This window comes from Vigna unguiculata, chromosome 10 (genome assembly GCF_037176805.1).
Source record: "Vigna unguiculata cultivar grain cowpea cultivar isolate G323 ecotype 2 chromosome 10, ASM3717680v1, whole genome shotgun sequence".
Taxonomy (NCBI): Eukaryota; Viridiplantae; Streptophyta; class Magnoliopsida; order Fabales; family Fabaceae; genus Vigna; species Vigna unguiculata.
In genome coordinates, this window is record NC_140801.1 from 9,987,681 (window position 1) to 10,059,769 (window position 72,089).

The 72,089-nt window shown below is 34.4% G+C and overlaps 3 protein-coding genes and 1 pseudogene across 3 annotated transcripts; 2 read left to right on the forward strand and 2 right to left on the reverse strand.

Annotated features, from left to right (window-relative positions):
• Positions 1 to 4,166: 4,166 nt before the first annotated feature.
• On the forward strand, positions 4,167 to 5,794 carry LOC146882117 (uncharacterized; annotated as a pseudogene).
• A 25,368-nt stretch (positions 5,795 to 31,162) lies between these two features.
• LOC114165215 (uncharacterized) lies at positions 31,163 to 32,464 on the forward strand. The gene is made up of 2 exons (XM_028049874.2): positions 31,163 to 31,471; positions 31,601 to 32,464. The coding sequence occupies exons 1-2, from the start codon at positions 31,163 to 31,165 to the stop codon at positions 32,462 to 32,464; spliced, it is 1,173 nt and encodes a 390-aa protein (XP_027905675.2).
• A 22,989-nt stretch (positions 32,465 to 55,453) lies between these two features.
• LOC146882118 (uncharacterized) lies at positions 55,454 to 56,753 on the reverse strand. Its single transcript, XM_085667285.1, has 2 exons — positions 56,376 to 56,753; positions 55,454 to 56,110 (listed from the first exon to the last, which is right to left on the reverse strand). The coding sequence occupies exons 1-2, from the start codon at positions 56,751 to 56,753 to the stop codon at positions 55,454 to 55,456; spliced, it is 1,035 nt and encodes a 344-aa protein (XP_085523411.1).
• A 5,000-nt stretch (positions 56,754 to 61,753) lies between these two features.
• LOC114167561 (cytochrome P450 81E8-like) lies at positions 61,754 to 64,128 on the reverse strand. The gene is made up of 3 exons (XM_028052659.2): positions 63,578 to 64,128; positions 62,951 to 63,317; positions 61,754 to 62,561 (listed from the first exon to the last, which is right to left on the reverse strand). Exons 1-3 carry the CDS (start codon positions 64,090 to 64,092, stop codon positions 61,953 to 61,955), a joined length of 1,491 nt encoding a protein of 496 aa, XP_027908460.2. The 5' UTR covers positions 64,093 to 64,128; the 3' UTR covers positions 61,754 to 61,952.
• Positions 64,129 to 72,089: the final 7,961 nt, after the last annotated feature.

Sequence of the window (72,089 nt, forward strand, 5' to 3'; positions counted from 1 at the left end):
ATTCCACCTTCTTGGCATACCAGACACTGTTTGAGAAATATTCCGAGAGGAATTTCCCCTTGAAGGCCTCCCAAGTCACTAGCTCCTCTCGCTCTTTCGTGATGGATTTCATGCTGATCCATCAATGTTCCGCCTCTCTTGTGAGCATATACACTGAGGACGCCAACCTGTTCTCCGCAGGGCACATATTCGCATCAAAGATGTGCTCTAGATCCTTCATCCATTGGTCTGCGGCATTAGGGCTAGTCTTCCCATCAAACTTCATCGGATGGTGTTTCAGAAAGTCCTCCAGACTCCACTCCCTGACTGTAGGTCGTGGCTCAGGTCCAAAGGCAAGGGCAGTCGCCCTGTTCTCCTCTAGCTGGCGGAGGGCCTCCATGTGCTGCTTGTGAGCATCCTCAGCAGCTACTCTTGCAACCTCTATCTGCTGCATTACTAGCTGTTGTTGCTCAAGCGACACTGCTTGTCGTTGCATCGATGCTTCGTGTTACTGCATCATTGTCATGCTTTGCTGCGTCATAGCAGCTACCATCGCCTCTATAGCTTTGGCGATATCAGGTACATCGCCTTGAGAGGGTTGGAAGGTCCTACGAAGAGGTGCCATAGTTCAGTGGCACACAGAAAAACACTTGGTTAGGCTTGATAAGATAAGAATTAACTAAGAACACTAAAAAATACACAGAGAAAGCTAAGCGGACATCCAAGTCCACAAACCTAACGAATGACCGCTCTAATACCATAAATGTAACACCCCATTTAATTAATAAAGGTAATTAAAGAAAGCGTCACACAAAGATAAAGTAGTAGCGCAGTCCTGGAGTTTTAAAACTAACTCCTTACAATCCAAGGCACACCACGATGCCCCAAAAAGAAACAAGTTCTAAAGTTTAATAGAATTAAATAGGAATCTAAGAGACGGACTGGTACCTGGGCCATAGCCCTAAAGAAAAGCCCAATAAGAACATGAAGTCCTGCCCGAGTAGACTATGCAGCAGAATCATCTCTCCCCTGTTGACCACGATTACCTCTCGCATCTGCTCCCATCAATAAATTAATAATCATTGCAAAGGTAGAAGAGCAACATACAAGGCAATCAAATAAGTAAATGGTAAGCTAGAGCCAAAAAGATTTTTATCATGCAATCAGATATACTTTCACAGTGTAATATACATACATCATCCAAGAATGTTATGACTTTCAAATCAATACTCTAAGACTCGACCTGACTCATCCGGATACATATAATCTGGTCAGATTTAGCACATGCTTGCACTTGTGGTGCATACCTTTGCTCACCCCCGAGCTATATGTTACAAGTGTTACAATGAATCAATCCTCCACACGCAAGGTTAGCCCTTAATGAGTTTTAGGCCTCCTACTACTCTCACCACAAGAGTCAGTCTGCTCTAAGTGAGACTAACTGACTCCTTAGAGTGTCAGGATACAACCTTACCTTGAATCCTTACCAAATTATATAGATGGGGCACCACCATGGACACCCACTAATAGGGGCTATGGAATTACGTCCCAACCACTGAAGCATGACCCTGAAATCTCACCTAGAGATTCCAAGGGATTACATACTGACCACAGACCAATCATAAACAAACAATAAAAGAATACTCATCATGCTTATAATTTCATACCAACCTCTGTAACCAATCCTCATTCGTATCACATGTTGAATCCATACCACTGGTTATTCCCAATTCATGAGCATAGAGCTTCATCTCATACCAATACCTTGCCTCTTTGATTTCTAACCCTCTCATTATTTTCACATGCCATGATCACTCAATCACATCTATCCAATTTATAACCACAGATCATACCATGCATTTTATTTCACATGCCTCATGCATCATACAAAATATATCATAATTTAAACAATCCAATTAACCAAGTGAAGAAAACCATGCAACCTGCAGCAGATCTCGCTCAACCTAGGAGCCCTCGCTCAGGCGAGAGGGGTGCTCTCGCTTAGGCGGTAGACCCTCGCTTAGGCGAGATCGCAACAAGGCACTAGGAGACTTTCGCTGGCTCGCTTAAGCGAACCCTGCCTCGCTTAGGCGAACCCTGCCTCGCTTGAGCGAGACAACCCCTCGCCCAAAGGTAAGGCTCCTCGCTTAGGCTAGACTACATCAGCGTCGCAAAGCTTCCACGCCTTCTGGCTTAGGCGAGCGTCTCTCGCCTAAGAGAGACAGTGCCTCGCTCAAAACCAGAGCTCTCCGCTTGAGCAGGACTTCGTGAAACCCCTAGTCTGCTCCTGCATGTCTCGCCTGGGCGAGTCAGTATCGCTTAGGCGAGAGCAATAGATCCCGCCATTGTTCTCCCTGCAACAGTCATGTATTCGCACCCAAATTGCAGTACAAGGGATTTCACATATTCATCGCAATCATACAGTTCATACAACACCCAACAGACACTATTACAGCAAAAAAATCATTTAAGCCCCAAAACCCTTACTTTCCTTACCTGGAAAAGGGTTAGTAAGGACCTTGACGGCACGACAACGAGCACAGTAGCTCTAGGAACGAACTAACGAGCTGAAATAAAAGTGGAACAAAACCAAGAAACGGGGTTAACAAGAGACCCTAATTGGAAATACGGAGGATGATTATGGGGATCAGTATGAGTGAGAAAGAGATACTTACGTGGAGCAACGAGTCCTCCTAGTTCAACGTCACAGTGGAAGCAAAACCCTAGCAGAAAGGGAGGTGGCTGCAGCTCTAAGGTTTTGTGAAAGAGTAGAATGAGTGAGTTACGGCAGATCTAGGGTCGCATTTTATCCTTTGGGCTAGCCCTATGCCCATCTGTTTTGGAATGGCTTTTTAAAATAAGGCCTAAAAGTAATTGGGCCTTACATTAAGAATGGGATAATAATACAAAAAAAAATCCCACATGGAATTTAGAACATGTATGTAAGCAGGGGCAACTCAAGGATTTGAGATTTTTTTTTATGCAACATTATCTATTAAATTATCGAAATCAGTTTTATTTAACCATTTTTTTCAATAGATGATAAGGCTAATCTGTTTAAACTACACTTTCCACATATCTCTAAAAAATATGTTCTTACGTTCAATTTAAAGATCATTGAATCAATAATGTAATGCACAAAGAATCAACCCAATTGGATAACTATGGTAACGGTGATGCATCAAACAATTAGTAAAGGTCAAAGTTGTCATCTATAATCCATTTTTCATTTTCAAAATTAAACTACACCTTTCGTAGACCTCCAAAAATCATGTTTTTACATTCAAATTAAATATAATTGAATCTAGAACGTAATAAAAAAAGAATCAACTAAATTGGATATTTGTGGAAAAAGTTATGCATAGAACAAGCATTAAAGGTCAGAGTTGACAAATTTCAACTTAAGAGCAGATCTTTTGCAAAATTTTCCTTTCAACACCAAAACTTACACCAAAGTTGTTCTGAATATTTTTAGAGGAATTATGATTTTGTTGTCTCTTTTGTGAGATCTCTTTTCAATAACAAAAAACACAAAATTCTAAACCAGAAAAAAGGAATATGCATCTTTTGAACTTACCTCTTGTTTGCAAAAAGGGATATTAGATCAGGCATATTAGATCGGTTGTATAGGAACCGATCTAACAGATATGCGGTGGCAATTTTGAAAATAACTTGAATTACTTTTGATCGGTTGTGTGGGGAACTGATGTAAAATGTATACATTAGATCAATTTTGGGGGGAACCAATCTAACATTCTTTTATTTAAATTAAAAAAAGTTGATCCCTTTAAATATTAGATCGATTATAATTAAAACTGATCTCATGTTTTCTGCACAAACCCGCGAAACCCTTTCCTCTCTCGCTCGTGCCTCACTGTGCATCTTTTCCACTGTTCATCTTGTTCTCCATTTTGCTCTATAGACCTCTACCTCTTTGTTGCTTTCTTCTTTGTTTGCAAAACACGAAACCTCTCTATTACTTTCTTCTCTGTTTGCGAACCATGAAACCTCTCCGTTTTGCTTCGCAAATCTCCACGCCATGAACCACCACCTCCATGCCACAAATCTTCGTTGTCATTGCACCATGAACCGCCGCTATCGTCGCACCATGAGCCTCCGTTGTCGCCACACCATGAACCTTTGTTGTCATCGCACCACGAACCATTTCGATTGCATTCTAAAAGACCATGAGTCACCTCGACGGAGACGCCACCGCCGCACCTCTATTGACATTGCAGTCATCGTTCAATGGTCCATGGTGTTTGTTCCGTAAGTGCTCCTACCTCATTTTGAAGTTGCTTGAGCTATTGTCACCGCTGCTGTGTTTGTTCTGTTGTTCTGCTGCTACTCCTACCTCCATTGGAAGATTACCATCACTTGCATTAATAAAGGTCAAATCCTCCAAACTTCATTACATTGAAATCGTTGGCTGCCTTTTTGGGATTTGAATTTGGTGAAGGCGTTAGATTGCTGCTCTTGGAATTTTAGTGCACATAAAATTGGTCAATTCGTCCAAACAATTTACTTTGAAATTCAAAGCATAAGAGTGAATTTTTCGTTTGTGGCTGATTTTATGAACTTGATCTTTTATCAAGTTCATTCATTTTAGTCAAATAGGGATGGAAATTATTTGTTATTGTGTAGGAACTTTTCTAGAGGTCTTAATAACAAATGACAGAAACTAATGAGAGCACCAACCCCAGTTGCATGTTCTTTTAACCCTGATTGCCATTCTCAACCCCAACCCAAGCAAAATATTAGTCCAATTCATTTTTCAAAAACCACTTGCCATTCCTTGGAATAAAATAGTCTTCGGTGTTGACAATAGTGATATACATCTATATGTCCATATGAACGATGTGTACAAAATCATTTAGGGGCATCAGATGTTGAACATTACAGTTATTCAATTACGGATACTATGAGTACATTTTATGTTATATTGTGAAATCAATAATTGTCTCTAAACTTAATGGTTTGAATGCATGTATATAAAGGAATATGTTTCCAAAACAGGGAATGCTGATGTCTATGGTTTCCTTAAGCCTCAGCATATACAAAAGTTTGGAAATAAACATATGGAATGTTAGACATACATTCAAAATTGGATGAGGAAATTAAAGAAAAGAATTTACATGGCACCTTATATTCATGTGTAAGTTCATCTTAGTCATTTTAGCTATTAATTAACTAATTCAAATCACTAATTATATTTCTTGTTTAGGTCTCATTGGCAATTGGTGATTATTTGTCCAATGGAGAATATTGTAGTTTGGTTATGCTCATTGCCATGAGAAATATACTACAGAGGTATGTCGTAGTCACTTTATAATGTGTTATTTATGTCATGAAATATGTTGTAATTGGCTAGTGACTTAACTTTTTAGTGCTCTGAATGTGTACAATGTGTTAGGTGGTAAATCAACTTCATCCACATAAAATTTCAAAGTGATTTATCCTAAGGTATAAGTTTCCATCTTTTATATTGTATGATTTGTACTTTTTTCATATATTAATTACTATAAATTTGATTTCTTAGTGTAATAAGAAAAAAGGAAGTTTTGAGTGTGGATACTATGTCATGTACTGGATGTGGACCATAGTTCGTGCTACTCTGAAAGATTCTTGGGATGAAGTAAGGAATCAAAAGACTCCTCTTTGAAACATGTTTTTATGAAATACTTAACTAATAAGCATTCACTGCTTTGAACTACAGGTTTTTAACAATGTTGAACCATTGGGATCTGAAAATATTAATGAAGTGAGGACTGGATGGGCCAAATATTTCTTGCAACATAAAAATGTTTATATGTAAATCTTTTCCTTTGTTGCATTAGTTTTCTTTCACTTAGGAAATATTTCAAATCCATTGTTGGATTTGAATTGGTGTTTAATTATGTACTCTATAAACTGTTGGAACTGCATTGTCTATATTGTTTTGGTCTATAATGAAACAGTTTTGGTTAGTTGTAATTACAAAACGCACTTTTAAAAAAACAGCAAGTATTAGATCGGTTATGGCCTTAACCGATCTAATATATGATATATTAGATCGGTTAAGGGCATAACCGATCTAATACTTGTTTTTTTTAAAAGTGTGCAACCTATTAGATCGGGTTAGACCACAACCAATCTAAACTACTTGATCGTGATGCATTCATGCTAAATAATGTAAGATCGAGTATCAGATATCGATCTAATATTGATACATTAGATCGACTGTATATAACTGATCTAATAAGTTACAAACATACTACATTGCCTCATATTAGATCGGTTTATGAACCGATTTAATACACGTTCCAGAACTTATCTAATATCCCTTTTTCCACTAGTGAATTTGTGTGCAAGCAAAACATAAGGTTGAAAATAGAGACTTTACAAAAAGAGAAAAAATAAAACCATGCAGTTTGTACAAGATATGTACATTTTTACAGAAGAAATGTTAGTGAACTACATAAGTATGCACATGTTTACAAAAATATACAAAAAAACTCAAATTGATTACAAATTGCTAGTCAGCGTAAATTCCACGAAAGCAACGCCAAAACTTCTTGTGACCTAGTTGGAGGTCTGTAAATTTGTCCAACAACTATGTCTATTGTAGCATAACAAGGTCGTATGCATAAGGATTTGGTTTGATAATAATATATAATCTATTAAAGTTTGAAATAAGATAGTGATAATAAAGGTTTGACAATTTTAAATATAAATTTTAATAATAATAAATATAATTGATCTTAATTAAGGTGTTAGGATTGAACTTGGCTTCTTTCACTCAATTGCACTACCTGTGATTCTTTATAAGTTATGTTCTTTATCTTAGCCTTCCTAGAAGAACTCTTAAATGTAATTCTAACCTCATGTCTAAGCATTAGAACCTAAGGGTGTCAGATGCAAGATGTCCCTATCCAGGAATAGGAACCCTTGCATTAAGAACAAAACTCTTTAAACCAACTAAAGTCGCATATCCACTTTTCGTATATGCCAAGCATTACAAAATTTGATTGGATCTAAACACTAGACCGTATGTCTCTGCATCTAATGTTGATGAGGTATGCAGATTGATTAAGTCATAAAAACAATTAAAGCAAATAAAAAAACCAACACATAAAACAAGAACATAATATATTGAATTAGATGTAGTACAAAGAGTTTGAAAGTTACATCTGATCCCAACTAGGAAGAAGTTAGTTGCTCAAAATGAGGTTTACAATAAGCGTAAGGAACCACTTCCTTCTTATAAGACCCGTGGAATTTAATTAATTAATTAATTAATAAATGCGGGTAGGGAAAGCCTTTATGGCATTAAATTTTGATTTGTATGACGTGGAAAAGTACTAGCTCAAGTGGTTGAGAGTACTTTATTGTGTGAGAAGACTTGGGTTTAAGTCCTATGTATGCCAATTATGTGTTATTTATTTGTTATTATATATATATATATATATATATATATATATATATATATATATATATATATATATATATATATATATATATATGTGTGTGTGTGTGTGTGTGTGTGTGTGTGTGTGTGTGTGTGTGTGTGTGATCTTATTGTGGAATGATATAATACTTGAACTATATTAGTTAGCAAGAAACATGAATTGGCATGATGATTTGGCATTGACTTGGCATTGGCATGGTTGAGGGTTCAAACCTTGGAGAACCCAAATTTAACCTTATTTTGCTATTTTTGGTTTTGGATGGAATATGAAAAGGTAGAAGAAAACCCTAGCAGCTAAGGAAGGCTGGAAAACCATCATAAGACAACCAATTAAATGACATTAACCATAGTTTAATTGCATTTCTTGTTTTTAGACCATTAAACCACATTAAGACCACTTTTAAAAGGCCAATTAGGGGTAAGAAAGGGGGTTTTGGTGGGCTATTATTGTGACTACAGAGGAGAGAACGAAAATTGAGAGTGTTGAGGATTGGGTGGAGTCTTGAGGTTGAATTGAGAGAAGCCAAGGAAGTAAAGGAGACCCAAAGACTACCAAGTTCTAAGCTAAGGAAACTAGGTTAGGGAAGTTTTACTTGTTAATTCGCACATTTGGTTTAATTGTATGATGGAATATCTTATTTATGCATGAATACTTTGTTGTTCACGTAAATTTCTGGGTTTCTGGAATTTTCCAGGAACCGCCTGGCGGGTGATGAATTTTTGTCAGGCGATACATCACTATTTATGTAGTTTTGGGTTCCTGTAAAGGAACCACCAGGCGACACGAACCACACCACCCAATTTATGGGTTTCCTATGAACAACCTGGCGATTGTAATTGATCCGCTAGGCGATGCGTGCTATATTGGCTCGATTTCGATGTGTTTCGGGTTTTGGGTTGTTTCTGATTCGGAAAAAGGGGAGTACGAATTGGTTGTGAGGGTTTGGACGTTATACATAATTGAATTGTAGGTGATTGATGGTTGCATTGGACAAAAATTGTATAAATATCATTTTTGGGTTGAGGATTTGAGATTTTATTGTGGCACTGAGTTAATTGGAAAAAATGTAACGAAATTTAGTATATTGAAAGCCATAGGAATGAACCTTGATCCTAAGCTTGTGAGTGTAGCATTTGAGTAATAAATTCAATGCAAAACAGAGTCGTTGGGGATTTGGTTAATGCTCGCAGGTGCATGGAGAAGTTGGGTCCCTGGAATAAACAAGAATCGCTTGGCGGCACTTAGTCTGCCGCTAGATGCTATACCAGTGCAGTGGGTTGATTGTGTTTAGAGAATAGTGGAAATTGGAAGATAAACCCAAGGCAATTGGAGTGTTAGAAGAACAGAATTGGTGGAAAATTTGGGATGTCTAATGGAGATTCAAAGAATAAGAAAAGAAAGAGATATAGCTATGTAAGAGTACTAAGATATGACTGCCTTGGGTGGATTTAGGGATTAATAATAGTGAAGTTCAGATTAATTAAATCAGAGTGTTAATTGGTGTGAAAGTGGACTGGAAAGTGGGATAGTAATATTAATTGGAAGTGCACGAGTTGGGAGTATGATGTAAATGTGACTAGGTCATGGTTGACATACCATATGACGTATGATGGAGACTTAACTAACAATTTGGTAAATGGTATATGGTAAGAGTCATGAGGCTGAATTTGGAATATTAGGATTTAGCAATGTTGAACTTAAGTAATTTTACGGAATTGTAAAATTAGGTTGGTGAACCTAAATGGGATTAAGAACCTTGGTATAAATGGAATCACATGAGAGTTGAAGTGATTAATTAGGTGAAATACACTATGAGAGAGTGTGTGAGAAGGTAAGCTAGAACCTAAATCAGATTTCGTATGTTTGCAAATTACGATATGGCGCCTGGCTGTGGGAATGCGAACCGCCAGGCGATAGCTTGGAAATAGAGAGCAATTTGTACGTGTAGCGCCTGACGGCAGGTAGCATTCTACCAGGCGAAGTCTGCAAGGTCAAAGGACTTCTAGTTACGTGCGCCTGGCGGTGTGGGTTGTCCCGCTAGGCGGTGTCTGCAGCGAGGGCATTTCTGAGGCGTTTGGCGCCTGGTGATACGTGTCCCCCGCCAGGCGGTCTGGAAGCGGCTACGCCCGACAGTACGTGTCCCCCGCCAGGCAAATTTGTTGCTGCAGCTTTGGGTTGCTGATTCTACATAGGTGATCTGCAAGGCTTTTGGTGAAGCTTGAAAGGTGGGATTGCTGGTGTTCCTTGAGTTGAGCTCGCAACGTATCCCTTGAGTTGAGCTCGGGAGAGGGGTTAAGCATGTGGCATTCCTCGAGTTGAGCTCGGAATGGCATCTCTCGAGTTGAACTCGGGATGGCGGATGAACACAAGGAACCCTTGAGTTGAGCTCGGGTTGGCGAGTGTTGCTGGTGCGAGTGTGCTGGTTGTTGCCAGTACGGATGTGGCCAGTACGGATGGGTCCGGATAGATTGCCCTCCTCAGTAAATTGTTGACGAGTTTGGTAGTCTTGGGACGTTACGAACTATGTTCGTATTTAGGAACTCCACCTGGCATTACGGTGTATGATCCGTAGTAATGGTTCGCGCACGTGCTCTATCGGTTGTGTCTGATAGGTATGGCAGCAAGTCACCTTAGAGTAATCACTAAAAGAGGTAGACCACCAATGACCTGCTTGTGGCCAAGTAATATGGAATCGAAGGAGGGATTTTATTTGGTATTTGCATGATATATATATATATATATATATATATATATATATATATATATATATATATATATAAATAAGTGACTTATATATGTGTATGAATGTAATTGTATGTTGATTCTGTTAAGCTTACTCTATCTGCTTGTGTTTGGCGATGATCGTGTATGCGGTACACGTGAGCAGATGATGTTGATGCATGTGGTGATGGTGAGGCTTAGTCACGGAGCGGGGAAAAAGCTTGGGAGTTTTATATATTTTCATGTTTTATAATTTTGGCATAAGTTGTAAACTCTTATAAGATATTTTTGGATTATTCTACTTTTGTAATTATGGATTTTGGTTTTATCATTGAAATTTATAAAAGTTTAAATTTTCCGCGTTTTGGGAAATGAGGTATTATTTAATGAAATTGTTTATTATTTCTTTATTTATTTATAAAAATCCGCAATATCCTGACGGGATGTTACACTTCCTCCCACAGTTCTCTTCTAAGGATATTATAATCAGGACCTAAGAACATAAAACTGAACTACTATATTAGTTCCTAAAACCAGCATACAAATGACAAATGCATGTGTTGTTTTTATAGAAAAATAGTGTGTTGCTTCAATTCCAACTTTGGCAGGCCATAAAGGTGCCATTCTAGATCTTTCCAAACCGCCTTTCTTAGGGCTTAAGTTGAACATTTTGGGCCCGGGCTATTCCAGATCTTTCCTCCTCATAGGGGTTTCCTTAACTGTGTTTGTGGCACTCAACACCATTTCTACTACTGAGCCGCATTAGTCACAATTTCCTTCATTTTACATGCAAAAACAACACAAATACATTAAATTCCACATTTTCCTATTCTAGATCTTTCCAACTCATGAGGGTTTCCTTAACTGCGTTTGTGGCGCTTAGCACCATTTCTACCGCTTAGTCGCATCTGTCATAATTTCCTTCATTTTACATGCAAAAACATAACAAATACAATAAATCCCACTTTTTACTATTCTAGATCTTTCTTCCTCATGAGGGTTTCCTTCACCGCATTTGTGGCACTTAACACCATTTATACCGCTTAGTCACATCAGTCACAATTTCCTTCATTTTACATGCAAAAACAACACAAATACATTAAATTCCACTTGTTACTACTTCTCTACTTCTCATTATGTAATTAAAGTTAAAAAGGGTTATTTTGCTAAGATTTCTATTAAAATCATGCAAGAAAAGTGTCTAAATGACATGTAATTTTACTAAAACTAGACACTTATCAAATATATACTATGTGGTAATCCTTTAGGGTTTAAGGTTTAGGGTTTATATATTTTGTAGACCATAAACCCTAAACTAAACCCTAAACCTTAAAATATATATTTTGTAGCAGTAGTCCATTAAATGTGTAGTAAATCTATTCTATTTTTGGAGTTGTTATATATGTTACATAAATACCTAAACTTTTACCATATTTAACTTTATATAACTATTTTAAGATAAAACAAGATAAAGTAACATAAAAAGTCTAGTTTATTACTTTTAATTTGTGTAGAAATTCAAATTAGTTATTTTAAAATTGTCTATGTACATATATGAATTAATTTGAATTTATATAAAAATTAATTTTAGTTATATATTTTATATTTTAAAATTATATAAAAGAGGTTTCTGTGATTTTAATGAGTTGTTTTATGTGGGTAAAGGCACATGTAAAAGTAGAGTGTGTGAGGTGGACTTCAAAGGGTAAACAATATTATATTTTTTAGAACAAGAAATAGTTAGACAAGGATCATCTTGAATCAGAAGGCAAGGATTAAATAGATAGAACAAAGGGTTACAAACTCTAAGTATTTCAATTCTAGAATAACATGAAGAAGGATTAAGAATAAGTTAAAAGGGTTGGCAGTGAACGGGCAGTGGTGTGAGGATCTGAGTATAGTGAAAGAAGAGGTAAGGCATATCTTTGAAAAAAAATTTATAGTGCTTAAGAAAAGTGTCCTTAATCTTTAAGAAGTTGAGTTCAAAAAAATAAATGATAATGACGATAGGTTTTTGTTAATGGAAATACAAGAGAAGGAAATTAAGGATGCTATAAGCCAGTGTGGACGAACTAAGAGTCCAAGACTAAATGGATTCAATTTTTACTTCATCGAAATTAATTAGGATACCATAAAGAATGAAGTATGTCAGGCGATTCCCTAGTTTTATAGCTTAGGAAAAATACCAAAAAGGTGTAATGCCTCATTCATGGCAATTATACCAAAAAACCAAAACTCAATAGGCTTAGAGGATTCTAGACCAAAATCTGTCATAGGTTGTATCTATAAGATCATATCTAAGATTATTGCAAATAGGATGAAGCGTGAGCTACCTAAGATCATAGACTTTTCTCAATCAACATTCCTTAAAGGTTAGAAAGAAGAAGATGGTAATTGTTAAGGTGGATTTTGAAAAGGCCTACAATTCAGTAAGTTGGGATTTTCTATACTATATGATTGAAAGATTAGGGTTTAATGATAAATGGGTTGGTAGGATAAAACAATGTATGGAATCATCCTCAATATCGATTCTAGTCAATTGTTCCCCAAATGTGGAGTTTGCCCCCGACAAGGGGTTTGAGACAATGGGACCCTTTGGCTCCATTCTTATTTCTCATAGTACTAGAGGGTCTAGTAGGGTTGGTCATACGAGCTCTTAAGGAAAACCTATATGGTGGTGTAAAGGTGTGTAAAAACGAAATAGAAGTGAGGTTACTACAATTTGCGGATGATACCCTCTTTGTTAGTGATGCTAATGTTTAAAATATGAGGATAATAAAAAGCTTTGAATTGGTGCTAGGACTTAAGGTGAATGATGAATGCATATTTTTGCCCTCATTTAATGTTTAATTCTAGATTTTTAATTGAATTTTGTTCTTAAAAGATTGATTTAATTAGGATTTATGATAATTAAATTTATTAAGCATGTGAGATAATAATGTCTTAAAAAGTGTTTTTTAGTTGCATAAATTATTTTTGGATATTCCAATGTTTTTTCATGCAGTTGACATTAGGATTAACCTCATTTAAGTTGTGAAAATAAATTGATTAAAGTTTTAGAAAAATCACTTCTAACCCCTTACATTACTTATATGCTCCCCTTTTTCATATGTGTCAACCAAAATCCTATTTTGCACCCTCAATTGTTTCTATTTTCACCCTTCCATCACTTAAAAATTAGCCCACATGGAAGTCCAAACTCACATTAGAAACAATCATAACATGAAATGTGTTAGCATCACAACTCACAAAATTAATCCAATCACATGGTGCCACTTATCATCTTAAGCCTCTCATCCTTCTCCACAAAAGCAGAAACCCTAGGCAGCCACCATGAAGCTTTTTGCCGAAACAGTGCCAACGATACACCATCTTCATCTTCGTTCATCCTCCATAAAGCTTGCACCTCTATGATGAACAAAAAAACACCCAACCAGCAGTTGCAACCCACATTGGAGCAATTAGAGGTGTCAATTTGGCCCCTAGCCCATGGGTCAGCCCTGACCCACTCTTAATAAAGCCCACTTTTAGGGAGGCCCCAAATGAGGGGGCCAAAAAAAACCCTAGACCCCAAAGTGTAAGACCCGACAAAAATTAGACAAAAAGGGGAACGCATGGAAAAAAATTAATGACTTGATTAATATTGTTGATTTATTTAATTTAATTAGGTTATTAAATTATGAAATAGGAAATAATTATTATTTGAGTGATTTAAGTTATTGTGGTATTTATAATAATTATTTAAGTGATTTAAGGAATTGTGGTTTGTGGATTATAAGTGTTCTAATACTTATAATGCATGTTATATCATGTGAAACTCTGGAGTATATATATATATATATATATATATATATATATATATATATATATATATATATATATATATATATATATATATATATATATATATCATTTATGCTGCATTATATAATTTCTATATTTTAATATTTTTTCCTTTATCTTTTGAATTGTGATTTAAAATATGATAACAACCAAGAAAAATTTAATTTAAAACAAAGGATATTAACAGAAAATATTTAGAGTGAGAGGGGTATATAGGTTAAAAGTTAGGGTTTTGGAAGGAGGAGAGGGAGAGAAATTGAGAGTTGAAAGCTATGGGAGAGGGAAAGAAGAAATTCAGGTAGAGGAAGCCAACCTTTTACTTCTCTTGTTTTCATGTTGCTTCATGAATGAAGTTGATCACGTTTCCTTCTTCTATCTTTGCTTAGTAATGTAACCTTTTTGAAACCTTGCCATGCATTCTTTTTGCTATATGGTGTAGTGCGTGGAATTTAAATGATTGGGTGCAGCTGTGTTGTTTCAATTTCTATGCACATTGTTGATTTGAATTTCTTTTCAAATAGTGATGCAAATTTCTTTTGAATAGTCATTCTAAATTGGTGGGGTTGTCTAGTTTTATTTTTACTTGTTACAGTTTTTAGTTTCATTGTACCATGAAACACTTCTCTTAAGGGCCCACATAATGCATTAAAAGTGTGAAATATACTTATTTGGTTGGTGGTAGGGCAATCTTGATTTTCGTTTGCATCCATACATTTAGTGTTTGAAGTTTTTTTTTTTTAATTTTAAGGTGAAGTACTACGGGATTTGGGTTCTTGATTGGATTAATTGCGCTACCCATTTTCCTACACTGCACAAGTTTCGTAAAATGGAGGTTCCTACTTTGCTAACCATTGGATCGAGCTGAAATGTTAACAACAGATTGTTAACAAATAGTTCTTGACTTTGACCGATCGGATCTTGAACCGGAGCTCTGTAGTGAGAGCAATTTTTATCGCAAGGTTCTTATAGTTTGCTTGTTGACAGCATTGATCTTTGTTGCTTGTTTGGTGCATAACTTTCTCTATAGTTAATCAATTAAGTTAGTTATTGTTGCATTTGATTCTTGATTCAATCATCTTTAATTTGAATATAAATACATAATTTTTAGAGTTTTACACAAGCTGAAGTTTTATTTCTAAAATCCCAAATCGTTTGCATAATGTGTTGTTAAGTTGGATTGGATAAAAATTATAAGAATTAGTTATTTTCCAAGAGAGAGAGATGTAAGTGAGGATGTTGAGGCATGAAGGTGGGAGAGTGACGTGGATAAATGAGTTATGTGATTGGTGGTTTTTCTTGGTTTGTATGGGTTGCATGATTAAGTAGTTTAAATGGTGGTTTGAGGATAATTACTTGTGTGTGATGTTATACTGTGTTTGAATGAATGTCACTTGTTGGGTTCATTATATGAATGTATTATTTGAAAAGTTAATGGGTTTATTGCTTTGGAATTTTACTTACCATGCATGATGTGATTGTGAGTACTTTGTTGGCAATATGAAATTCTCATGTGTTGCATGTTGAGAGTGTTTTGCCTTGCTTAAAAACTCTTGGTGGAATTTAATGAAGATTTTAGATGAATGTGAAGCTATGTTTGGTTTAGTATGATTGTTTGGATTTGGGGTTTGTGTGTTCAAACCAAGGATGGATTGTGATCATAAAGTTTTCGTGTTAATTGAATGTGACATTGAGTATTATTGGACATGTTTTATTTACGAATGTCTTTTATGAATATCATTTTTTATGGTTAGCTTATCCCTATTTGTTTGTCTGTGTGTTTGTTGTATGTGCGATGATCGTATAACGTGTGCTTTATAAGGGAGCAGATGATATTGCATATAATCTTGGCATGAAGAAGATTGACGAGAGGCTGGGGTGGACTCGGGAGCTTTTATAATATATTTAGTTGTTTAAAATCAGATACTAAAAATTATGTAATTTTCTTTTGTTCGCATTGGTTATTTGAATTTTTAGACAAATTGACATTTTTAATTATGTAATTTAAATTAAAGTAAAAGTATTTTTATTAGTACATTTTCAATGATAATCATTTTTCGTCAAATGTGTTCGTTTTCCAACTATCTATGACATCCAAAAAATTGGGATGTTACACAAAGCCCCCTCTCTAGTAGGTTAGGGTTAGGGCTAAGGTGGGTTAGGTCCCCCAAAATAATACTACATTAAGCTAGAGTCAAAGATCAAGCCGAGCGACATGGACGGGTCCGAAGACCCAGACAGGCCCCTACGAGATAAACAAGTCTGATCACCCGTACAAGTCTGAAGCCCAAGACGGGTCCGACGACCCGGACGGGCCTTAAGGCCCGAACAGGCCCGAAGACCCAAACCGACCCAACAAACTGGATGGGTCTAAAGACCTAGACGTACGGGCCCGAAGACCCGAACCGACCCAACAAACTGGATGGGTCTGAAGACCTAGACGTACTTGATGACCCGGATGGGCCTAACAACCCAGGCAAGCACGATGACTCGGGTGGTCCCGATGATCTGTACGACCTCGACGATTTAGACGGATTAAACAACATGGATGAGCCCAAAAACCCGAATGGACCCGACGACCCGAACAAACCTGATGATCTGGATGACATCAGAGTTTAGGAACCCTTTGTTGACAAAAAGAAGAAGATGGACATCTTTCTCCAATAAGGAGTTTTGATGCTGATGATAACTTATGAAGAAGTATGGAAGACTTGATGATGATGCATGGAAAAATGTTGAAGACTTAAAAGAATGCTTTGATTCAAGAGATACATTGAAGACTTAGGGGTTTAGTTGTTTAGGTCTTGTAATCTATGTATGTTATTTAAAATAATTAAATTAGTATGTCAAAGTCAAGAAGGCAAATGGTTTTTAATCATTCGTTTGTGTCTTTTATCTCTAAATAACATAAAAAGTAATGGTTTTTACATCATACCTAATTAGTGAGATTTTTTAATCCTTATGCATGTTGATTATATGAGTCTAATGGTTTTTAATTTTAATTGAGAATATACTTTGATTTAAGTTAGAAACTTTCATGTGATTTAATGGGTTTTCGCTAATAATTGGGAATGTACTTTAATTAAAGGTGGAAACTTTAACAAGAATTAATCATGAATGTACTTTGGTTAATTAGCTTTTTACTTGATATAAGAGATAAAAGAATAGATATGATCAGACATAGTAATATTTAATTAAGAATGTACTTTGGTTAATTTACTATGATTAATCTACAAAATTAATATTTTTAATTGAGAATGTACTTTGGTTAATAGTAAGAACACACTACAATAGAAATGCTAATTTGTGAGGGAAATTTGCAAGAGAAAATATTTCTCACTAATTTCTCGCTATTTAGGGAGGGATCAGTGACAAAAACATTTCGTAGCTAAATTTTTAGGCAATTAGCGAGAGAAATTATTTCTCACTAATTTATCACTATTGAGCAAGGGATCAACGACAAAAAAATTTCGTACATAATTTGTGAAAGAAATTAGCGAGAAAATTTATTCCCCACTACTTAGAGAGGGATCAATGACAAAAAAATCGTAACTAATTTGCGAGGAAACTAGCGAGAAAAATTATTTATGACTATTTAGCGAGGGATTAACGACAAAAAATTGTCATAGCTAATTTGAAGCTAATTAGTTATACTTTAAAAGATAGGTCATTTTATCAATAAAAACTATTTGCAAATTTTATTAGAAAATATTTTTCATAAAAAATATTCATGAAAGTTTTTTAGAATTATTTTCAGCAAAAAATATCTACAAATTTTGTAAAATATTATTTGTAAATAATTGATGTTATTATATGTAAATTTTATTGAAAATTTTCTTAAAATAAATATCTACTGCTTGTAATTTTTATGTAAAATGTTCATGAAATTGTTTTAGAATTAATTTTAATTGTGAAATATTTTTCAGAAAAATATCTATAAATTTTTTAAAATTATTATTTAAAAAAAAATACAAATTCCTTTTCAAAAGGATATTAGTAAAAAATCAATATTAATACAAACAGATTTTATAATATTAACAATAATATTATGTATTTATTTTTATAAATAAAATGTTATACTTAAAATCTTAATAAATAATATTATTATTGTTATTGTGGCTTTTCAAATACTTTTTTAAATTCACTAGCATTCTTACTCTTGATCTTTAATATTATAAATACTTTTTTAATATTATTATGTATTTACTTTTACCATTAAAGACATCCTCGGTTGCAGAACCCTAACCATTCCGTGCAATCAAACTCGTATGCTGGTGGCCACGACGCATTCCTATTGGCCGCCTCTCGTCGAGCATCTCAACTATTATTCGGTCAAACTCTTCGTTGTTGTTCTCGTCACGCGAACAACCTTCACATCGGAGAGGTTGAAATCCGTCACTCTGTGTTTCTCACCATCGTCGCCATCGTTATCATCCTCCATAGGCTGGCAAAGCGAGGAGATGTGTTTCACGACGATCCTTAACATCTCCGTCAGTGAGAATGATGATCGTCTTACTCGCACTTCCAAGGCATTGGTTTTCTTTTTTGTAATAATATTATCATGTTTTTCATCTTCTCTTATATGCTTTCTTGTCTTCGTTCTCTCTAATCAAGTAATTAGATGCTCGAACAACTCAATGGCCAAACCCCTATTTTCTCCAAAAGTATTATCAGAGTTGTTGTTTTTGCAATTGTTGAATCTTTGGTTTTGGATTTTGATGCAATTATTGAGATCAAACAATAATTAAAGTAATGTAGATTACATATACTTTTAATTTTCTTTATTTGGAATAACTTTTTTTTGTCTTTCAATTTTAGAATTCATCTTTGTAACTAAAAAATATGTGGTGTAGTCCTTATGTTAAACTCCTTCGTGCCACTGAATACATGCTTTGGAAAAAAAACATATTGGTTATGTATCATGATACCAAAGAAGCTGGCAATTTGTGAATAAAATGTAAAATGTTAATTTCGAAGATAATTTGTGATTTGTCATGTAGTGTGTAATCTTGTTTTCTCTAATCGCATTTTTTCGGCAAACTATTATAATACCGAGATTTTGTATTTTAATAATTTATTATCATTAAAACTTGATCTTAGCAAATGAACAGTAACCTAGGTTAAGAATACCCTTTCACTGGTTTGGTGAAGTTGATTTAGTGGGAAAATGATACATTATGTCATGTGAAAATAATAATATTGATAGATTTGATGCATCAATATTTCACAACCAAGAGGGGGTGAATTGGTTTTAACAAATTTTTCCTAGTTTTAGCAATTTTGAAACTGTTTTGATAAACCCTTTGCTTGTTGAATCAATTGAATTAGTGTGATTGGATGCTTAATGTTTGAAGAATTTATACCATGTCAAAATATAGAGAAGAAGAGATAAAGCACACAAAAGATTTATACTGGTTTGATTCCTTAGAATCTACATCCAGTTTCCCCTAATAAACCACGGCTAGAGATTTTCACTATATCTCAAGAATTACAAAATTTACATAGACACTTGGTAAATCTAAACTCTAAGATAAAAAGATCACACAAGCAAGGTTATACCACACACTTGCTTCAACAAACAAAAACAGCAAGGCTATCACACACACTTGCTTTAACAACCAAAAACAGCAAGGCTATCACATACACTTGCTTTAACTAGAAAACAGTAAAACATAGAGTTTCAAACTATACTTAGAACACAAGAACACAACCTAAAGATTAGATTGAGTACACCTTTTCCAAGACTGAAATTTCTCCATCTTGCCAAGCCAACTTTGATGTGTTTTGATGAAATTCTCAAGAAGATCTTCCAAGATAGCTCCAAGAACTTGTTCCACACCTTTCTTTCTTTCTTTGGGTTGAACAACTCTTTTAACAACAGGTGCAAAGTTTGTTTTTATAAATCAGTTGTTGTCAACACGAGCCTAGTCGACTACATTAGTTGGCTAGTTGATTATCGAGGCAGCAGATTAACATTTTCAGATTATCACACACATGTCATGTTAACCATTGTCATGCTATGTTATGTTAACCATTGTCATGCTATAATGGACATCATCAAAAACATTTCAGATACACTTAATCAACAACAAATATTAGTGCTCCACAGATGGCTTTATTTTGCTCACTACCTTTATGTTTGTTTTAGGGTAATTTCATATATAATCCTTTAACTTGTATTTGATGAAGCATCTCAACAATGTTGAGAAATTGAAATGCATTGTATTTGAATTGTTTGTAATTAAATTTCCTTCATTTTCTAAATAACTTGTTTGGATAAATAAATTAAAATACTTTACATTTCAATTTCATGTTTGGATAAAACAATTTAATTTCTTGCGAGATAAAATTTCATTTTAACAATATTTATTTTAAGCTTAGTTATGTTTTGAGTTCATGATAAATTTGGAAACTATCAATTTAGTCTCTAATAAATCATTGTGTTCTATTGAGTTCTTACAATTTTAAAACTTTTCAATTGAGATCTAACAATTAAGTGTGGCTGTTAACAACTTTGTGAACTGACACTTACACTATTACTCTCAAAAAATGTTACCTACCACATAATATTTTGTTACAAGAGATTTGATGACGAAATTATAGAAATATAAGACATGTAACTGTAAAATTATGAAAAATAATTATAAAAATTAAAATTAAAAAATATGAAGTTACAACAATTAACAAATTATAAAAATATAAAAATATATAATTTCATAATTACGAAATTATAAAATATACAAATATAATTTTTATGTTTTGTAATTTTATAGTTTTATAATAAATTGTAAAATTATATATATTTATAATTTTGTAATTTGTTACCTTTTGTAATTTTATATTTTATATTTTATAATTTTGTTTTTATAATTTTCCAATTACATGTTTTACAATTTTGTAATTTTTTATTTATTTATTTTTATTTTAAATTTTACAAGTTTATAAATTTAATTAAATTTAAAAACTATTTTCGTTAAATACAATAAGTATTTTGGAAAAGATCTCATCATCAGCATCTTTTGTAAGAAATATTATGTAACAAGATCTATGGAAAATGACAGTGCAAGATGACTGTCACATCACAAAGTTAACAACCACACTGAATTGTAGGGAGTCAATTGAAAAGTTTTAAAATTTTGAGGAGAGACCACAAAAATTTATTAGGTATTCAATTTATTAGTTAACAAATATTTGAATAATTTATATTGTTTAAGGTCCAGAGAGTCTAGAGTATAAGGTCGTGAGTGAGAAGAATTTCAAATTCCACCTATTTGTAAGGTATTTGAATTTTTACTAATTTAGCCAATTGAAATACTTTAGAAAAATCATTACATTTTAAATGCTTTTTAATTTCTCAGTCCAAACAAAGTATTTCATAACAAGGAAATCTAAAAGCTTCAAAAAAAATGAATTGTTTCAATAAAATACTCTATCCAAATACACCATTAGATGACTTAAAAACTGTAATGGATGATATTGTAATATTTAATGTTATTTGTTGAAAGGCTTTACACTTTAACATGTTAGCCATTGATGTAAATATAGGAAGCATGTATTCTGTTTGGGTACTTTTGCCAGTTTTGCATGCTTTTTCATAAATTGCTAGACTCTGATCAAGCATTTTGATTAAACTACAAATTTAAAAATAGATATGAAAGATTTGAACCTCATATTATAAACAATGCTAAAAAGTAGTAAGAAAAAGAAGAGGATATGCCTAAATGGTATAAGCTTCAAAACCAGTTTCATAGAACTTATCTTTTTTTTTTATTTGTCAAACATATTTAGGGATATTTGAGTGCTTTATTGTACTGATGTATGTATTTAGGTTTTTCTGAAGCACTTTTCTTTATAAAGGTTTTCTACTTTGTTTTGTGTAAGGCCCACTTATATTATATGCCCTTATTTTAAAGGGGCTGCCCCAAATCAGTTGGGCCTAGGGTTGGTCCATTGGGAGCCAAGGACCCTAAATTGCCCTAACCCCTTTCATTTCACTCCACTTTCAGAAAACAGTCTCCCCTTCTTCTTAGAGATGCTGTCGTTTCTCTTCTAAGGTTTGGTACCACCTTGGTCAAGCAAGCTCAATCTCATTTTCTTACTCCACGTAAGTCATTCTACAGCTCATGCTTATCCCCTTTAGGCATATCTTCGTATTTCCAGTAGGGTTTCGTAGTAAGCTCATTTTTTAAATTTGTTCCTCTATTCTTCCAGTTTCTAAGCTTGTTCCTCGAGCTGTTGCGCTCTGCACTTGGTGTCAAAGTCCTTTGCTCACCCTTTCTAGGTAAGGGAAGCTAGGTTTTTCATATTTTAATTGTATGTTGGTTGTTTTACCCCTCTTTTGTGATTTATATGATGGATAATGTTTGGGTTTGGATGAATATGTATGGAATATTGTTTGGAGTTGGTGTGCTGCTACTGTCAAGTGAAATAGGAGACGCGAGTTACTATTTCTACCCAAGCGAGCTCATCTCGCCTAAGCGAGAGTAGGAGAACCTCGCCTAGGAGTTTTGCTCGAGTACTCGCTCAGGCGAGCGAATTGGGTTTTGAGCCAAAGACAATCTCGCTTAGGCGAGATGGCCTCGCCTAAGCGAGCATTCGTAAAACTTCTTAGGCCCTCTGTCGCGATCTCGCCAAAGTGAGAGTCTGCAGCTTGAGCGAGAGCACTCCTTTTGCATGAGCGAGGGCTCCGGGCTTGAAAAGATCTGCTGCAAGCCACCTTGTTTCTCTCACATGGTTGTTCTTAATTATTTGATTGGTTGGCCTGCTCTATTTAAAGTATGAGGTGTGTGAATATGCATGAAATACTTGAGGTTACGAATTTGACTGATGTGTTGGTATGATCTTGGCTTGTATAACAAATGAGATGGTTAGTAATGAAAGTGGCATGGTGCTGGTATGAGATATAATTCTATATTAATGGATGAAACATGATGATGGTATGTTTAGGGCGTAATTCCACAATAGTTTCGTGGTGGTGCCTCATTGGTTAGGGCGTAATTCCGTGAGCCTATAGATGAGACCTCATGGTGGTGCCTTAGTTGGTTGGGACGTAATTCCATGACCCCTATTAGTGGGAATTCATGGTGGTGCCCCATCTATATAATTTAGTAAGGATTCAAGGTAAGGACTGCATCCTGACACTTTAAAGACTCAGTTAGGCTCACATAGAGCGTACTGACTCTAGTGGTGAGAGTAGTAGGAGGCCTTGAACCCATTAAGGGCTAACCTTGTGTGTGGGGGTTGAGACACTAGAATATTTCGCTCAGTAGAGCAGCTCGATAGAGAAGTAAAAGCCACCACAAGTGCAAGCATCCGTTGAATCCAACTAATTATATGTATTTGGATGAGTCGTGTCTGAGTCTTAATGTATTGTTTGCATGTCATAACATGATTGGTTGGCTTATGCATCTTGAACTATAAAATTGTATGTACGGTATGATAAATCATTTTCTTCTCTAGCTTACCCTTCTGCTTGTTGTATGTCTTGCTTGTGTGGTTCTCTCCTTTTGTGATGATCATCAATTTATTGATGTGAGCATATGTGAGAAATCCTCATGGCCAACAGGGTGATGGAGGTTCAACTGCTTAGTCATCTGGACTTGAGCTCTACTAATTATGTCTTTTGTTAGGGTTGTGGCCCATGTATTACATTATTTAGCACTGTATTTTGGATACTTTAGACTTTTTACCCTATTTTGTACTGGCATTGTGGTGTTCCTCAGTATTTGTCCTATAAGAACTTTGGGTATCTGTAGGAGTGATGTTGTACTCCATTGATCTTGTTTCTTATATTATATTGTGTGACATTTCCTTTAATTAGCTTTATTAATTAAATGGGGTGTTACATTTTGTATTTTTATTACCTAGGAGGTTTATTTGTTGTTATGAACCAAACTGGATTTTATAAAAATAAAATTTTATGGATAACTATTCCAAATGACACGGGGTTCTTATATTGCTGAATGTGACACAAAATGGTGGGGTTTTTGGAAAGTGATTGTCAGTTATTTTTTTCTTGCCGGTTCGAGTATGAATTTAAAAACATTTTGAGCAATAAGATGTATTTTTTTATTTTTCTCATTGTTAAAGTAGAAGCATATTATGAACATGAAAGGGAAGTTAAAGAAGCAATTGAAGAAGCGTTAGAATCACTATTGCTGTATCAACTGAAGGATTTCCCAATAATGAATAAAATATGGTCGTTCCTTGTTACTTGTATCCAGAATAGGAACCCAGTGGTGAGTAGTTGCTCATTGACGGCGATTCCTTTATTTTTTTTGGGTGATTTTGCTTAGGAGATATTTTATGGATGCAACTCATGTTTGGTAGGTTGTGTGGATATATGAGTGTGATCAACAATGTAGTGCCCATTTGTTGAGGAGATTTCTTCACACATCAATTCCTTTCTCATGGGACTCACTTTTGGAAACTTCTGACCACATCCCCATTTTAAAAAATGTCATTTTCCAAAGATGAAAGGATCCCTTTGCAACTACCTTATAGAAGTAGTTCCATGAGTTTAGAGGATTTATTGGCTAAGACATCCATTGTCAAGGTTCAAATTGCGTTGCTCAACATTATTGTTGACTTATGCCTTAACTTTTTGGGAATTATTTCAGAAGAGAATTGTTTGTAACACACTCTTTTTGACACATCTGTTGTAAATCCTTTACTTTTAATTTAGTAAAATTTACAAAACATTATTTTCTTGCATGTTTGTAACAAATAGGTTTTTCAAGCCTCGACTTTAAGTAACATGATTTAGACATTTCCTCTTTCTAACTTGTATGATAGCGATTAGTTAGGGATTAAATAGGGATTCGCTACAAATATATTGCTAGGGATTAGTTATAGATTTTCCACAACTAGTTTGATAGGGATTTGCTATATCTAGTTTACTAGGGATTAGCTAGAGATTTGCTACAAACATTTTGCTAGGGATTAGCTAAGGATTTGCTACAAACATTTTGTTAGGGATTTGCAACAAGCATTTTGTTAGGGATTTGCTACAAGCATTTTGTTAGGAATTTTCTACAACTAGTTTGCTAGGGATTAGTTAGGGATTTGCTACAAACATTTTTCTAAGGATTTTCTACAAATATTTTGTTAGGGATTGGCTACATATTTCCTATAACCAGTTTGTTAGGGATTAGCTAGGAATTAGCTAGGGATTAGTTATGGAGTAGTTCCCTCGCAACTTAGCTACCTATAATTTAGCTACAATTTAATGTCCTCGCTGTTTGCTTGCTAATCCTTCACTAATTCATTTTGCGAAAGATCGACGAGGGATTAGGTAGGGATTGTTCCCTCGCAAATCTGAAAATTTGTTATAGTGACACCAACAAATTAATTGTGAATTTACATTGATTAATTTCAAAATCTAAGACAATAATTAATTGAATGATAATCCTTAGATAAGTAGTGAAAATCTATTTTGAAAGCAATGGAATTAACCTATTTTCGTTATCATTGTTTTTAAATCTTTTTATCTTTTACCAATTTTATTTCTATTTTATTTGACTAACCCTTTTCGTATAGTTTTTATAAGAAATAATTTGATAGAAATCAATTTCGTGTTCATTGGGAGATTACTGTTGTAACATCCCTACTGGAAATTACTTAATTAAAATAAATAAATGGAATATAGAAAATCAATCGACATAATTTTATTATTCCCAAACGCGGAAAAATTCAAATTATTTTTCAAAGCGCCACAATTTAAACATAACTAAATAAGAATTTTTTTAAAAGTCTTTAAAATCCAACATAATGAAATAACATCACAAAAAAATCCCTATCTCAATAGCCCCCAAGCTAGCCCTCTCTCCGTCTCTATGCATCACCAGCATCACCAGTAGCATCATCTGCTCTCGGGTAACAAATCACACGATCATCGCCAAACACAAACAAAAAGGGTGAGCTCAAAGATAATCAATAGAACAAGTTAATAAAATTAATAATGCACCCAATCGTTTGATTGTAGTTAGTTCTTGGCCAAGTCCTTAATATCCCAAGGCTTTTCAACCTTCAATTCACACAACATAGTTAGCCATGGACTCATGATTTATGATACTCACACAAACCTGCCCGCTCGTGGTCCTATCTCTACGAACCTCCCCGCTCGTAGTCCTGCTCTACGAACCTGCCCACTCGTAGTCCTACTCTATAGACATGCCCGTAGTCCAACACATGTGATCCACCAGTTACGTACCTCCTCGCACGCAACATCTCTCAAGTGTGAGCAAGGAACATACGAACCTACCTCGCTCGTATCCCCACACGAGAGTAACTGGATATGAACCTCCTCGCTCATATCATCACGTGTTCACCACCATCCATGAACCTACCCGCTCATGACAAAGCATCTCCTAATCCAAGTTTGCATTAATGCATACAAACAACACACACAAAAAACAAAGCCCGCAACCATATCGCTGGGCTTGAAACACAACATTGTACTATTCTCGCTTAGGCTAGTAGCCTTCGCCCAAGTGACCAGGCCTATCTCGCTTAACCTAGGCTCTTTCGCCTAAGCAAGCGCATTGCAAAGGCACAACTCGAATTCTCGCTTAGGCGAGACCTTCTCGCTTGGGCGAGATCGCTCTTCGCCTAGAACCAAAGTCTCCCGCCTAGGCGACGAGTCAAGCAGACACACACAAATTTTACATGATTTCTCGCTTAGGCGAGACACTCTCACCTAAGCGAGATGACTTATCGCCCAAAACAGGGCTCTCCGCTTGAGCGAGATGCTCGAGCAGAACCACACAATCCCCGCGATCTCTCACTGAGGCGAGGAACTCTCGCCTGAGCGATATTCTCTGTCGCCCAAAAAATGGGCTTCTCCGCTTGTGCGAGAGGCTCAACCAGAACCAGGGTCGAGTCTTTGCTACTTTCACCTAGACGAGCCTTGCTCGCTTGACTGAGAATAGTAGATGTCTTCCTTGTTCACGCACGCAAACATAAGAAAACAATGCCAAAACACATCTCAATCATTACCAAGCAATCTACCACAGCGCACAAGTCTTATGAACATGATTTAAGCCTAATTTGACCACCAAAATTTGAGATTTAATCATAAACACCATATGGTACAAAAAAACCCCATCATATTCATACAAACGCATAAAGGATTGCGCAAACAACATCAATACAATCAAACCTCTACATCATACCATATAGAGTATGAAAATTCATGCAAATCACATTCATACATACGCATTTTAGAATACACGAAATAGCTCCCCTTACCTGGAATTTCTTGCTGCAATTGCTCTTCTATCCTTTTCTTTATGGTACCCAAGAAACTCCCTTTGATATTCCAAGGTTTCAGCTCTGACTCTTCCAAAAATGAAATGGCAGTTCTCACAATTACCTCCAGAATCTCACTTTTTCAGGTCCAAAACCAGTTCCTCTCTTATGTTTTTCTCTCTCTCTTCCAAAATTACCTTAATTAAGCATCATTAACCCCAAAACGAAAATGATTTAATGTTTTGGTGTTAATGGTCATTCAAGGACCATTAGTGGCTGCCTTTTCAGCCCACATCCTTGCAGCTAGGGTTTTCTATACCCTTTCATATTCAAGTTAAAATTAAAATTTGGCAAAAAGATAGGTTAGTTTTGTTCTTATCAAAGTTTGAACCCACAACCCATCAATTCCCAAGTCAAGTGCACAACCAATTCAACTAATACATGTTTTATGATAATTCTTATAATTTTAGGATTACATTATCAATACTCACATCCACGCATAACATTAAAACAATGTACATTTCAAAAATATCATATAATTAACATACATAGGACTCAAACCCAAGTCCTCTCACATAAATAAATACTATCAACCATATAAGTTAATATTTTTCCATGTCACAATAATTATCATTAAATGCCATAAAGATTTCTACTACTCGCATTTATTAAATAATAATTTATTTAATTATTTAAATTTCTCGGGTCTTACAACTGCGACTTAGTTTATCCTCTCTATTTTGTTGGCTACTTTCTTAACAATACTAAAGTTGTTATAGATAAGTAGTATTAATTTGATCGTGTAAGACCTGTGAAAAACCAATTAATTAAATAATTAATTAATTAATAGATGAGGAAGAATGGGACTTTTATGACATTAAATGTTAATTGGTATGACTTGGAAAAGTACTAGCTCAAGTGATTGAGAGTACTTAATTGTGTGATAGGACTTGGGTTCGAGTCCTATGTATGCTTTTTGTGTGTTATTTGATTTAATTGTATTTTGATAATATAATTGTGACTTGTGAGTGATGTTCTAATCATAGGATTATAATGGTTATCACAAAATCTGAATTGGCTTAATGGTGGAGCTTAAGCCTTATGAGTGAAGGGTCACGGGTTCAAACCTTGAGGGACATAAAGTTGACTTTATTTTTGCTAAAATTAGGGTGACTTGAAGGTGAAAAGGCAAAGGCAAATCTAGCAGAAAGGGGGGCAACCAAGAGGGGGCTGGAAACCATTATATAATGATCCTTTAATAGAAATTAAACCCACCATAAAGCCTAATTTCGTTTTAACATTCTAACGCCTAAATGAGACACATATAAAAGATCATTTTGAGGGGAAAAGAGGGTTTTGGCAGTGCTGTCATTTGGCTTGTGAGAGGAATACGAGTTCTGAGAGTGTGAGGAGAGAATTGAATGCTATTGGAAGAAGATTTGAGAGGAAGAATTACGGGATTGAGAAATTGGAGAAGAACCTTCAAAGGCTACTAGTTGGTACCAAGATTTCAGGTTAGGGGAGCTGAACCTAATTTTCGTGTTGTTATTTTGGGTGTATGAATTTGATAATTGTATGTCATGGAATTTGTGTGGTATGTTTTATGATTCAGAATTTGGTTGGTTGAGATTGTGTGCAAAGCCATGCTATGCATTTTTGTGATTAGAGTAAGGGTTTTGGGTATTGAATGGGTATAATTGATTAAATGTTGGGTTTTAGTAGTTCCATTGGATGTAAACATATACTGATAGGTTGAGTGTTGATGTGGAATGCTTGGTATTGTATCTGTTGTGTTTTGGGTAAGGTTTTGGGTCTTTTCGTGATTGAACAGTGGTGAAACTCTACAAGTTTTGCCCAAGCGACTGCTTCTCACCTAGGCGAGAGTTGCAGAAGTTCATTCAGGGTTTAGGCTCGAGCAATTCGCTTAGGCGGTCAAGGTTGGGGTTGAGCAAAATGTAGTCTCGTTCAGGCGAGAATGGCACGCCTAAGCGAGTTGTGATGAAACATGTACCATTTTGAACGCGACTTCTCGACCAGGCGAGAAGTTTTGAGTTCTGAGCGATGGATACTCTCCCTTAGGCGAGAGTGGCTCGCCTAAGCGAGTGCACAAAGTGGTTTGACGCAAACTTTAAGTCGAATTCTCGTTCAGGCGAGGTCTGTGTGTTTTTGGGTACAAGTATGACTCGCTCAGGCGAGAAGAGCTCGCCTAAGCGAGATGAAGTGGTGATGCCACTGTTTCACGCTCGCTTAGGCGAGATGGGGTGGGTGGCTTAAGCGAGGTTGACTGGCTAGCATGGCGAAGAGCTCTAGCTTAAGCGAGTATACTATGAGTTTCAAGTTTCTATGCAACGTAGGACTTTTTGATTGTGAGTTTCTAAAGTGTAGGAATTATATGCTTGTGTTTGTGGTGTTTGGGCTTGAAGGACTAAGTCCAATAGGAGCATGGAATTGTGTAGTTCCCGTCGGCTACTAAGTGGCGAGGAGTCCTTAGTATGGTGATTACATGCGTCGGACACACGATGGGCAAGGAACTGTTATGTTCCCGTTGGCTGCTATTGAGCGAGGAGTCCATAGTATGGTGATTGCGTGCGTGCCATGGTCCGAGCGAGGGAGACTTTGATGTTTTACTACATACGAGGAGTCTGTGGGGCAGGACTATGAGCGGGATAGGCTCGTAGGGTTGGACCACGAATGGGTTGGTTTCGTGGGAGCATAGTGAAGTCCAAAGACCTAGTTCATGCATATGACTCATGAAGGACCATGAGATCAGGGATGGGTAATTTGGAAAATAATGAAATACTATCGTGACGTTATTTCTTTGGGATGGATGTCATATTTATTTTATATATATATATATATATATATATATATATATATATATATGTATATATACATATATATATATATATATACATATATATATATAGATATAAAGATATATATATATATATATATATATATATATATATATCTACATATCTACATAGATATATACATATATATATATATATAGATATATATATATATATATATATATATATATATATATATATGTGTGTGTGTGTGTGTGTGTGCATCCTATCTGTGTGTGTGGCGATGATCGGATAACCTGTTATTCGGGAGCAGATGTTTTGACAGGTGAGCCAGGAGATGCTTAGAGGCGGAGTGCAGGGTCTATCTGGGGCTTTTGAAAGGATTTCTATTAAAGAATTTTGATGTAATTTTAATTATGTTAAACTTCGGTAGATTTATGAAATAAAGTAATTGCGAATAGTTGAATTATTTTACAATTAAAGTTTTTAAGTTTGTCCGCGTTTTAGGAAATTATAATTATAAATGAGGTTTATTAATAGCATTGTGTTTTATTTTAATTTTATTTATTCATGTACATTTATTTTAAAAGTAATATTCCTTAGGGATGTTACAATTGGTATTAGAGCAAAAGTCTTGAAAATATTTTAAATATTTTGGGGCTTTTAGGGGTGAGTTTATCGATTGTTTGTTTGTGTGACTGAATTTAATGCTGTAATTGAGTGAGTGGCTTTGCTTAACCAAGTGAATTGATTCTTAACAGTTGAAATGTGGCGTATTCAAGCTATGGCTGCTAACAGGAGGAGAAGGAACGGAAATGGTGTTGATGACATCGCAGAGGCTATTCACCGGATGGTGAATGCAATGCAGCCACCTGTAGCAGCACAGCCTAGAACGGCGATTGCACCAGTCAAGGTGCCAACTGTGGAGGACTTTTTTGTCACAAGCCAGCTGAGTTCACTGGCAAAGCCTCTCTTGATGAAGTGGATGCATGGCTCCGCAAATGTAAAAAGATTTTCAAGGTGATGAATTATGTGGATGAGCAGAAGCTTCTATTTGCCACCTATCTGCTGAATGAGGATGCTGAATATTGGTGGGTAGGCATGCAACAATAGATGGAGAGTAGGGAAGAGCCGGTGACTTGGGCCAACTTCAGGACTCGTTTCCTGGAGAAATACTTTCCAAATACAGCTAAGCAAGACAGAGAGGCTGAGTTTTTGGCTCTGCAAGAATGTGTTAATAAATTCGAGCATCTAGCAAGGTATTATTCTCAAGCAATCACTAAAGAGTGGAGGTGCCTTAAGTTTGAACAGGGACTCAAACATGAATTGAAGAAGGTTGTTACACCTCTGAGAGAAAGGAGATTTCCAGTATTGGTGGAACAAGCCAAGAGTGCAGAGTCCCTAGAAAGAGGACCAGATCTAGTGAGTCGACATCAGAAAAATGTCGCAGAGGCTAGGCAGATGAAGAAGCCTTACAGTCGACCATAGGCCTCTCAGGGTCCCACTTGCTACCAATGTGGCAGACCCCATCTGAAGAGAAATTGTCCTTAGTTGACAGATGGGGTAGGAGGATCAGGTGACCGTCACAAGTGTTTCATATGCGATAAACCAGGACATTTTGCCAATAATTGTCCAGAAAAGAAGAGTTTGGGTGTGAAGAAGACCGCAACATCACTAGCAGAAAGAGCTAGAACAGCTGGCAGGGTTTTCGCCATGACCTCCACAGAGGCTACTCAATCAGGTAATCTTATCCTCGAGCCATGTTTATTGTTGGGTCAATCAGTGTTAGTGTTATTCGATTCTGGAGCAACACAATCTTTCATCTCTAATGCATGTATAGGGAGATTGAGCTTGGAGAAACATGACTTGGGGTGTGAGTTACTTGTTTCGACTCCTTCCTCAGGTCAGGTGGCTACCAGTTCAGTCTGCATTGGGTCTTCAATGGTAGTGGCAGGTCGCATATTCAACGTGAACTTGGTGTGCTTGCCCTTGGAGGGACTGGATGTGATATTGGGGATGGACTGGTTGTCTAACAATCACATCATAATTGATTGTGGACGACGCAGTTTGGTATTCCCAGAACATGAAGGGTTGGAGTTGGTCTCAACTCGTGAGGCTGTGAAAATGCTGCAAGAAGGAGCCATGTGTTTTATGGTGATGGCTAAACCAGAGAAGAAAGGTGCAGCGGAGATGATTCAGAATATTCAGGTGGTTAATGAGTACGCAGATGTGTTTCCGAATGAAGTACTAGGATTGCCACCGAGTCAGGATGTTGACTTCACTATTGACTTAATTCCTGGTGCGGGTCCCGTGTCCATGAATCCATATCGAATGGCACCTGTAAAATTGGCAGAACTCAAGAAGCAAATTAAAGAGTTTGTAGAGAAGAAGTACATTCGGCCTAGTGCTTCATAGTGGGGAGCCCCTGTGCTATTAGTGAAGAAGAAGGATGGAAGTTCAAGACTATGCGTTGATTATTGGTAGCTGAACAAGTTAACCATCAAGAATAAATATCCACTGCCAAGGATTGACGATCTGCTCGATCAATTGAAGGGAACAGAAGTCTTCTCCAAAATTGACCAATGATCTGGATATCATCAGATCTTAGTCAAGCCCGAGGATGTCCAAAAGATGTCGTTTAGGTCGAGGTATGGGCATTTCGAGTATGTGGTGATGCCATTTGGAGTAACAAATGAACCAGCGATATTCATGGATTACATGAATAGAATCTTTCGGCCTTGATTAGATAAGTTTGTCGTTGTCTTCATAGACGACATTCTTATTTACTCTAAGACGGGAGAAGAGCATGCTGACCACCTGAGGGTTGTATTGAAGATACTCAAAGATCACCAGTTGTATAGGAAGTTGTCCAAGTGTGAATTTTGGCTAGAAGAGGTATAATTTCTTGGACATGTCATCACAGCCAAGGGCATTGCAGTGGACCCGGCTAAGATTGAGATGGTGCTTAAGTGGGAAAGGCCTAAGATAGTGACAGAGGTGCGAAGTTTCTTGGGCTTAGCAGGTTATAACAGGAGATTCGTGAAAGGGTTCTCAAAGAAGGTGAACCCTTTGACACATCTTACAAGAGAAGATTAGCCGTTCTCTTGGACTAAACAGTGTGAGGAGTGTTTTGAAGAGATGAAGAGGTGTTTGATTACCGCTCCAGTGCTAGTAATTCCTGATACAAAGAAGATATTTGAAGTGTATTGTGATGCATCATATCAAGGTCTGGGGTGTGTATTGATGCAAGAAAGGAGGCCAGTGGCATATGCTTCTCGTCAACTGAAGATGCATGAGAAAAATTACCCGACTCATGACTTGGAGTTAGCCGCCATTGTGTTTGCTCTTAAGTCTTGGAGGTAGTACCTATACGGGTCTAAATTTTAAGTTTTCAGTGATCACAAAAGCCTGAAATACTTGTTCGATCAGAAGGAGTTAAATATGAGACAGCGCATGTGGATGGAGTACTTGAAGGATTACGACTTTGAATTGCTTTATCACCCAGGCAAGGCAAATGTCGTAGCCGATGCTTTAAGTCGTAAAAAGATGCATATGTCTTGCATGATGGTAAAGGAGTTGGAGTTAATTGAGAAACTCCGAGATATGAATCTAGGAATGTAGTTTGGGGAAGGAGTCATATAATGCAGCTTGTTGAAATTCACTAATGAGTTCTTAGATGAGATACGTGTGGGTCAGGGACATGATATGGAGTTGCAACAATTTATAGGATGGCTGGGTACAGATAAAGGAAAGGACTACCAGATGGGAGCGGACAACATTAGGGTGTGCATGCCTGGGGAACCCTTATTCAAGAGGCAGATTCTGAAGGAGGGTTATCAGAGTCGTCTTAGCTTACACCCCGGTATGACTAAGATGTACAAGGATTTGAAGGAGTCCTTATGGTGGAATGGGATGAAATCGGACGTAGTAAACTTTGTTGCTCAATGTTTAGTATGTCAAAAGGCCAAAATTGAACATCAAAGGCTGGGAGGTACACTGCAACCATTGGAAGTACCTCAGTGGAAGTGGGACAATATCTCTATGGATTTTGTGACACACTTACCAAAATCGACAAGAGGGCATGATTCAGTCTGCGTAATAGTAGACAGACTGACCAAATGTGCGCACTTCTTACCTATAAATCAGAAATGGTCGATGGATAAGCTAGCAGAAACATATATACGGGAGGTGGTAAGATAACATGGGGTGCCAGAAAGCATAGTGTTAGATCGGGATCCGAGATTCACTTCACAGTTTTGGCCATCCTTGCAAACAACCTTTGGTACTCAGCTAAGAATGAGTTCAGCTTATCATCCTCAAATGGATGATCAATTCGAGCGGACTATCCAATCCCTAGAAGTTTTGTTGAGATTTTGTGTGCTGGACCATCTGGGAAATTGGAATGATGTGTTACCCATGGTAGAGTTCACATACAATAATAACTATCATGCTAGTATTAGAATGGCACCGTATGAAGCACTATATGGAAGGAGGTGTAGAACTCCATTGTGTTGGTATCGGGATGGTGAAGCATTTGTACTTGGGCTAGAGTTTCTGCAACAGACGACTAATAAAGTCAAGTTGATTCAGAAACAGATGCGAGCAACTCAAAATAGGCAGAAGTCTTATGCTGATAAGAGGAGATGGCCATTGGAGTTTGAGGAGGGAGATCATGTATTCCTCCGAGTTACTCCAACCACAGGTATCAGAAGGGTTCTTAAATCAAGGAAGTTGACTCCGAGATTTATAGGGCCCTATCACATCACACGGAGAATTGGAACAATGGCGTATGAGATTGCTCTACCCCCTCACCTAGCCAACTTGCATAATGTGTTCCATGCCTCGCAATTGAGGAAATACATTGCAAGCCCAGACCATGTGTTAGAGTCAGATGAGGTGCAAGTGCGAGAGGATCTGACCATACCAGTCGGACCGGTTCGTATACTGGATACACAAGTCAAACAACTTAGGGGCAAGGAGTTAAAGACAGTGAAGGTACTCTAGGATGAGACAACATAGGAGATGACGTGGGAGACGGAGGACGTCATGAGGAGGTCCTACCCTAACTTGTTTTCAGGGTAAGTCTCATTTTCGAGGACGAAAATTCTTTTGAGGTGGGGGGAATGTAAGACATGTGGAAAAACAATTAATTAACTAATAGATGAGGGAGAATGGGACTTTTATGACATTAAATGTTAATTGGTATGACGTGGAAAAGTACTAGCTCAAGTGGTTGAGAGTACTTAATTGTGTGAGAGGACTTGAGTTCAAGTCCTATGTATGCTTTTTGTGTGTTATTTGATTTAATTGTATTTTGATAATATAATTGTGACTAGTGAGTGATGTTATAATCATAGGATTATAATGGTTATCACAAAATCTGAATTGGCTTAATGGTGGAGCTTAAGCCTTATGAGTGAAGGGTCATGGGTTCAAACCTTGAAGGACATAAAGTTGACTTTATTTTTAATAAAATTAGGGTGACTTGAATGTCAAAAGGCAAAGGCAAATCTAGCAGAAGGGGGGGCAGCCAAGAGGGGGCTGGAAACCATTAATTATATAATGATCCTTTAATAGAAATTAAACCCACCATAAAGCCTAATTTCGTTTTAACATTTAAACCCCTAAATTAGACACATATAAAAGGTCATTTTGAGGGAAAAAGAGGGTTTTGGCAGTGCTGTCATTTGGCTTGAGGAATACGAATTCTGAGAGTGTGAGGAGAGAATTGAGTGCTACTGGAAGACTTGAAAGGAAGAATTAGGGGATTGAGAAATTGGACATGAACCCTCAAAGGCTACTAGTTGGTACCAAGATTTCAGGTTAGAGGAGCTGAACCTAATTTTTGTGTTGTTATTTTGGGTGTATGAATTTGATAATTGTATGTCATGGAATTCGTGTGGTTTATGCTGTGATTCAGAATTTGGTTGGTTGAGATTGTGTGCAAAGCCATGTTATGCACTTTTATGATTAGAGTGAGGGTTTTGGGTATTGAATGGGTATAATTGATTAAATGTTGGGTTTTAGTAGTTCCATTGGATGTAAACATATACTGATAGGTTGAGTGTTGATGTGGAATGCTTGGCATTGTATCTGTTGCGTTTTGGGTATGGTTTTGGGTCTTTTCGTGATTGAACAGTGGCGAAACTCTACAACTTTCGCCCAAGCGACTCCTTCTCGCCTAGGCGAGAGTTGCAGGAGTTCATTCAGGGTTTAGGCTCGAGCAATTCGCTCAGGCAATCAAGGTTGAGGTTGAGCGAAACGCAGTCTCGTTCAGGCGAGAATGGCTCGCCTAAGCGAGTTCCAATGAAACCTGGCGAGAAGTTTTGAGTTCTGAGTGATGGATACTCACGCTTAGGCGAAAGTAGCTCGCCCAAGCGAGTGGACGAAGTGGTTTGATGCAAACTTTAAGTCGAATTCTCGTTCAGGCGAGGTCTATGTGTTTTTTGGGCGCAAGTATGACTCGCTCAGGCGAGAAGAGCTCGCCTCAGCGAGATGAAGTGATGAAGCCATTGCTTCACGCTTGCTCAGGCGAGATGGGGTGGCTTAAGCGAGGTTGACTGGCTAGCCTGGGCGAAGAGCTCTAGCTTAAGCGAGTATACTACGAGTTTCATGCTTGTGTGCTTAAGCGAGTATACTACGAGTTTCATGCTTGTGTACGACGTAGGACTGTTTGATTGTGAGTTTCTAAAGTGTAGGAATTATATGCTTGTGTTTGTGGTGTTTGGGCTTGAAGGACTAAGTCCAATATGGGTCTGGGATGTGCTTTATGGTTGGGACGCATGATGGGCTTTATGGAACTGTGTAGTTCCCGTCGGCTGCTAAGTGGCGAGGAGTCCTTAGTATGGTGATTACATGCGTCGGGGGCACGATGGGCAAGGAACTGTTATGTTCTCGTTGGCCGCTATTGGCCGAGGAGTCCATAGTATGGTGATTGCGTGTGTGCCATGGTCCAAGCGAGGGAGGCTTGGATGTTTTACTACAGACGAGGAGTCTGTGGGGCAGGACTATGAGCGGGATAGGCTCGTAGGGTTGGACCACGAATGGGTTGGTTTCGTGGGAGCACAGTGAAGTCCCAAGACCTAGTTCATGCATATGAATCATGAAGGACCATGAGATCAGGGATGGGTAATTTTGAAAATAATGAAATACTCTCATGACGTTATTTCTTTTGGATGGATGTCATATTTATTTTATATATATATATATATATATATATATATATATATATATATATATATATATATATATATATATATATATATATATATATTTATAAATGTCCATAGCTCACCCTATTTGTGTGTGTGTGTGTGGTGATGATCAGATAACCTGTTATCCGGGAGCAAATGTTTTGACAAGTGAGCCAGGAGATGTTTACAGGCGGAGTGTAGGGTTTACCTGGGGCTTTTGAAAGGATTTTTATTAAAGAATTTTGATGTAATTTTGATTATGTTGAACTTTGGTAGATTTATGAATAAAGTAATTGCGAATAGTTGAATTATGTTACAATTAAAGTTTTTAAGTTTTCCCGCTTTTTGGGAAATTATAATTATAAATGAGGTTTATTAATATCATTGTGTTTTATTTTAATTTTATTTATTCGTCTACATTTATTTTAAAAGTAATATTCCTTAAGGATGTTACAGATCACGTCAACGACGACGTTATCAAATTTGATATTATATTTTGTTCATGAAATTGAAGTTAAGATTAAGCTCATTTAAGGTGGGAAAATAAATTGATTAAAGTTACAAAACACCTTTAAATTAGGCTTAAATCAACAAGTTCTAGAAAAATCACTTATGCACCCCTTAGTGAACTTCTCCAAAACTAAGGTTGGTTGAGTGGGTCTAAACAGGGAATTCATGCAAAAAGTATCCACAATGTTAAATTGCAAGAACATGGATATACCTTTTAAGTACATTTGCATGCTAATATGGGGAACCCTAGTAGAAAACATATTTGGTAAGCCATAATATCATAAGTCAATAACTAGCCATCTCAGGCAAATTGTTATCTTACAAGATCATTACTATCATCAATACCACTTTATTATATAAGCTTCTTCAAAGCACTGAAATGTGTGTCACGAACACAAAAAAATGGCCTATAACGTCTCTAAACCAATGTTTGTCTAAGAAAATGCCAAAATAAAAAATGACCAATGGTATTTTTGCAAATAAAATGACAAGTTTGATGTCGGCCATTGCTACGACAGAAGTTGAAGGACATCGACCCTACAATAACCAAAGTTGAAGGATGTTGGCCCTACTACAATAGAAGTCAAAGGATGTCGGCCATACTACAACCAAAGTTGAAGGACGTCGACCCTTACTACAATCAAAGCCGAAGAATGTCGGCCCTACTGCAATCAAAGTTGAGGAATGACCCCTGCTGCAACCAAGTAGAAGGGTGTCAGCCCCTACTACAATCGAAATCGAAGGAAGTCGGCCCCTCCTATAATCGAAGTCGAAGAACATCGGTGTCCCGCTTAACCAACGTTAAATTGCTTTAAAATTTTACCATAACTTAGTGCAAATCCTTGGGTGCTTGAACGAGCCCCACAAAATCGCAAACCTCAGATTGAAAATTCTTCTCCCCAAATCTCTAATTATGTTTTCCCACAATTCCCTACTTTAAACCTAGATAATCCAACTCACTATACATTACCCCTCCACGTAATACACATAATGGAAGACATAATAGAAACAGTGCCACCTGTATAGTGCTCTATTAGTCATTTAAATGGTGTGACACAAAAGGATCAAATTAAACCCAAATTGCAAAAATGAGGACCATTTTAAACATTTGGAAAAAATTAGGATCATCGACAACAAACACCGTGAAAATGTGGACCAAATAGGTATTTAAGCCATATTATTATGTAGAATGGACAAAAAGTGTATATAATTTATATTGATAAGTAGTTTATATATATATATATATATATATATATATATATATATATATATATATATATATATATATATATATATATATATATATATATATATATTGTGGATTTGATTCATTTTTCAAACGATAGACATTTTGGTATTTTTCATAATACATAAAATATATGAAAATAAAAGTTTGGTTTGATTTGATATTTGGTAACAATTACACATGGTTTATTTTTTATAGCAAAAGTGTGGACTGAAATTGTATTATCTGGTGATTTTTTTTTTAATTAGGTAATATATTATTTGGTTATTTTGTTATATATATATATATATATATATATATATATATATATATATATATATATATATATATATATATATATTTGTGTGTGTGTGTGCAAATTATGAAGCAATTGTATTTTTTATAACGTGATAAGGTATATTGTAAACAAAGGTTTGGAAACTTCATGTGTATGAATTTGAAGGTGCCTATCAGGTTGTTCTTTTTTATGAAAAATATTACGAGTATGCAAAAAATCCATTTTTTTAATTTGATCCATTTTTGCTCCGATCCAATCTATTTAAGATTCACTTTATTAAAAATCCAATCCATTTAAAATCTATTTTATTGGATATGGATTTTAATTTGATCTATATTTTACATATTTTAGGGATTGGATATTCATTTTCTAAATCTAGATTTTCAAATATGGATAATCCAAAAATTCCAGTCCAAATTTTCAATTTAAATTTTTAGTTGAGTTAGTCTAAAGGTTGAGATGTACTAGCCCAAATTTACCTGTCACTACAAAAAATCGTGTAAGTTGTGACGTTTATTTTTGTATATTACGACGTTTTTAAACATCGTAATTTACATGCGCGGCATTTTTCGAAAATGTCGTAATTCTTGCCGCCACAAAATATAATATGGCGTTTTAAAGTGAAACGCTGCAACAAACATCATTTTATACGTTGTATAAAATGACATTTTTAAGAAGTAATTAATGAAAGTTAAAAATGACGTTATTTACTTACTAAAAAACAAATCCAATGAAAAGAACGACACTTATAAATGTCATAATTCACATTGTATTATCACATTTATAATGTTACTATTATAAATACTTGGCCGAGATGCGGTCATACACGGCCAAATTTTACTTAGTCGGCCTCGACCAAAATTAGGCCGACCTCGACCGAAATTCGGTCGAGTTAGCCATGACCGACAGTCAATCGAGTTTAGTCCCGAGAAAAATATCTCTCAAATTCCATGGTGTCGGCCCTAAGGACACAAGTTTTAAAAAATTTGTCCCAATCATACCATCAACATGTACAAATGCACATAAAATACGGTACGCAACCTGCCAAGTAACCAACCATTCAGACCCACAAGGCCGGGTACCGAGTTCTGCATACTATGAGCACCCTCCAAGCCAGCGGCCACCTAAAGTAACTAAGCGGCACCAAGTAACCAACCATTCAGACTCACAAGGCCGGGTACCGAGTTCCACATACTACGAGCACCCTCCAAGGCCTCCCAGAGTGCAGAATAAGCATCCTACAGCCAGCGGCCACCTAAAGGAACTAGGCAGCACCGGTTAGCTAACCCTTCAGATCTATATGGCCGGGTACCGGGTCCCGCGTACTAGAAGACACCATTCAAGGTACACGGCGCTCCACACTCATAACCAATAACCGTCTGCTAATAACTCTCGAGGGGCTTATTGGTATTTTCACCCATGGCCAATGGATCTAGAAGCAAGTAAAGAGGTATTTAGGCCTCCAAAGCCCATTACAGGTAGGACCCACAGATAAAAATGTATATATATATATATATATATATATATATATATATGTATGTATATATATAGCATGTTATCCCATGCATTGATTACGCATTAATATATTCCCTGAGATTCTGACATCACCAGTACTAACTTAGGCATCAGAGTGTCTTTTGCAGGTCTCCCTGCACCGTCCCCGAAGTTCATCCGAGCAAGAGAAAATTCACCTACAACCGGATACAAGAACCCTTCAACAGGTTTGCGGAATACAGTTTGGTCCCAGTAAGAACAAAATTCAATTTAATTTTCTTTTATAAAAAATGGATTCTGGATTTTGAACTTGATCCCAATATTTGGATCTAGATTCAAATCTTGACCCAAATATTTGGATCTGGATTTTAGGAAAATTCAAACTAATTTTGCTAAAAAATGGATTTAGATTGAAAATCTGATTCAATTATTTGGATCTAAAATGGATATGGATTGAATTATTAAAAATCCAATCCGTGATCATTAAAAAATATTATGCTTTGGATCCAAACTTTGATGCTGGAATGGTAATGTATATAGTTTTGATGGGTTGGTGTGATGATATTTTTATTTTTTTATTAAATTGATTTAGCAATACCATAACAACTGTTGCAGTTTGGATGTTAATCATGTAGGGTGATTTATTTCAGTAAAGTTTGGCAATGGAGACTGTAATGTTTTATATTGTCCACTACAAAGATAAAGTATTTTGACAAATTAAAGAAATTTGGTTTTCATTAACATAATTGCGGCTTTGATGGTTGGCAAATTGATGATTTGGACTTCACATTAGAGGAGGGTTATAATTAGATAAAGTTATGGTTGGTTGTTGGCAAATTACACGTTTGAAGTCTTTTTCAACTACGAGTAGTAGATTCCAATATTATACAATATTGTTAGATATTACATAAAATATAGCTTATATAATTTATTTATTATGGGTGTGGAAAGTTAGTTTGGATATATATATATATATATATATATATATATATATATATATATATATATATATATATATTCAAATCTTTCTGAGAGAATTGATTATTGTATTTATAATGTATAAAGAAATAGATTTTAAAAGAGTGTCGTATATATATTTAAGGTTTTATTGAGGGTGTAATGTTTTTTAACAAAGACATACTCTATCTGTATGACAATTACAATCACTGTCGGCTTAAAGGTAAATAGAGTAAAGCACTCGTTTTAGGTTTCAAGAATAAGAATGTCTAAAAAAAAGTTTACCATTAATATTTTTCTATTAAATTAATTATAAAATTATGTTTAAGATAAAAATACCTAAAAATTTATTTTAGTACTAATTAATATACTTCTATTAAACTAATTATAAAATTATGTTTAAGATAAAAAAGGCCTCAAAAAAATATTTTATTATTAATATAGCTCTATTAAATTAATTATAAGATTATGTTTGGGAATAAAATTTAATTAAATTATTATTAGTGTATGTTAATTTTTATTGGTAGTATAAATGATAATTAATGAGTTAAGACATTTTCTTAATAAATTATAATTTTGTTTACGAGGAAGAGAATGATTAACTCTCTTTATTCTCTTATAATCAATCTGAATTATATTTTTTTCTTTTATCTATCTATGACTTCTCTTACCTTTCCTTACCTTATTTTCTTTTGGTAGTCCTTTTTCTAGGGTTTTGGCATATCACATCCCTTAAATCTTTTGAATCTCATGTTGTCCTTGTGTACCAATTTTTTCATCCTTATTTTTAGTTAGTATGTTTTTTATTTCTTTTTGTGTTGTTATTTTTATTCTGTTTTGGATTTGTATTAGAATTAGAAATGTGTTTCTTTTGCCCAGCTTTGTTTTTCAGTACTTTTAGATTTTAGGGTTTCGAGAGTTTTTTTTACATATATCTTAAGGAGAAATTGAATTTTTTTACAAAACTATTAATTAGATTATGGTTTAGTCTTTTGGTGGATAATAGATTAATTGAAGCATAATTCAAAATTGAGTTTGCTGTAAAAAGATAATTCAAGTTTAGGGAAAAAACAAACTTACTATCAAGTTTAGAAGACCAATATTTTTTTAATTATTTTTATTAATAATTAATTTTAAAATAAACAACTTTGCAAGTTTGTGAAAAATTTGAGACTAATGAACGAAAAAGAGACTTCAGACTTCAAGATACTACAAGTCTACTATCGAGTTTATTTTCTTGACAACCGGAACCAGATTCTATTGTTTTAATTCATTCGTTTTATATATTTATCTTTAGTAATGTTTTATATATTATCATTTTTAATTTCATATAAAAGTATATAGATATGTCAACTAGAAAATTTGAATCAGACTATTTAAAAGTTTAAAAGAAAAGAAGAATTGAGACTTTAATTATACAACAAAAAGGAGTTATGAACAAAAAAAAAAAGCAATGTCTTGTGTATTACAGTGTGTAGACAATTCATTTTTGAAAAGAAAATTGCTTAAACCTTGAAAAATCTTTAAAACACGATAATTCGTTGGATATTGATGGATTTGATTTAATTTCAGAATTATACATCCTAACGGAAATTATAGGTTTGGAAAATGATAAATCAATTGACATTCTTAATTATATAAAAAGAATAAATTCTTTTCCAAATGCATATATAACTTATTATAACTTATAGAATAATATTAACAATTTTAGTGTCAGTTGTTTCAGCCAAAAGGAGTTTTTCAAAGCTAACGATAATAAAAGCTTATTTAAGATCTAACAATGTCTCAAGAAAGATTAAACAAATTAGTTCAATTATCTATTGAGAAAGAAATATTAAATGAAATTAATTATGACAATTTAATAAATAATTTTTGCATAAAAAAAGTTCAAAAAATAAATTTTAAATAAAAAGTCTAATTTTTTAGGTTTGATTTAGCCTTCCAAACCATTAACCCATATGATCACAACAGTTTGATACTAATATCTAAATATATAAAATCAAATTCTGAATATTGTGTTTTCGAAGTGCTTAACTTAACCTTTCATCAATTATCTCTGTACGCAATATTACAACGTTTGCCAATTCCATATAGTGTATATCATAATAACTATTAAAATCTCAAAATTTCCAATTACTTCTGATTTGTGTTTGGATGAAGCATTTCAACAATTCTCAGAAATTGAGATGCATTGCATTTGAAATTATTGCAATTGAATTCCCTTCATTTTCTAAATAATATGTTTGGATAGAGTAATTGGAATACCTTACATTTCAATTGTTTGTTTCGATAAAATAATTGAATTTCTCTTATGAGATAAAATAATTAGTCAGTTTTGTCTGGGTCGTCGAGCCGGTCGGACCCATTAAGGTTATCGACCTAACCTGCCTGTCTAGGTCATCGAGCCCCTAACCTGTTTGGGTCATTGGGCCCACTTGGCCCATCTTGGTTGTCGGGTTCATCTGGCCCGTGTGAGTTTTCATGTCCGTTTGACCTTTCTGGGTCGTTGGGCCCGTTTAGGGCATTAGGCTCGCTTGGTTGTCTAGGTTGTTAGGTCTGTTTTGGTAGTCGGGTCCGCCCAACCCTTCTATGTCGTCGAGCCTGCCCGGTCTATTTAGATCGTCAGGCTGGCTTGGCCCGTGTATGTCGTCGGACCGGCTTGATCCGTCTAGGTCATCTAGGTCGTTTGGGCCAAATTAGCACCTCTAATCTTGAACAACGAGGGATTCCACAAATTGTGAAATTTCAATTTGCTTCCTTTTTGAGGAATTTCAAATTCTATTATTTTAGTAATTTGAAATACATTCTTAAAATTCTTCAATTTCAATCTCCTTTTAATTCCCTCGTCCAAACAAGTTATTTTACTTAAAAGAAATTCAAATTCTCTAAATAAATGAATTACTCTCTTAAATTGTTTCATCCAAACACACTGTTCATATACATTAACTTGTAGTTGAAATAAAGTTTCTCTAATTGAAATAAAGTTGTAGTTGAAATAAAGTTTCTCTTGACTTGTAATTAATTGCATATACATTATTCATATAATTTTTCCATTAAGCTTTGTGACCGAGGCTTGAGAGTTAAACCTTTCACATTAGAACTTTGTCAACAATCCAAAATAAAATTTAGCTTTAGAGCAGAAGTTAACAATTAATATCACAATAATCAAATTAAGATTATCATAACCAAAAATCTGTTCAATGCTATAGGGCCGGTATCTAATATAACTTTTTTTACACCTTAGTATTTATCTTTAATATTTGATTCGGTATCACATTACTATAACATCAATATGGTGGGGTTTAAAATTAAAATATCATATACACATTTTCTAAAATGATATAAATGGTTTATGTAAATATTATATTCTTCGAATGTATAACATAAAAATCCCATGTGAAGACAAAACTACTTCAGATAGTACGACTAAAAATGTACCCAGAACATCAGATCGGCTTCACATGGTTGATATGGGTGAGAATGAATACCCGGGGCCCGATCCGACTTGACCCACCACATGTTGATGATTTAGTGAGTCAACCCAACCCGGCTCACTTTTTAGTGAGTCAAGAAAATTTGAACCCGACCCGACCCACACGGATTAGCAGGTTAAACGGGTTGACTCACAGGTTCACTTAATTAAAAGGATACAATTTTTTTATTTTTTTTCAGTCAAAAATAAATTGTAATTCTAATTAAAATCTAAATAAACTTTAATACAATCCAAATACAAACCAAAATAAAAAAAAAATACAAATTATTTATGTGTTGGATAAAAAAAACCTAGCATGATCCAAATGTAAAGCTTAACTTAATAAAAAAAATAAAAAAAATACTTGTGGGACCCTTTTATCTACGGGTCAGTGAGCCAACCCGGCTCACCACGGGTTCAACCCGGATGAGCCGGGTTCTAGATGAGCCGGGTCAAAAATTAACCCGTATTGAAATTTGTAAAAAAAAATTTAACCCAATCCGGCCTGAACCCGTGGTGAGTCGGGTTGGCTCGCAGGTTCCAACCTATTTTGACAGCTCTAATGCTTACTACCTACTTTCTAATTATTTTAAGGGTAATGATACTTTAACCCACTTTTTTTGACCCACTTTTAACCCACCACTCTCATCACCCTTAGATCATCACATCACATCACTTAAAAAAATTAAAATAGATGATCTAAGAGTGATAAGAGTGATGGGCTAAAAGTGGGTCAAAAAAAGTGTATTAAAATATCATTTTCCTTATTTTAATACACTGATAACATTACTGGTACAAGAATTTCCTTTTCCGAAATATTCTATCACAGCCCAAAAAAAGTTAATTAAATTAATTTTAGAAATAAAAAGTAAATATTTAATAATTTAAATGTTAAACTCGAAAATTATTAGTATTTAAAATTAATTTATAAATTAGAATCTAAATTGATATCTAATCTTTATATTTTAATTGTGAGATAATTAATTTAATTTAGTCTTCAATTAAAAATTAAAAATCGGTTTATAATTCTCAAATTAATTATGATTTTTAATTTATAATAAAAATTATACACCAAGAATTTTTAATTTATAAAATTGTATCTAAATTAATAAATATAGTCATTAATTATTTTTGTTTCTAAAATTAATTACTATTTATTATTTTTTTATAGTGATAATTGATTATTTTATGGTGAAAGTAAAAACTCTTCTCGTGCAAAATTGTTTTATTATATTATGGTTACAAATATATATATATATATATATATATATATATATATATATATATATATATATAAAGTTAATTCTAAGCAAAGTTTATAGATGAACTTTGCAAGACTCGAAAAAATTAAATATAACTAAATATTTATTTATCAATAATTATGGAGTGGGGATACATTTAAAGAAATTAGATGGGTCAATCAAAATAAGGAGTATTGGTAACTCAAGTGGTTAAGTGTTGAGTAATGTTGAGAGTACTTGAGTTTGAGTCATATTGTGTATGCCATTAGTGTAATGTTTAATCATTTAATTTATGTTGGATACATGTATGGTTGTGCGATATGACATTATAAATCTATGTATGCATGAAATGCCATGAAACATGTAATGGATTGATAGTTGTGTATATGCTTGGTAATTGGGAGGCAAACGATGGATATTTGGCATTGTGTGTGCAATGCTGCTTTATTTGTTTAGTTTCTTAATTATATGTTTTCGTGGTATAATGAATGTATAGAATCCCTTTCCCTCGCATTTTGTGCAAAAAAATCATGTTTTTGGGCCCAAAAAGGCGATGCATGTCTTCTAAACCCATTTTCTGGGTTTTGCTATGAACTGCCTGGTGACAATGTTTTACCCGTTAGGTGACGCGAATTGGATTGCTTAATTTTTTGCATCTCATGGCTTTTGTGACGTTTGGGGGACTTTCCTTGAAACTATATGTATGTTAGTGTGAATTGTTATGTGATTAGTGTTTGGAAGTGTACAACGTGATGATAAATTGGTGAATCGTTGCATGTTTGAGTGTGAGGGTTCATGTTGTGATTGGGAATGAAGCGGAAACATAATGTCCAGGTTACAATTGTTGGGATATTGTATTCATTTGAGTTTAATTGAGTATGTATGAAAATTGAAAGCATGATGGAATGTGTTTATGTGAAAATAGACGAATGGGTTGAGCATTGGGTCTTTTCAGGGTTCTCGTAGTGGAGGAACTGGGAAGTTATGCACCTAATGTCTGATGCATCGCTTAGTGGTAGGTATGCACCGCCAAGCGACGCCTAGTATACATCATGGAATATGTCAATTGTGTGTTGGTGCGAATTGGGTTGTTGTTGGCGTTTTCCTTTAGATGCATGTTGTTTTGTTACAAAATGAATCTATGGTTTTGTTGTGAGTCTAACGGGTGGGATATGGTTATGGCATGATGCTAAACTTGAGTTAGTAAAGGGAATTGAACTAAAGGGATTATTGTAGGGGCCGGTGAGGTAAGTTATGACTTTGTAGGAGTGGTATGAAATGTTTGGTATTTGTTATGAGTTCCCTAAGAGCACGATTAATTATTTATTAAATTCAAGTCTTAGCATGGTCTTCATTGTCAATGCATGTGTACATATACATGATCCTTGTATATGAGAGTTGGTAATGCATTGTGAGTCAAGTTGAAATGCATGAACATGTATTTTGAGTTCTGGATGTGTAACTTGATTGTTTGAGGTGTTAAAACCTACCTTGGAGGTGCTGAACCAGCAGTTGTCACGCTACTAGTAGGGATGGCAACGGGGCGGGCGGGGCGGGGACGGGTTTCGCTATCTCATACCCAACCCCGTAAAAACAATTCATCCTCATCCTCATACCCAAACCCAACGGGTATCAAACTTTTGTCTCATCCCCATCCCCACCGGGTAACAGGTATAATCTTGTACTCATACCCGTACCTGTTTTCTTACTACTTTAATATTAATTTTAATTAATTTTTATAAAATAATAAAAAATTACGGTAAAGGAAACATAATATTATCAAATATTCAATATTAGAAGGATGGTTGTTTCTTCGATATCAAATATTTTGAAATAAATTATAATTGTTTACATTTTAGATTAGAATAGCAAATAAAATTTCATGAGAACCAAAACATTTATTAAATTTGCAAACATTAATGAAACCTAGTTGATAAAATTTAAAATATTTAAAATATATATATATATATATATATATATATATATATATATATATATATAAAAGGAAAAAAAATATTCAAATTAAAATATATTTTAAATGTTTGTTTACTTCATTTTTTTAAATTATAATGAATCTCTTTTTTATACACTAATAAAAGTTATAATAGATCATTTAATCAAAATGACGCAAAGAATAAATAATAAACATAATAAAGTTTTAACATAGATCTTGTATCTTTTGAATTCCAATATATGTTAGATGGTGATAAAAAAATATTCATAGCAATTACATTAAATTTTTATATTTTAGTAAATAAAAATTATTTATACAATTATAGTGAAAAAATTAAAGTATGATTGTAATGAGTTAGAAAATAAAAAATAATTAGATAAAATATATCGAAATAGTATTCTATGTGATGAAAATAAACAAAAAATAAAAATATTAAAAATTAACAAATGTGTGTCTTATAAACGATTTAGAGACTATTGAAAGGAATCGCACAAAGGAAAATAAGTGTATAATTAAGGGTATGATAAGATGAAAAATATCTTAGAGATCTAAGAAAAATTTTCAAATATAACATATATACTCAATGGTTGAGAAATAACAAAAATTGTTTTAGCCACATAAAAGAGTCTTCAAATGAAACAATAATTAATAGTAATAAGTAAATTTTTTTATATATTACCTAGTAAATGAAAGGTTTATGCTATTAAACACTTAAATTGAGAGTACTAAACATTCTCATGTGAAAGAAAAATATACAATAAATAAAAATATTAAAAAATAATAGAAATATTCAAATGTTATAAATACAATTTTAACATAATTACATAAAGGTTATGATAAGATAAAAAATAGGTTTAATCATGTTTTTGGTCCCCATTTTGGAGTCAAAATCTCAACTTGGTACTCGAATTTTTAAAAGTCTCAAATTGGTCCCCTTTTTTGTTAAAATGTCTCAAGTTTACCCTTTCTATTAAGTCTGGGTTGACGCCGTTAGAGGGAGTCCCATGTGTCAATTCTTGAATTTTTTGACTTTTCTTATTTATTTTTAAATTTTTTTTAAAATTAAAAAAAAATTGCCACGTGTTAAGCTATCATCGTGCCACGTGGCAGTGACAGAGTGATGTGGCAGTGACAATGACACGTGTCACTTATGTCATTTCCAATTTCTCAATTTGGTCCCTTTATTTTAATTTTTGTCTCAATTTAATCCCAATTTTTTAAAAATTAGCAATTTTTTCCTTCTCCAAATTGAAATCAAATTTGATTTCTATATAAATGTACACAAATATTTCTATCAAAATTGATATTTCAAGTAAATATTTTTAACCAAATTATGTTCATTTAATTAATATTTTACATTGAACTTTATTTAAAATTGTTTTAAAGTTGTTAATAGAAAAAAAATTCATAAATTAACTAGTTCATGTAACAATAAAAAACATATAAATTTAAAATTTGAAAACAATTTTAAGTAAAGTTGAATGTGAAACACAATTTTAAATAAACTTAGCTATGTTAAAAAGATATAATAAAAATATCAAATTTAATATAAATATTTGTATAACATTTATATAAAAATTAATTTTTGTTTTAATTTGGAGAGGGATGAAATTAGATTATTTTTACAAAAATAGGGACTAAATTGAGACAAAAATTAGAATACAGGGACCAAATTGAGACTAAGGAAATGACACCTGGAATAATAGTAACACCTGTCATTGTCACTGCCACATCAATTTGTCACTGCCACGTGGCACGACAACAGCTTGACACATGCCAAAATTTTATTTTTTAAAAAAAATTCAAAAAAAAAATTAAAAATTAAAAAATTAAAAATCGAGGAACTAACACATGGCACTCCCTCTAACGACGTCAATCCAAACTTAACAAAAAGGGTAAACTTGAGACATTTTAACAAAAAAAGGGACCAATTTGAGACTTTTAAAAATTCAGGTACTAAGTTGAGATTTTGACTCGAAAATGGGAACCAAAGGCATGATTAAACCTAAAAACTATAATGGAGATGCGAATGAGTTTCATAAAAATCAAATAATTAAAAGAAATAAAAATCCAAAAGTATATATATATATATATATATATATATATATATATATATATAGGGTTACTTAATTAATTGTAAATATTTTAATAATTTAAATGAGGATAGAGATATGACGGGGACGGGTATTATGGCGGAGATATGTACATCCCCATCCCCATCTCCTTACCCAATTGAAAAAATTGGGGATTCCCCATGCCCAGTCAATGCGGGGATTCCCCATCAAAACGGGGACGGGTTCGGGCAATACCCAAGGGGGCGGGTTTATTTGCCATCCCTAGCTACTGGTATAGTGCCTAGCGGCTTAGGGGAGACCGTCAAGTGATAGGAAGAACTAGGGAGGCCCTACAGCGAGCGGTGCCCGACGACAACTTGAGACTACTAGATAGTCTGCACTGAAATTTGGCCTGGCGGAACTTAGGCAACACTAGGCGATTGCGTAGGGACAATGCAATATATTGTTGTGATTTGCATGGTTTGGTGTGATGGTCTTGGTCTGGGATATGCTTGGATCCTTTTACGAGCGAGGGGTTCGTAATGGAGGTTGAACGCGTGATAATCACAATCGAGAGGTCTGTGATGTTGGAAACCTTGTGGTTGAATACGAGCGGGAGGTTCGTATTGGCTATATCCATTTGATTGTTACGAGTGGGAGGTTCATATTGGCTAGTCCAACTTGATTGTTACGAGCGAGACGTTCGTAACGGGATGTTTCCACACGTGTTGAACTACGAGAGGGAGATTTGTAGAGTTGGACCATGAGTGGTATGTTCATGGAAGCATATGAAATCCATATGATCAGGGTTGAGTGTGTACGAATCTCATATAGGTTAGGTTGATGATTTTAAGTGTTTTGCATGCTTGGAGATGATGACCTTGGGCCAGGATATGCTTGACATTACTACAGCGGATAGGTTCGTGATTAGTGATGAAATACATGATTAATACGGACGGGGAGGTTCATATTGGATGTACTCTCGTGTGGGGATACGATCAGGGAGGATCGTATGTTTTGTGCTCACATTTGAGGCAGTTACGAGCGGGGAGGTTCGTAGAGTTGGGCCATGAGCGGTCAGATTCGTGGAAGCATGTGATATTTGTAATGCCACGGTCAAGTTGTGTAAAATCTGGATGGATAGGATAGGAGACCTATTTGCCCTAATGCATGGTGAGAAAGGTTCTAAGAAGGGGTATTTGGTAGTTAGAATGTTTTGGGGGAGGGTTTATGCTATGGTTTTGTTTATGTATGTTTAATTATATTGACCTCACCCTTTCTATTTGTGTTTGACGATGATTGTGTGACATGTCACACGGGAGCAGAGGATATCACAGGTGTTGTTGATGATGCATAGGGCTAGAGTGAGGGTTAGCTATGCGGATTGATTTAAAGAAAAATATTTCTTTTATCATGTATTGGTTTAATTCTGGTTAAACTTTGGAATTTGAAATAATTAAGTTAAATTATGGATTTTTGGATTTTAGTGTGTTTAATAAATTTTAAAATTTCCTGCACTTTTTGGACAAAATATTAAAGGATGATTTATTTAAATTCTTATTACTTTTTATTAAGTAATATCTGCTTAGGATGTTACAACCTTACTACATAATTCAATTATCTTTATTAATAATTGTTCCAAAGTGTAAATGAATCTTAAACTAAAGATAAAAAGTGAAGAAGTATCTCAACCTTAGCAAATCACACTCTGGCCAAAATAGTTCTTTCCTTTTACCATAGGAGTTAATGCTTTATTTATAGGTAAATTGGTTACAATTTTGTATATATAGCTAAACCTATCTACCTAAAAGATAATAAATCATGATTAATAACGTTCCATACATCGGTTTATATTTATCGAAAGTGGCTTACAAAGATAAAATAGTTGGTTATTAAAATCTCCTAATATTCTCAAAATATCTATAGTATCTTGGCCTTGAAGATTTTCTCTCTTAGATACGTAGCTTCCTCGAACATTCAACATCAATTTATCACAGCCTTTGTCTGCCCGATTTTACTTCGATACACCTTGGCATAATGGAGACTTCATTCTTGACACTCTTTACTTCGATACACTCATTCCTAGCATACTTATTCTTTAGGTCCACAAAGATTCCCCAAAGTCCTTTGACCTCGGCCTATTGGAGACTCCTTGTGATACCTCGACCTATTGGAGACTCCCTGTGATACCTCGGCCTATGGGAGAGCTATTTTCTGACCTGAATTGCTGCTTGATTCCTTCTCCTATTGAATAACTCAATTTATTGGAGATCTTATCCATCTGGGACGGCACAATATTATTTAGGATTAATGATGAATCCAGTCCAAGCCCATTTTAAGGCCTAATACCAAAACAAAGCCCAAGCCCAAATAAAGGCCCAATCACTAGAGGAATGCTTAGGTAGATTCAAAATGCTAGTGATTGTCAAGATCCTTTAAGGCCTAATGGAATCAAGCTACTTTTCAAATGGGCTAAGGAGGATACTAAAATCTAGATGAACATTTGTTTACATGTGGATTTCGGCTAATGTAATTGGGCCACTTTTGTAAATATTGTGTGTTTTGAGTAATTGGATCAAGAATTCACCAAAGCATTGTTTAATTGGGCTCACAACCTCATTAGTTAAGCTTTGGTCAAATGGTGCTCTAGAAAGCATGCCACACTTAACACATTAAGCACATGTTGAAATGTGGAAGGTGTGACTTGCCACATGGCACTTGATCCACTAAATAAGGAGATCTAGAATTGAATTTGGCACATGGTAATTAACATGGCTAGTCAAATTCTCCTCCTTCCTTTGGCTATAAAATAAGTTTCCATGCACCTTTGTAAAGGTTACTCTTAATTTGAATGGTAAATGCCTTGATGTTGAGAACACTCCACACATTTGCCTTATTGAGAGTCATGGTTAGGATTCTTCCTAGTTTCCTCTAGCCATTTTCCTCTATTATAGCCTCTTATTCCTAGACTTCTACTTTCACCATACCATACCATACCATAGACACGAGGGCCTTTAATCTCGTTTCCCATCATTTTTGCTGCACTCTCATAGAGTTTCTTCTTCATTGCCACGTCTAAAAGGCTCCATCAGTTAAGTATGTTTCTAGTCCCTGAACTTTGACACGAAATTGGAATTCATCTTTATCCAAAACATTGATACATTTAGATTCCTAAACTTTAAAAATGAATGGATATAGTCCTTTTAACCCAATTATATTATATATTTTTTACGTGTCAAATGCGTTACCAAGTAGATATTGAAGTGGGGACGTGTTTAACAATGTAAAAAAATCAAATACTAGGTTTAAAATCATAAATTTAACCATCTACCTTTTGTTTTTTTAATTTAGACAAACATAATTGGAATTAGTAATTGAATCAATTAGGAACAAGTGGTGGGGAACTTAAATAATTATAATAGATAAACAATGTTCGACCCAGGCTGCTTACTTGTGGTAAGCGGTGGGGAACTTAAATAATTAAACCAGGTAAACAATGTTTGGCCCAGGCTATTACTTGTGGTAAGTGTTGGGGAACATAAATAATTTAAACCAGATAAAGAATGTTCGACCCAAGTCGCTTACTTGTGATAAGTGGTGGGGAACTTAAATAATTAAACCAAATAAACAATGTTCGACCCAGGCCGCTTACTTGTGGTAAGTGGTGGGAAACTTGAATAATTAAAATAGATGAAAGTTTTCGACCCAGGCCGCTTACTTGTGGTAAGTGATGGGGAACTTAAATAATTAAACCAGGTAAACATTGTTCTACCCAAGCCTCTTACTTGTGGTAAGTGGTGGGGAACTTGAATAATTAAAACAGATGAAGGGTGTTCGACCCAGGTCGCTTACTTGTGGTAAGTGGTGGGGAACTTAAATAATTAAAACAGATGAAGTGTGGAGTGTACGTTAAAGAACCCTCTGTTTTATTCATGAATTTTGGGGTGCCTTGTTAAAAACTCCCTGGCCAAAACCCTCCTTAGGGAAAAATGGCAGGTGAGGAAAATAAGTACATCCAGGGTTACAAGTGTTTGGTACATTGATTAGTCTAACTAAAATAGAATTTTAGATGAGATACATTCCACATGTTCGGTATCTCTTCTCCCGACAGTTGTTCAAGCTTATATGCACCTCCTCTTGCATCGTCACGTATCCGGTATGCTCCATCCCAATTGGCAGAGAATTTGCCATCTTTCTTTCTTGTGTTGTTGGCCATTCTCCAGACTAGGTCCCCTTTAGCAAATGATCGTGGGCATAGGTTTGCGATGTATCTCCTGGCCGCCCTTTATTTAACCTTCATCTTACGGATTTGCACTTTGTCTCTTAATTCTGACAATAGGTTGAGGTAGGTACACATACTTGGCGGCGCAGGGAAGGTTCACCAATTTCAACCAGTATCATTGCTTCTGTGCCGTATACTAGGCTGAAGGGGGATTCATTTGTAGTGGACTAGGGGTGCATCTGTAGGCCCACAATACTTCCAACAAATCTTCCGAACATCGACTTTTGGCTCCATCTATACGTTTTCGTAATTCGGCTAGTATGACTTTATTGGCAGCTTCAGCTTGGCCATTGGTCTGTGGATGCTCTACGAAGCTAGTGATGTGTTTGATTTCGAGGCCGATGTAAAATTTAGCGAGCTCCTTATCTATAAATTGTCAGCCATTGTGTGTGGCATGTCATAGCGGCATATGATATCTTTCTAGACGAACTGTTGGACCTATTGCGTTGTGATGGTGGCCAACGGTTTGGCTTCTATCCACTTAGTGAAGTAGTCGTTGCCCACAATGAGGAATTTTACTTGTCCATTTCCCAGGGTGAAGGGGCCGAGGATGTCCATTCCCCATTTCGCAAATGACCATGGGGAGAGTGTGGAATGCAATTGTTCTTGCTTCTGATGGATGAGGTTACCATGTTTCTGACATGGTATGCACTTTTTGACAAAGGTCTGGCAGTCACCATCCATGGTTGGCCAAAAGTAGCCGGCCCTGAGTATTGGTCATGGTTTATGCACATGAATGGTACTCGCATATTCCTTCATGAAGTTCCTTCATTATGTATTGGGCTTTTTCCGTCGTAACACATTTGAGTAGTGGCTGGTCATACCCTGGCTTGTATAGTTCGTCACCTATCATCGTATACCTTGCGGCTTTAGCCAGCCAGCCTTTGTCAGTATTGGGTAGGGGGTTGCTGGTTTTGAGGTATTGCATGTGTGGGGTTGTCCAGTTTTCAGTGTGGTCTAGGTTGAGGCAGATGTTTGTTATGGATGGTGCAGATAATGTCTTTTGTAGTAGGAACTTATGCCTCCTCTTTAGCTTAGTGCTTGCCAGTTTAGATAAGATATCAGCTCTAGCAATTTCACTCCTAGGGATATGCTGGACAAATACTCGGTCAAAGGCAGATTGTATGACGTTGCAGACTAGGTGGTAGTATTGCATGAGAGTGACATCTTTTATTAGGAATTCATCGTTAAGATGGCCTACAGTGAGCTTGGAATCAGTCTTGCATATAAGTATTTTGACGCCGACTTCGGGTGCGAAGGATAGGCCTGCAAGGATTGCTTCGTATTCGGCTTGATTATTGGAAGTTTTGAAGGCAAAATGGAGAGATTTTTCAATGAGGATATCGTTGGGGCCTTCTAGGACGATGTTGACGTCTGCACCCTTTGGATTTGAGGAACCGTCTACATAAAGCCTCCATTGGTCCTCTTTAGGGGTATGTTGAAGGTTTTGATGAAGTCTAGTAGGCACTGGGCTTTGATGGGGCCATGTGGTTCGTAGCGAATGTTAAATTCAGAGAGCTCGATGACCCAAGACGACCTTCGTCCAAGGATGTCAGGTTTTTGGAGGATTTTTTGGAGGGGTAATCGGTCATGACAATAATGTTGTGGTTTTGGAAGTAAGGGTGTAGGCGTCTCGCTGCATGTACCAAGGAGAGTGCTAGTTTTTCCACCATTTGGTATTTGGTCTTTAGATCTTGCAAAGTTTGACTGACGAAGTACACTAGGTGTTGGATTCCAGCAAATTCTTGGACCAGGACAGCATTGACCGTGTGATCTGTTGCAGTAATGTAAACTAGAAGTGGTTGGTGGATATCCGGTTTATGGATGATAGGTTGGGATGTGAGGGTGGTTTTAAAGTCTTGGAAAACTTTTTCGCATTCGTCGTTGCAAGAGAACTTCACGGATTTTTTAAGTAGTTGGATCATGGGTTGGGTTTGTTCGGCTAGCTTCGGGAAGAATCTAGATATGGCAGTTAGGTGGCCTATCAGGCATTGGACCTCTTTAAAATTGTTGGGGCTTCGCATTTCGATGATGGCAGTGCAATTTTCAGGATTTGCTTCAATGTCACGCTATATGAGCATGAAGCCTAAGAATTTTGCCACGGTCGACGCCGAAGATGCACTTTTCAGGGTTAAGTCTGAGGTTGTATTGTCGTAGCATGGAAAATACCGTGAACAAGTCTTGGGCATGTTGCAGGTCGCTAGGTGATTTTACAACCATGTCGTCGACGTATACTTCGACACACTTGCTCATTAAGTGGTTGAAAACTTTGTTCATTAATCTTTGGTAGGTAGCGCCTGCGTTTTTTAGGCCAAAAGGCATGACCTTGTAAAAATAGTTGGCGTCGTCAATGATGAATGTGGTCTTGTGCATGTCGGTTGTGGCCATTGGAATTTGGTTGTACCCGGAGTATGCGTCTAAAAAGTTGAGGACCTTGTTGTCAGTTGCACCGTCTACTAGGCGGTCGATGTTGGGTAGGGGGTAGGCATCTTTGGGGCAGGCTTTGTTAAGGTCCGTATAATCGACGCACATTCGCCATTTTCCATTAGCTTTTTTGACTAGGACCACGTTAGATAGCCAGGTAGTGTAGTGGACTTCCTCGATGAAGCCAGCGTTAAGTAACTTTTCGGCCTCGATTTTTGCTGTCAGCCGACGTTCTTCTCCCAACTTTCCCTTCTTCTGCGAGACGTACCTGGCTTCTTTGTAGATGGACAATTTATGAACTGCTACCTAAAGGTCAACATCGGGTAAGTCTGCGTCTGAGTAGGCAAAAAGGTCGATGTTGGTGGTAAGGATGGGTGTCAAAATATCGCGTTGTTCCTGTTGGAGGCCAGTACCCAATTTAAGAGTGCGACCATTAGAGAGCTCTAGACTTACAGTGTCTTCAACTGGCTCGATGTGAGTGTCATGTCCTACTCTGGGTCTAGGTCCTCGCCAGATAAAGTTATGCCAGCGCCGGATGGATGTTCAATGTTGTTGGTTTGTAAGATTGGTAGCTGAGGGCGTAGGCTTGCCATATACTATTCTCGTGCGAGCCGTTGGTCGCCATGAATGGGAGGGGAATTTCATGGCTAGGTGGGGTGTGGAGACGACGGCTCCTAGAGTGTTGAGGTATGGTCGGCAGAGGAGGACGTTGTGGGTGCGTCTACGACAAGGAAGCAGATGGGGATTGTCTTAGTTTGAGATGCTTCCCGGAAAACAATGTGGAGGTATATATATCCACGAGTGGAGACTTTCTCTCCGGAGAACCCGTAGATAGGTTCATCATAGGGGACCGTGGTAGTGGGTGGCAGATGGAGTTTCTGGTAAGTTGTCCAGTAAAATATGTCATCCTGCTGGTGGTCGACGTCGTGGAAGTCGTTGTTAGTGAAGGTGATGGGGGGCATGTAGCGTCTGTGGTGAGAGTGAGTTATGTGGTTGATGGATTGGAGGTAACAAAGGTGTTTCTTCCTGGCTGATGAAGTGGAGTCACCACTGGCAAAGCCCCCTGAGATGGTGTTAATTGTGCCATGTAGGGGGGATCGGCTGGGTTGACGTTAGTGCAGGCAAGTTGTGGTTCTTGATGGTTAGGTTGATGTCTCTGATTTTTGTGGCGAGTACTGCGAGGGGGTGTCAGTTGTTGGACCGGGATGGATATGGGGTCTGTCCCTGCGGACAAAATGGCGCAAAATGGTCGACGCAAACTAATTCTTCGATTTTATCTTGGAGCGCTTTGCATTTGTCTGTAGTGTGGCCATTATTTATGTGGTACCGGAGTACTTGGTCATGTCGGCAATGGGGGCTTGGAGGTTTTGCGAGGTGGTGGGATGAGATTGGCATGGAGGGCTTCGTCGAGAAGTTGAGATCTGGGGACACTCAGCAGAGCGTATCTAGTGAAGCGTGGTTGTCTAGGCTCTCTGGGCCTAGAGCCAGGTCATGGAGGTTGTTTATCTAGGCTGGTGGTGAGGGGGTGTATTCATTGCAGAACTTGGTATGCAGGTTCTGCATCTCTTCCATGCATAATCTACGGCACGTAGCTTGAGTTCATGCATGGAGGCCGGGGGGTGGAGGTAGACGTTATTAGCAAACGGTCCTAGTTTGGGGGTGAGAATCATACATTGCAAGATCATTTCTTGCGTGAGGTTGGGTGTGCGGAGGGCGGCTTTGCTGAAACGATCTATGAAGGCGCACATCGTCTCGTCTAGTTCTTGTCTGACGCTAAGGACGGATAGGGGTGTGGCCTGATGTGGGCGACTTCCGGCGAAGTCTGTAGTAAACATGTGGGAGAGTGTGTCAAAATAGTCAATGGAGTATGGGAGAGGGTAATGAACCATTCAAAGGCAGGGCCTTTCACTACTAGAAATTCTCATATTACATGAGATTTTTCTTGCAAATTTGTTAAAAGAATTTGCAAGAAAAGACTTTTTTCTGCCATTTTTTCTAAGAATTTTAATTGGTAGGTAATTCCTTTGTGGGTAATTATTTCCTACGAAATTATAAAATTTGCAAGTATTTTCTACAAAATTTGTTGTGAAAAGTGTTTTATACAAAATATTTTGCAAGAAAATGGTAGCAAGTTCTTGCAAATTTTTTTTTCCAACAAAATTTGTATGTATTTTCTACGAAAAAAATTTCAAAACAAAATTGGCAGGAAATATGAGTTTTTTTAGTAGTGTTTGAGGGTGGTAGGAAAAGCTTTACAGAAAACGGTGTCATGGGACGTATAGAGGGCGACATAGGTGATGTATATTTTGAGGTGCTCGTTGGGGTCGATTTCTCTCGTATAGCGCTCTAGTGTGAAGGATTCCCACTAGGCGGGGAGGGTGTGTTGGTGATAACGTCGGTGATAGGGTGGCGACGTCTAGGTGGTTGGAGGGGTAAGGGGTGTGGTGGGATGGGATGGCGGATGAGGGTAGGAAAAGTAGTGGTGTAGTGATGAGGGGGGATATGGGCGGTAGGAAGGGTGGCAGCAGGAGTGGTTGTTGAGGGGTGCCTAGGGATGGTGGTTGGATGATGAATGTTTGTATGATGGGTGGAGATGATGGATGTCTGTTGAGTGGTGGTGAAGGTGTGCGGGGTGGGGTTGTATTCACTTTCTTCCTCGCTGGGTTGGTAATCCAGGGACTAGAGAGCTTCTGATGATTCCTTTCCTTTTCCTTTCTGGGTAGGGTCAACCTCGATCTTCCTTCTTAGCCTTGAGTTCTCTTGCCTAAGCGCTTCCATCTCATCAGCATTGCGCTTTCTCAGGTCAGCAAGCTCTTTTTACATCTTGGCTTGGCATTCAAGGATGGCGGCCAAGTCTGGGGTGACATTAGCGGGCGTAGTAGGGCCTTCCTCGGGGTGCTTCACAATGCCAGCTCTGCTGTGGGTGGAGACCATTCTCGATAGTTTGCGGATTGCTCAGTAAGGTATCACTTTGTGCCCCATGATAGGCGCCAATTGTTCCTGCGAGAACAAATAAGAGATGTTAGAGACACAAACGACGCCTTACCTCAATCCATGACCTCTCGAGTTGGCTCTTTTCCGGCTTGCGCATGTCATCTGCTAGTGTATACGGTTTGGACCCTTAAGGGGTTACCTGCGGAGAGGGCTTCGACGATCAAGTCATCAAAAAAGGCTCTCAAAAGGTTAAATCTTGGATCAAGGAATTAATGAAAGCGTACATTTAATTGTTGGGGTCCACGTGTATTTATAGAGTCATTAATTATGTTTGCCCTTCTTATGGGTTGGGCCGTTGTTTGGGTCCTAGATGGGCCTAGGCTAAGCGTAGGCCCTAAGTTAGTGTTTGTCAGTACTAGGGGCCCTGTTTGCAATATTCTATGTTTGGTGTTATCAACAGATTACATCTTATCTTTTGAAGTAGGCGACCTAAGTCGCTATGTGTTTCCGCTTGACCGATTATTTACTTGATAATTTTATTTGTGGGGTTATGTGTAGGCGGGCTTGGTCGTACGGTTTTCTTGGTCCGTCTAGGTGCAATACAACACCTATACAATTTTTTACAAGACAAGGAGAATGAGGAGAAGTCCTGACAATATACACTCTAAAATAAAATAATATATTTCTTGGATGCTTATTTCTCTTCGATCATCCTAGTTATAAATGTTGTTAAAAGCCCATAAATGAAGTCTCTCAAATGTTCCTCCATCAACTAAGATTTTAATTTTAGCATAAAGTTTGAACTTGTTATTTGAAATTAATGGATCTCTTGTTGATTAATTATTAATGTGTTAGGTTTACAGAGGGGAGTTTCACTGGGGAGACAAACAACACCAATGAGATCTAAGCCTAACCACATAAGACACTGACACCACTCTCAACCCAAAACCTTAAGGCAATGGGTTTATGGGTCTTGATCCTTATATGGTGCTCTACTTTCTCATTTCTGGTCAATGTGGGACTTAGACTCACACTTGGATTCCTAACAATCTCCCCCTCAAGGGTGAGTCCCTTCAACCACATTGGTACACTCCCCCTCCAACGGAAGCTGCCCAACCACGAGTACTCCTTTTCTGTCCTTTTTTGTACCGCCGTTATTCTTAACGGGACACGCTTTACCTGACCCACACTATCAGGAAGACTTTCGATACAAGGACCATACTGCACTCGTTTGAGCCGGTTTCAACCATCGGCTCTAATACCACTCTGATGGGGAAAACAACAACAAACAATATACCAGAGAATGCAGCAGATATAATTTCCCCTAACTTTCAAGAATCTATGAGGAGCAATAATCAAAGAGCAGCAATATGTACATTCAATATGATTATCATCTACATATGTAAATTAATATATGAAAATTAATAAATAAGACACATTAATTTTCATTCAATAAATATTATATATATATATATATATATATATATATATATATATATATATATATAATCTATTCGGATTATTAATATTTCATTTCTAGTAATCCATAATTAAAACTAAAAAAGAATTAAAAATATATTTTTTTAATTATCACAATTTCTATTATAATAAAAAACCTTAAATTATAATCACATATTTATAAAAGTAACTACCACATCAAATAAGATAAATAAAATAAGAACTTATAACTTATCACATTAAATGCAAAAGCATATTTATTATCAACACATTACATAATCACCACGTAATCTTAAGATACATTTACTCTCCATGCATTACATTATCTTATTCTTTAAATAAGACTATAATATTATATGCTCCACAGAAATGTTTATTCTTTAAACAACACAAAATAACATCATAAATTAGTACATATCTTTAACTGCAGATGATTGACGAAGTTGGCACATAGCCTCCAATGGATTTGTTCTTGATATGGTAATTCCATTTCCTTCAGACATATCAATTTCTTCCTTACCAATTCGTTTCCACTCAAAACATTGAAGTAATAAGGCTATGGATAAGCTAACGGTACGTTGCGCCAAGTTTGATCCAGGACAAGCCCTCCTTCCTAACCCGAATGAAAGTAATCTGTTTACTTCACTCTCATTTTCAAACCTTTCAGGCTTAAATTGTGTTGGCTCACTCCACATTTTTGGATCCATATGAGCAGCCCAGGCATTGACCAACACAATTGTGTCTTTTGGGAGATTATATTTTCCTACGGTGCAATCTTCTGAAGACAAATGTGGTGACCAAATTGGAGCCGCAGGATGTAGTCGAAGTGTCTCGTAAACAATGCATTGAATATAAGGGAGTTTTGACATGTCAGATTCCTCTACGAGACGATTTGATCCAACATGAGTGTTTATTTCCTTTGTTGCTTTCTTTATAACTTCTGGATGGTTCAATAAATTAGCCATTGTCCATTCTAAAGTTAGAGCTGATGTATCTGTTCCGGCAAGTAGCAAGCTCTGTGAAATCCATAAAAAGAGTTAATACATGACAGAAAGCGGAAAAATCCTTCTTAGTTTCTTTGCAATTAATTACTAGATAATGACTCTCCCAAAATGTTAGTCTTTTTGTTTTGAATCTAAACAAAATGGACAAAAATTTGTTACGTAAATAAATATACTTATTGTTGTTTTAGTATTCACATTTGTTTTAAAGCTATAATTTAAATTACACATTAGATTAAGTTATGAAGATTGACATATATATATATATATATTCCAACTTACATATTTCTATTTATTCTTTGGATAACTATGACCATCATGAAAATTTTTATCATTTTCAAAAATAAATTAGTCATCTACACATAAAAATGAGGAAAGTCATATTTAAAGAAATTGTTAATTACCAGAGAAAGTCCTTTGATGATTTGATCGGTATATTGTTCAGGTTGTGATCGTTGTTGAGCAAGGAGATGATCTATCATAGTATTTCCATTGTTATTTCCATTACGACGCTCTTCAATGAGTTCTTGTAAGAATGCATCTGTTCTTTTACCAAATCCTTTTAGCTTCTTCTCCAAATTATCAAAATCAAACCATCTCACGAAAGGCAAGAAGTCTCCACGATTATTAATTCCTGCTAGTATCACCAACTCTTTAATGATAATTTTGAACTCTTTTGCTTTCTCCACATCGTTCACATCACAGTCGTCACCAAAGAGTCTTTTACCGGCTACGATTCTCGTCATAGTGTTAAATGACGTTTCCATAAACCTTAATTTAAAAATGTTAATTAGATAAATGTTAATATAATAATAGAAGTAAGAGAAATGTGTAATTGAATAAACTAGTTTTGCTAATTATAAAAGATAGAGCATATTTTATTTGTTACTTCCCAACCTTGAGGAGACGTAAATAATTATCTCTTATTTAGTCCATTTTTAGGCTTAGTCTTTGATTGTGTTTTTATGGAGCACCCTTTAATAGTTTAGAAACATGATATGGACGTATGTTTTGAAATGACAAAAACTCACATGTTTTTAAGATCCACTTTGGTAAATTGGTTGCGTGAGAGGTTAGCGAGCTTTTGCACCAGCCTCATGATCTCGTCTCTTCGGACTTCGTAGAAGGAGGTCAAACGGTTGTTTGAGACAACCTCGAGCGACAAGATGCGACGGAGGTGGCGCCAGTGGTCGCCGTAGGAAGAGTGAAGGATGGTGCTGTTATCGTAGCTGATGTATTTGCCAAAGAGAAAGTGAGGTCGGTTGGCCAAGACGATGTCGTTTTTGGTGAAGCATTCTTGCACCGCGGATTGTGAACAAACGACGACAACGAGTCGGGAACCGAACCAGAGAGAGAAGACTTGGCCGTATTTTTGTGACATTTGAGCGAATGTGCGGTGGTAAGGCTGTTTCAGTTGTAAGAGGTTTCCGATTATAGGGTAAGACATTGGTCCTGGAGGAAGGTTTCTGAATCTTCTTGTTTGGAACAAGAGCTTCAGGGAAAACAGAAAGAGCAGAATGAGCAAAGCCAAATACAACATAGCCATGCTTCAAGCTTTCCTTCTGCTACTGATTGATTCTTGCTTGTCATTTCTCATTCCCATGCATGTCAATTTATAATCGTAAGATGGACAAAAAAAATATAAATTTGTATATTAATAATACATTCTTCGAACAAATATAAAGTAAATAAAATAAAACATAGCACTATAATCAACAGTGACAAAAAAATACAAAAAACTAATAGGAATTCAATAATAATATTATATTCTAACTTAAATTACTAAAAAATAGTATTACAATAATAAACATAATAAAATAGTATAATAATTACTTTTATACTGAAAATAATATTAGAAAAATAAAAATGATGATGATTACATCATGTGAAAATTTTCTTAACGCTTTAAAAATGAAATAATTTAAGACAAATTAGTCATTTTATCATTTGTGTTTTAAAAACACATGTAACAGGTTTTATAAATTAATTTTAATTTATATAAAAATCAATTTTAACCCTATATTTTAAAATTAAAATAAAAAGTCAATCTCAATGTGAAATTTGGAGTTGGGTTATTTTTCATCTAATAAAGATAATTTAAATATATCGTGTTCTTTCAATTCTCCGAAACATTTTTAAAATATAAAATTATGAATAATTTCAAAAAGATAATATTTTAGATATAATTATCCTACCATGAAAATGAAATTCTAATTAAAATATCTCTTTTTTTCTGAAAGATGAAAAAATATTCTGAAGATAAAACTCATTTTCCTTATACCTTAATTCAGAATTTATTTATGTACACCTAATAGTCATACTACTTAAAAGTAAAGACTGAAATTAATTTAAATACATGTTCAAACTCTAAAGCAAATAATAAATACCATAATTTGCAACTATTGGTCCAAATAAATGTCATTCCAACTAAGAGTACCAACAGATCCCATCTCAGATTAACATAACTATGACTACAATAATTTTTTTATGGATTAAGGCACACTTCAAAGCAAGAGTGTTAAAAATAAACGAGCAATTATTTATTATTATTATTATTATTATTATTATTATTATTTGGGTGCAATAAACATGTTGGATAATAAAACTAGCTTTGTTATTACTATCGTCGGTATTGTTTTGGTCAAATAGGTAGTTGGACAAGAAAAATAATGGATCTTGTTTGGTAAATGTTGGACAAGAAAAACAGCAATAGGTATTACTATTATTTGAATTATTTAGGTAAAATAAATGGTTAGAGAAGAAAGAGTAGCTATCACGGCCAGGTGTGATGCATAAGGGTGGGTCCACAGCTACGCGTGTCGCAGTTACCAGCTACCGGCTCTATATGTCGACTTCACGTGGTTGGGCAATTATTAGTGCAATCTACGATAATATTTATTTTTATAATATCATTAGGTAAAAAAGAATTATTATTAATTAATATGAGATGGATTATGGGATGAATTTTAGTATGGATTTATATATCTTTTTATATTTTATTTTAATAAAATGTTTATGTAATGAAATAATGTCTAACATGAATGAAATTATTTAGAATGTGAACGGATAAGATGGATTTTAGTAATTTTAATTTTGAATTTCTTTTTGAAAGATATAAAAGTAATAGAATTAATTAAAACTATTTTATATACCGCAGATATATTTTATAAATAATTAAATTTTTTGAAACAACCATATATCTATTTATATGTATTATATTAAGAGAATCAATTGTTTTATTTACATTATATAAAATACTTAAATATTAATTTGTTTCTTATTTTTGTTGAGGTTTTTTTAATTGAGTCTTAATATTTTATTTTGATCTTATTTTTTGTCAATTTTATTTTATTTAATTATTTTTGTTAACATCATTTAAAAATTAATATAGAATGAACAATGTATGTTACATGTCAATTGGTAATTTTTTTAATCTTTTAATTTAAAAAGATGTTCACCTGTCAAAACAATATCATATCACGTGATAATAATAGTGTTATCTGTCAGCTTAGTACCATATATCAATATAGTGTTATATGTCAATATTTTATATTCAATTTAGTGTTTGTTTTAAGATACATTTATCATATGTGGTGAATCTTGTATACATGTGAATTTTGGGTTCATCAATTTTTAAATGACTTTTAAATTTATTAAATCATATTTTAAATTTACATTTAAATTAAAATGAATGAAGTAAATAAATTAAATATTATTATGTATTTAATACATAAAAAAATTAACATGATTAAACTAAAATGGTTATATTCATTTATATTTAATTTTAATAATAAAAATAAATATAATATAAAAATATTATAAATAATTTTTAATTGTATAAATGACAAGATAATAAAATATCAATTAAAAAAAGATGAGTATTTATCTGGGTACAATACCATACACGTGGAGGTGTATATCATAGGGCCCGCAGCTCCGAAAACACAGGCTCTGCTTCAAGTGGTAAATGCGAGGGGTCTACTACTAGATACTCTGTATCATTTCAGCAGAGTATTTTATATCTTTTTACTATAAAATTATTAAAATTAGTAAGACTTTTTTATTATGTGAGACATTTATTTGATGTAATTTTTATTTTTATTTTCAATTCAATATTTATTTTATTTTAAAAAAGTTAATGTGGTTTATTTTGTGATCAATATATGTTCTTTGTATTAATTGATGTTGCTATTATTTAGAAAATGAATATGAAGTACTAAATTTGGATTTTCCTAATGTATTTGACATGTTATTTCTTAAGATTTATCAATATTAATTTAGAAAAAATGGACATTAATTTTTTTAAAGAAAATAGAAAATAAATTTAAAAAATCACATTAAATAAGCTCGTTAAATATTGGAATAAAGAAATCTGTTAATCTTATTAACTTATCAACCAACCCACCAACTATAACGAAGAGTATCAGTTATACATATTATTACAGTTAATGATATTATAAAAAGACTAATCAATATTAAGATGATATAAATATATCCTTAAGAATCGCAATAGTAAAAAATCACTAAAATTTATAAATAAATTAAAATGTCAAGATATACCTAATGTATCATTATAAATTCATTATTTAATTAATTTTTCAATTAATTTGACTACTTTAACCCTTCAAACAATATTAAACGCATGGGTGATATAGAGTAGAGAGAGAACAAATCTATCATAAAAGAAGAGTTCAAATTCAATTTAATCTTTTAAATGTTAAATATTTGTAAGAACATTTAATACTTTATATTATTTATATCTTTTTAATGTTAGAAAGGGCAAACGGCGACCACGGCCCTTCCTCAATTTTTTGATTTTTTTTTTGTATTATTTATATTTTAAAATTTTTTAAATTGTATAAATTGTTAAAATTTTTTAAATTGTATATATCTTTTTAAATTAGTTTAATATTATATTAAAAATTAATAAAAATTAAATTAAGTATTTTTATTTATTTTATAATGTACAACAATAAATAATTAAATATATAAAAAAACAAAATTATTAAAATATTTTTTTATTTTCTCTTTATTGTCTTTTAAGTTTTTTATATGTTTTATTAATCACTCATTCTTATTTATTTTCTTTTCTCTCCGATAAATGCTCATAACTCAAAGTGTCTTAATTTTTGACGATCAAGCAACTTTGCTAGTTGAATTCCATAGAAAATATAGAAAGTACAATAACTCATACAGTAAATATAAGATCTCATTTTTATTAAAATTCACAGAAAATAACATTCAACATTTATAATTTATAACATGAAGAAAATTATTGTAAAAAACCCCTCAAAATCGTAAGAAAAACAATTTTTTATATCCCGAAGAAAATACAATAAAAATCAAATTGTGACAGTGACACGATTTTATTTAAAACCTGTAAGGTGTACTGCTTAGCAAAAGTTAGGTTAGATCTTTTATTGTACAACATAATAGGACAAAAATGTGATCTAAAATTTCAAAATAATACATTGCATTGCATGTGCTCTAAAAGGGTACATGTAAATGAGATGAATGATTTGGAAACCAGAAATTAGTGACTTGATAAAAAATTTTGGAGGCTAAAAATAATATAATTTTAAGATTATTAGATTTGATCATTAATATAATGTTTTAAGAAATGAATTTTCTAACTGAATTGATAATTAGTTTAATGCTTTGAAATATATGAAGAAATAGAGTTTATCTTCTTTTCATCAATAGTTTTTTTTTTATTACTTTTAAAAAATAAATTTATTTTTTTATTCTTTATCAATATACTTTTCTTTTGTAAATAACATTAAAAAATAATTTATCATAGTATTTTTTTATAATTGAAACACATAATTATTAAAATAAAAATATATTATAATCAAGTCATAATTAAAAATCGGATATAAAAAAAAATAATATATTATTTATTTTTCTTCTATATTCATAAAAAAATAAATATACAAAAAAGCTTATAAGATAAAAAATAATGTTTTTCATTATTCAGATAACAGACAAGAAAGTGATGCGATAAATGAGAAATAAGAGCAAAATAATGAATTTATTTCTAACTTTTTTTTTTCTTCAAGAACAAAAAGAAAACATATGAGAGCAAGAAATGATTACAATATTAGAGTGAGAAATTATTACAATTTGTGTAGAACTAAAAAGATAATGAGAAAGAAAATAAAAATTATCTTAAAAAATATTTGGTTTAATTACTCTTTTGATTCATATTTTGGTTTAAAAATGTTAAATTGGTCCTCCCGTTTTTTTAGTTTCAATTTGGTCTCAATTATTGAAAAATTGATACAATTTGATCTTTTACGATAAATTTCGTTAAATTTTTTAAAACATATCAATGACTTTTTTATTAAAATTGAAACTCTTAATATGAATAGTTTATTTTATTAATGTAATTAACATTATTGTAGGATAATTTTTGATAAAAAAACAAAAAAAAAATTAAACCTAAATATTTTTATTTTTAATTTTATTTAATTTTATATTTTATTATCTATTAACACTAAATGTTATGGTTTATAAAATAAATAAAAAAATACATAATTTAATTTTCATCTATTTTTAAAATATACTACCTACAATTTAATATTTTAAATATATAAATATTTACGTATGACTTCGATGTTTTGTGGTAGAGACTGGAACAGCAAAATTATAGATAAAGGAGTTTGTTTTTTTTCGTATTTACGAATAGAAGGTGGAGATGTCAGGTTGTAGATGGGTGACAACGACCCGTCTTCTACCGACTTTATAATTATTTGAGCATGGTTTTTAATATAATATTTTATAAAATTGTTAATAATTTTTAATAGTCATAAATATAATTTTAATTGAAAATAGAAAATAGAGCAAGAATATTTTATCAGAATGTAAATATGGTTTTAACCATTTTAATTATAACTTTTTTTATATAACATATGTTCGTGTTTTAGACCCGTGATTTATATGATTAGTTTTGTGTGTAATATATTTTATACACGGTCAATAATACAATACACAGTCAACAATATAATTTGTTTCTTTATATATTTTTTTGTTTTCAACATAGTATCAAACATAATACAATTTTCTTCTCATATATTTTTTTTGTTTTATACATGGTATCAATAGTAGCGGAGCTTTTATAGGGTAGGGGATCATGATCCCCCATTTTTTTAAATTTTGTAAACTTTATATATTAAAAATTAATAAAAATTAAATTATGTATTTTTTATATTTTTTGGTTTAATTATATTTTAGGTTTTTAATAAACCTGAGAACTTTTAATTGAATCGTGATAAATTTTTGTGATTCATTAAGTACTAATTAAGTATTTAATGTTAACTTTTTTTCTAAATGAGATGATGCGACTCTTAAGGGACTGACATAATTATTATCTTTCCATGTCATTTTCCTGACTTGTCACCTATATCATTTTATTATTTTATTATTGTAAAATTTTGTAATTTATGATTTTTTTAATTTTTTAATTTTATAAATTTATAATTATATATTTTATTATTTTAATTCAAAATTTTATGATTAATAAACTATAATTTTATTATTTGAATAAAAATTAAAAATATATCATAATTTTATAATTATATAATTTTGAATTAAAATATAAAAATTATTAAATTATAAAAATATTAAATCAAATAATTATAAAATTATAAATTATATTATAAAATTTTAAAATAATAAAATAATAAGATGACATGTGACGAACAAGTGACATTTAAAATATAATTAAGCCTTCATTTTATAATGTACAACGTTTAATGTTAATAAATATTAAAATATAAAATAAAAAATAAAAATATCTATTAAGATTTTATTTTATCTTCTTTTACATTGTCTCTTGAATTTTTCTTATATTATACTTATTTCTCAGTTTCACCTATTTTTTTTTCTTTTTGTTTTTGAAGAAAAAAAAAACGTTAAAGACAGACTTAATATTTTTACTATCATTTCTTATGTTCTCTTCAATTTTTGAAGAAAAATCTCTTTTTTATTTCACTTGCTAGTGAATTATTAGTTTATTATAGTTAGCATTATTTTTTTTTTATCTCATGAGCCTTTGTATCTTCACTTTTTATTAAGATAGAAGAAAAAATAATGTACTATGTATTTTTTTCATAACGAGTTTTCAATTGTGACTTGATTATTAGAGTTTTCTTTTATTAGGTATAACTTTGAATTTTTCGTTAGATTATGATAAACTATTTTTGAATTTCAAACTTAAAAAAAAAAATAGGTCAATTGATGAAGAGTAAAAGAATTTATTTTTATTTTTAAAAATAATAAAAGGAAAACTACCCACGAAGATGAAAATTAAAACAAATTCAAATTCTTTACACAAACCAGAATATCGTACTTATAATCCAATTGTTCAATTGGAGGAGTCATTTCTTAAGGTTAAGAAAATTACAGGTGATGATGAGTTTGATAATAATTCTTTAGAACAATATTATACAAGAAAACATATTCAAATATGAGAATATCCAATAAATAAAAAGGATGAAATTAGGAGAGTGTATCTAAAATGGTGTTCATATCAAATACAAATTCAAAATTTTGAATATATTAATTTGGCTCCCCCATAATTATTGGTCAAGATTCGCCATTGGGTATCAAGAGCCTCAAACGATCCATGATCAAGAAGAAATTCTTGTAGTAATTTCTCTTTCCTAAACCCTAAGACCTAATACTCTTTTGCAAATTTTATGATTGAGAACGGATTATTGCAGTAAGTTACTCTTTTCTAAATCCTAAGCCCTAAGCCATAAACCCTAAGTCCTAAACCTCTTTTGCAATTTTTTAGGTTTCACTTGATCGCAATTTTTTTTTTTTTTGCTTTGAGACATGTTTTGAGGTTTTGCACCATGTTCTTTATGTCATTTTAAGGTATTTACAATCCTCTTATATTAGGTTTGTATTTTGTTTTGTTCATTGCTTTTGTGTGTGGTTCAAATTTCTGTTTTGTATTCGATTTGTTATGACAACCTGTAAGTATGATCCTCTTCAATCAATTAGTGTGCAATTGGATGATAAAAAATATTCCTATGGGAGTTAATGAAAAAATGTATTCGTAATTCAGCGAAGAGAAAGTTTTCCAGTGATGAATAACAAATTTTCGAGCTCAAAAACTCAGAATCGTGCCTCTACTCTCGAAAACACAACTTATATAGTCTGCTCTTGAGTGAAATCATTCGATTGAATTTTTCGTACAATCATTTGATTTCACTTTACTAAAGTGAAATTAGTCGATAAAAACCAATTCAACTGGTTGAATACATTCATATTAGAAACTATTTACAACAAGCCTTTTAACTTGTTAAAACCCATTTTAACATATTAAAAAGGACATACTAAGACTAACAAAACATCTAACCTATGTCATATAGCCTACCAACATGATATAACATGTAACCATTACATTTAACACACCATTTACAAATTTAGCACTATAAAAACATTATCTTCAAGTGGATATTCATTAATCTTCATCAAACACATGTGATCTGATACGATCCTATTCAGGAAAGAGTATGATCATTTCTGAATTTT

What these genes read in the sequence shown, in the direction of transcription:
- LOC114165215 (XM_028049874.2), top strand. Translation starts at nt 31,163, where the DNA reads ATGGAGAGTAGGGAAGAGCCGGTGACTTGGGCCAACTTCAGGACTCGT. An exon ending in TAGAAAGAGGACCAGATCTA is followed by an intron (nt 31,472 to 31,600) that starts GTGAGTCGACAT and finishes AATTGTCCTTAG; the next exon opens with TTGACAGATGGGGTAGGAGG.
- LOC146882118 (XM_085667285.1), bottom strand. Translation starts at nt 56,753, where the DNA reads ATGCGAAGCCCCAACAATTTTAAAGAGGTCCAATGCCTGATAGGCCAC. An exon ending in AAAAACTAGCACTCTCCTTG is followed by an intron (nt 56,111 to 56,375) that starts GTACATGCAGCG and finishes TCAAATCCAAAG; the next exon opens with GGTGCAGACGTCAACATCGT.
- LOC114167561 (XM_028052659.2), bottom strand. Translation starts at nt 64,092, where the DNA reads ATGGCTATGTTGTATTTGGCTTTGCTCATTCTGCTCTTTCTGTTTTCC. An exon ending in AAAGTGGATCTTAAAAACAT is followed by an intron (nt 63,318 to 63,577) that starts GTGAGTTTTTGT and finishes TTTTAAATTAAG; the next exon opens with GTTTATGGAAACGTCATTTA. An exon ending in TCATCAAAGGACTTTCTCTG is followed by an intron (nt 62,562 to 62,950) that starts GTAATTAACAAT and finishes TGGATTTCACAG; the next exon opens with AGCTTGCTACTTGCCGGAAC.